Source organism: Emydura macquarii, unplaced genomic scaffold (assembly GCF_026122565.2).
Source record: "Emydura macquarii macquarii isolate MOO-44397 ecotype Brisbane River unplaced genomic scaffold, CSIRO-AGI_Emac_v2 contig_499, whole genome shotgun sequence".
Lineage (NCBI taxonomy): Eukaryota > Metazoa > Chordata > Testudines > Chelidae > Emydura > Emydura macquarii.
This window is the reverse complement of record NW_027130636.1, coordinates 1,704,570-1,776,658: the sequence shown is the minus strand read 5'-3', so window position 1 is coordinate 1,776,658 and position 72,089 is coordinate 1,704,570. Positions and strand designations below refer to the sequence as shown.

Genomic DNA, 72,089 nt, shown 5'->3' with positions numbered 1-72,089 from the left:
TTCGCCAATAATTTTCAATGGGAAAAAGTCAAAATGTTTTGGTTTGGTTTTATCATTTTGATTAATTTTTGTTTGGATATCTGTATGCAAATGTATATATAATATGCATATTATTTTTAATATACTTTGAACATCCACAGGAAATTAATTGACATGCTGAAGTTCATGCTAAATGTTTCAATGGTCCCAAATCAAAGTTGTGTTGTGTGGGAAATTTCTGACGTTCTAATTCAGACCAGTTTTTCCCCTAAATGCCAGAATTTTCCACCAAATGGAAATATTGGTTCTGGACTCACTTAACAACTTATCACATTAAGCTTCACGGTAGTTGAATCATTCCCTTCAGGCCGATCTGCTATGGTGTGGTATAGGGAAGCGGCAGTCCGTGAGACAGCTGGGATACACATATATTAGAGCTTTGTAGTTCCTGACCAACACCTGCAAGTGAATCAGCAGGCAGTAAAAAGTAAGGAGCACAGGTGTGATGAGCTCTCATTGGTCTGATTAACCTATGAAGCAGCTGGATGAAACTTACCCTAGTCAGAGCTTTTGAGCATGCTTCAAGATCAGCACCTTGCAGTAAGCGTTGCATCTTGACAAAAGCATGAACTATCGAGATCATGTCTACATCCAAGAGCAAGAATTGGAATGTTCTGACCAGCTGGGGAAGAAGAAAGGAATTCCCTGACTTGTCATTTGAATAGTAAGTAAATTGATACCTTCAACCAAGGAAGCAGGGAGCAGACTTTGCTAATTCTTCCAAGTGCTACGCTCTGATGACTTGTGTTGCATCCATTAGGTCTGGATTTAGCCTGAACCAGTTGGCTTTCATAATCTCTGCCAGGCACTGGGAGAACAGGGAAGCAGCTCTATCAGTGTCCATCAAAAAGCAGATGTAGAGCTGTTAGGGCTACACTACAGAGTCCTCATCTCCAAGGGCTCTGACGAAGTAGGTTGCAGCCCATGAAAGCTTATGCCCACAGAAATTTGTTAGTCTTTAAGGTGCTACAGGACTCTCATTGTTTTTGCTGTATACAGACTAACATGGCTACCCCTCTGGAACCTATCTCCAAGGATATCCCAGAGTAGATTTATTTAAATGATGAACAAGTATGGGGACGGTGGAGATCCCTCAGCTGAGAGCTGTCAGGCAGGAAGAACAATTGCCCTGTCCTGCTCTTTTCACTCTCTTTGAAAAGGCAGAGCCACTTTTAGGTGATTCCATCCACCCTGCCAGCTCCTGTGGTCCGGGAAGCAGCATGTCTAATTAACTTATGAAGCCCCCTACAAAAAGGATGTGGACAAGTTGGAGAGAGTCCAGCAGAGGGCAACAAAAATGACTAGGGGGCTGGACCACAAGACTTATGAGGAGAGGCTGGGGAAACTAGGCTTGTTTAGTCTGTGAAAGAGAAGAATGAGGGGGATTTGGTAGCAGCCTTTAACTACCTGAAAGGGCGTTCCAGGGAGGATGGAGCTAGGCTGTTCTCAGTGGTAGTAGGTGACAGAACAAGGAGCAATGGTTTCAAGTTGCAGTGGGGGAGGTCTAGGTTGGATATTAGGAAAAAGATTTTCACTAGGAGGGTGGTGAAGCACTGGGATGGGTTACCTAGGGAGGTGGTGAAATCTTCATCCTTAGAGGTTTTTAAGACCCAGCTTGACAAAGCCCTGGCTGGGATGATTTAGCTGAGGTTAGGCCTGCTTTGAGCAGGGGGTTGGACTAGATACCTCCTAAGGTCCCTTCCAATTCTAATCTTCTATGATTCTATGTCATGTTCTGAGGTTAGAATTGACTCTGGTTTGGGGGGAATGGATGGAAATCAGTTCCTCCATGAAGTTTAGAAAATCCTCTCTCTCTTTCTTTCACTGTGAGTGCAGTGTTTTGTTTTCTAAAGATAGGGCCTCATCCTTGTACCACTTAATTATTGGGATACGCAGGGACGTAACTGCAGCCAGCTCTGCTTCCAAGACTGGTAACAACCTCCGTGATAGAAAGAGACTCATAAAAGTCACTCCCACAGGACAACCTAAGCTATAAAGTTTATTACCCCATAAAGAATGATCTGCAACAGCAGAGGCTTTTTAAAGTTCAATAAAAGCAGCATTAACTACTAAATTATCAGTACCCACAAACCCCTCCCCCAGATCTGTCACTCCGTTCCAATTATGCTAAATCGAGGCTCCACATTTTGGGTGAATGCCAGCCTGTCACTCTTTTAATCAGTTATGAACAATGTAAGCAACCTCTAATCTGTAAATGACCAGCTAGTCTGAATCTCCTATAATGCTGTTAAAACAACCATCAGGTCTGTAATTATTCACATCAGAGACGGGGAAAGAGCCCTTTTCCCCCGCAAAAATACAGCAACAGACGGACGTGCTCCTGGTAGTGCTGTCCAAGGGCCATTATCATCCATTGCCGAGAGCAGCATCAGACACGCTCGCTGCGATGCATTAACAGAGGTGAGAATCTTGCCGTAACAATACCATTAACTCCTGTCTCAGCTCTGCGGGTAGCATTCACATCTGTCACCACTGTTGTACAAGCAGTTTCCCAGCAAGTTTAGGATAATTCCCTTTGTCAAAGACAGACGTCCAGTGTCTCTGGTAGGATTCTGCCCGGATGGCCTCCTCCCCTGGAAAGGCACACAAATATTCTGATTGCAACAGAGCTGTTGTTGAGGACAGGTATTAATAATGTATATCAGCATGTGACAGAGGTCACTGATTGTCCATGGCCACTTTCTGATTGGCTGAGGGGGCTCAGAGGGCTGGGCTGTCCAGTGGTTAGCACATCCTGCTTCCGGCCTCATGCTTCTTTGCCAGGGCAGTAGAGGAGCCTGTTCCTGGCCTTACACCGGGAATCTTCAGCTTTCCACCTGGGCCTTGACCCTTAAGGGAGTGTTGTAGGAGGACCTAGTCCTTCCTTCTCCACCAGTTCCCTGCCCAGGAGCCTGTGGGAAGCAACACCAGCATGGTTCCCCCTGCAGCAAGTTTAAGTTCACTCCTTCCTACCAGTCGGTCCCTTCAGTTTGGGGTGTGGTCCACACTTCCAGTGGCTCAACAGCAACAAAAAGGCCAAGGGAGCAGGGCCCTGCAGGAGCTGCTGGTTCTCTGAGGGGGTGTTGGTTGGAGAAGGCCCTGCCTTACCCGCTCTGTGGTCCCCTCTCAGGCTCCACCCTGTGTGTGGCTTCCTGGGGAATGGTTCCTCTGTCCTGCAGCCCAGGTATCACCCTTTTCCCAGGTGTCTGACCTCCTTTTCGCACGCTTCTCCAGCTGGAGCGTGCTCAGTAGCTCTAGAGAGACCTGACCACGTGGGCCCAGCTTTGCCTTTTAACTCCCTTTGGGGTCAATGTGGGGTTTGATACCCCATCACACTGCCCCTCTTTGCTGACATCGTGGCTATGCACCAAATCCTGCTGGCACCAGCCAGCCCCTCATCACCAACCTGCAAGCACAGACACCCCCTCCAGCCACAGCGCTCAGTTAGTGCCATTGCATATCTATGTGATGGAGTGCAGGGCAGCTCCAGTCTGGATTGGCGTCCCGTTCTGCTCAGCCCTAGTCAGACACATCGGCAGATCCCAGCCCAGTCCTGAAGCGCTTCCACCCGCAGGGCTTCACCTAGAGGCCATTGCAGCCATGAAGAGAATCCCATTGGATTCTGTGGGGCTAACCTGTGGGACTCGTACTGGCGAGTGTTTATGGGTGCGAGGAGTCCCCTATATGCCTGAGTGAGTGCTCACTGGTGCAGGCTAGGAAATGCCAGTTGTATTTTTGCAATAATTTCTTTATTTGTGTTCTAATTTTCCATGAACATTTAGGGGTTTCCATCCAAATAATCTAGCCAATTTAGAATGGAATGAAATGTTTCCTAGAAGAGAGAGGCCATTTCCTATGGGGAAAAAAGTTGACAGAGAATTTTTGACCATTCTTAGCAGCTCCACAATTGGCTGGCTGTGGTGCTATTTATCCCCTGATGGCCACTGGGTGTAGTCATAGTCTCACCAGCCCAGAGGGCCCCTTGTGGCATCACACAGCATTTCAGCAGCTCTGCTCCTCAGGACATCAGTCTGGAGGTGTGGGGACCTGGTCCTCTGACCAGATCACTGCTGTACTCACACCACTTCTGCGATATCACTGTTCCAGGCAAAAAATGTCTGACAAAATAAGGGTAATCAACATGACGTCTTCCGCCCTCCTGGGGTCCTCATTAGCTTCTCTTTTCTGTCTGCCCCTGGAGTCCCTCAGCAAAACGTAAAAACCTGACAGAAACACAAATTTAGGCAACTTCCGGCCACTCTAGTCTTGAGCTTATAGTCTCTCTTCGGTTCTCGCCAGTTCTCCACACCTCTGCAGAACGCAGACCCATGGGGCTGCCTGGCTGGAGCTTTCCTCTGATTCAAGTCCCACCACAGATGCTTACTCTGCTAGTAAACTCATGGACTTTAAGATCAGAAGAGATCATCATGATCATCTAGTCTGACCTCCTGCACATCACAGGCCATAGAACCTCACCTACCCCCTCCTGAAATAGACCCCTAACCTCTGGCTGAGTTACTGAAGTCCTCAAATCATGACCTAAAGATGTCAAGTTACAGAGAATCCACCATTTACACTAGTTTAAACCTGCAGGTGACCTGTGTCCCACGCTGCAGAGGAAGGAGAAAAATCCCCAGGGTCTCTGCCAATCTGACCTGGGGGAAAATTCCTTTCCAACCCCAAATGTGGTGATCAGTTAGACCTTAAGGATGTGGGCAAGACCCACCAGCCAGACAACTGGGAAAGAATTCTCTGTAGTAACTCAGAGCCCTCCCCATCGAGCATTCCATCTCCAGCCGTTGGGGATTTTTGCTACTGGGCTATTTTTTCTGATAGGCTACATGCCATTATAGGCAGACCCATCATACCTTCCCCGCCATTAACAAGCTCAGTCTTGAAGCCAGTTAGGTTTTTTTGCCCCCACTGCTTCCCTTGGAGGGCTGTTCCAGAACTTCACTCTTCTGATGGTTAGAAACTTTCCTGTATCTTTCCCACTTCTGCTTCTGCCAGGCCCTTCCCATAAACTGCTTTTCTCCTGGTCCGCTTCCTCCTAATGGCGCTGAACTCCTTCCTTTTTATCTTCTCCTGGAACCTGACACACTCTGGGTCCCTGAGGCTCTAGTTAAGCCTTTCTTGATCAGTGTGGGGTTGCTACACCTTGTCACAGGTGTCCTATGTGAAATGAGTTTTGGAGGACTGTAAGGGGATCTCTCTGCTGCATTGTAAACCTGGGTTCAGTCTCAGGTTTGCGCCTAAACACTTCTACCATCCACATATCAGTCTGATTCGGATCAGCAAGCACGCAGGACCTGGATCCTACTATCCCCCAAAGGGGTCTGGGTCGAAGCCCAAGTCCCCCTTAGATGAAGGTCAAAGCCCTGTCATTTTGCAGTGTGGACACAGCTCAAGCTGCAGACCTGAGTCAGAAGGTCTGTGTAGTGCAGTGTGGATGTGCCAGCACAGCAGGTTTACAAGGCAGTATGGATCCTCAAGCGTGGTTTTGGAAACACAATCCACGAGCCCAGGTCTCACAGACGGAGTTTCACAATGCAGTGTAGACATCTTCTGCTAGGCAGAGCCCCACGGGCTGAGAGAAATCATTTTTCATGTAGGGATCTTCTCACGAACCACATAAATATTCAGGCATAGACAGTGAGCGACAGTCCAATGGGGAAGGAACTGCGGGCATGCTCACCAACTTTAGTTTAACCAAGGCATTGCCCACTAGGTGTGAAGAGAGGCTGCTTTCAACATGTAGATATCCACCTAGCACCGGTAAGCTGCATTAAATGGAAGGGACAATGGTAAATTGTGCAGAAAAAGAGAGAAAATAATGTTTCTGCTGAGGTGTTCTTATGGATAACTGGCATTCTTTGTACACTGAACAGCAAGACTCACTCAGGTGCAAAATTGTATTAAGGATGCTCCTGTTTTCAATCTCAAGAGTGTCAAGGAAGGATACCGTTGGAGTTAAGACATTGGTCTGGCCCAGCAGTTTTCTCTCACTATATGTTTGAATTAGAATAATAATTGATAATGAACTCGGACTCGTGAGATCAGGTTCAATTTCAGGTCTTCTACAACCTCCCTGTGTGATCTTGGCAGGTCACCTAAGGCCAGGAGTTTTCTCCCCTCTGGCCTGTCTCGATTCACTCGATAATTCACATCAAACGTTTCACAGCAGGAGAGCTATGAGTATCATCCTTACATGGCCATAGTTCCTAATCCTGCTGAGAGCACTGACTGTCCAGAGATGTGCTAATCAGCCTGTGATAGATTCCAAACCTTGCACTTCCAACTCAGGACACTTAGGAATTCAGGAAGAAATTCCTAAATCCATCTTTCACCCTTGAATCCATATTAAAAAAACCACACGTCTGCTCTAATGCCTCTTCTTGTCTCCAGCCAGCCATTATCAGCACAGGTAGGAATACTAACTATAAAAAATTAAAAGCTACAATAAACATTATTGATGCTATTCCAAATGAGACAGAGGAAAAGGGAGCAGGAGAACGCTGGCAGTGATAAATGTCGTCTGTCGGCAATAAATTACAACCATCATTAGGCTTTTATAGGAGGGCCTGACAAATTATTTTGGGGAAGCGTACACCTAACTACCTATTTCTCATTCTGTCCTCCACTTTTCCAAGACTGGATTTAAGCTGAATCTATTCAACTGATGCTTTATGAATTTGAGGTAACATTGCACATTGAGATAACATTGTGCATTGGGATACAGGTGCAAAATCTGTCATTTCATACAGAAGAGGAAATGTATATGTAAATGTGAGTTCTCTCAAGCCAAAGAAAACATGGCGGGGAATTCATTTACAGGGATAGAGGAAGACAAGACATTCTGGTTGAGATTTTCAAAGCTATTTCCCATTCATCTTACTGGGAACTGGAATCTAAAGCCCTTTCGGGGCTTTGAAAATCTCAGCCCTCATCTGCAGCACGTCCGTCCCTTTGCATCTGTGAAATTAGTGTGGAAAAAAATGGTCAAGATTCCTTGAGTTAGTTGCTTGGCTGCAGCATCTGAGTTTTGGCATAGCTGAGTGCCTGATCTCATCATTCCTGCTGCTATTGCTGACCGGGCAGCCCCTTGACTTACACTGTCAGTGCTTTTGGGCAGAGACCACTGCTTTGTTCTGGGTTTGAGGAATGAAGTCCTCTCCTCCCCCTACCACCATGGCTAGTGTCAGGTGGGTGAGGATGAGCTCCCACAGGCTGCAGAGCCATCATGTCCACAGTACCAAACAGGACACTCTGCAAGATCCGTTTCTTCCTGTGTTGCTCTCATTTCACCACTGGTTCCTTGAGTTCCACAGCAGAGCTGAAGCCAGCCCATAGGAGCTGCCATTGGGGCTGCTACGGGGACACAACATCGTGGGAGGGTGTTTGCTTATGATAGGACTTGCCTGCCTGCTGCTCCCTGAGACACTGTCCTCTTTTTTAGCACCCACATTCACTCCTCATCACTTCTACCTGGCACTAAACAAGTGCTTTCCCCCTATCTTTTGTGCCCAATATCTAGCAGCTTACACTGTGGAGCTATTCCTTGCTCAGACTCCATATAACCAGGAGCTTCACATCACATCCAGCCTGCCTTGGGAGTCTCCTCCTGAACCCAGGCCTACCTCCTCTGATTTGAGGCCACCTGCCTCACATTTGTCTTCTATTGCCTGGGGTGCTTCTGAAAACGCTACTGCTTCCATGAGCGGCACGGAGAAGAAACAGCTGCAGGTTCCTGGCTGCAACCGAGATTAAGCCCTCCCATGGTAGTTGCAGCTGAATTTACAGGCCAGATCAACTCAGTTCAACGTATTTTTGTTTCCGAGTTAGTGTTTTTTTAACATGTGAAATAGTCTTTCTCAGAGCTATGTACAAACGCTTTGGAAGTATTGAGAAATCTACAGGAAGGACGTGAATTTTCTTACCAATGCAATGTGGTATCCCAGTGGACCTGCTTGTCTGGCCATCTCACCTACTTTGGCAGAGCAAAGGGGATGGAAACTGACCTCGTGTCCCCTGCTTGGACAACTGGTTGCAGCAGAGAATTTGGGCCACTCTCTCCGGCCATGAGCAGGAGCGCTGATTAAATGTTGCTTGGCTGTCAATAAGCCTTCAACATTGAGTTGTAAGACTCAGCGCGCAGGCCCGATGGTATGGAAATCACAGGATTGCACATTTCTACGGTTACCGGAAGTAGCAATACTGGGATTCTTCAAGTATGAACTTGTGGAATTTGGTTTGCTAGGAGGATCATTAACTTCCCCAGACTGTGCCGGTTACTGACAGGTGGAACGATGAGAATGCTGATCCATTGCAACTCAACTCAACAATGCACATCATCACAGGAACTCTCCGACTGACTCATCTTCCATGGCTTCCAGTTCTGAGCTTTTCCTTATGTCAGGAGGGATATTGCAGCTGGCAAGCTGCTTGAGAAGGTATGTGTCAACCCAAGCTTGCCCTTGTTCAATAACCTTTTTAGCCTACCAGCTACACGTCTTTCATCACGACACCAATGGTGATCAAGTCTGCCACACCAGGATGTGACAGGGTAGTCCCTGTGGCAGGAAGACTGATGCATAACACCAACCACCAGTCAGTTCCTCATCACAGACCCTATTGTTCGCACGCCCAGCTTCAGCCTGCCACGTCATCTGGTCTTAACCGACTCCTGACTGCGCAAGGCCTTCTTAACTGATTTTGGACTGGGCAAGGCCTCTGTGCAACCAACCAACACCATTGGGGTCTTTGAGACAATGCAAGCTGCAGCTACGACGCTGATCAAATGATACACATTGCCAAGGAGTGCCCACTAACCAAATTCAGCGGTGGGTTCTGAGAGCTCGATTTGGCCACTAAGAACGCTATTGTTTGGCTCAGAGAATATGCAAATGCTAAATAAAATAAATAAACTCTTGCCATCCTCTGTCCAATGGTATCACTTGCAAATGAGAAACCAGCAGGGCCTGACCAGATATCCCTTAAAGCCACATTGCTGTGATCTCAGTGAATGCACACACATCTTCCCATCCTGTATTTTCTCAGGGATACCTCTGTCTTTGCAGCAAAGCTTCACCACAGCCTGTTTCTTTGAACACATGCAATTGTTTAATACTTCCCTAGCTCCTGAGATCAAGCTTATAACAAATGAAACATTCCCAGCAGAATGGCATGCAACAAGCTGTATGCTAGGCAAAAAGACATGACAATTGCGGGCAGTTACATGACATGATCACTTCCAATAACGTTCCCACAAGACTCACTTTCCCAAAATATCACAGAGCTCGAAAGAGCTGGTTCAAACACACGTCAGAGTGCAGAGTTGGTGGAAGGGAATAAAATAGCCATCTGCAGTCACTCTAATGAAGCTACTCTGTCCAACCATTCGGTCTCCTCTACAGGCATGCAGGACACTCATCCCGAAACAGCAATGCTTTCCCTAGGTGATGTGACATAGAAGGACTCCTCAGCTATCCTGAAGTTTATAGTCAAGTTGCCAGAATCTGGACTATGAGTTGATAGTTTAATAGAGTTCTATACATTAAATAATAGAGCCATAGTAGAGAAAAACACTATTATGGTTTCAGATTTTTCTCCAATCCTCTTGTTGATTATAATATCTCATACGTTAGTGTTAAATCCAATCTCAGTCAATCTGAAACATTCAGGAGAAGCAGATTATCCCATCACTGCCCACTGGGGACTTTTCACACCTTCCTCTGAAGCATCTGGTACCAGTACTGTCAGAGACTGGATTAGATTGACTTCGATTCTGATCCAAAATGGCAATTCCTCAGTTTCTACATTCCTATATTGTCAAGAGCACATGCCACGCCGTTTTGGGACATTCCCCCACCTCCCATATTATAGATCGCAATTTGCAGAGCAGCAAAAAAAGGTGGGAAAAAATCATACAGTGGTGAGATCTTCACAAAAGCCATATATCCCAATGCTTTTACTAACAGCCATCAAATGAGATCCCAGCATTAGATGATTTGTTTTGTCCTTCTCATCCTGACTCCGATTAATCTCTACTCTTGAAGTAGTGGTGTCATTTCTCGGAGACATATGGCACTGGGAATCACACAGCCCCATAAATTAGAAACAATTCAAGATCCATTAATCTTCCTTCCCCCTCTCTGTCACTCTGCCTTTCATATTCCTCAGCTGGATTAGCTCTTTTCTACAGCACAACACTGTATCTTGGTCAAGCAAAAGCTACATAGGTGTCTGACACATTGGCCTATTTATAGATTAGTAAATAAAAACAATTCAAGATGGTACCAGTTCAAATGAAAAAGAATTCAAGCTGTCCAGAGTAATTTCCCTTCTGCTGTTTTCTTTCTTTTTGAATCTTTAGTGTAGCAGAATTGTTTCCTTCTGCATATTGTGAAATTAGCATTTTTGAGGTGGAGCATTTTTCGTCATTTTCCCTGATTCTGACTCTGATCTCCATCTTACTAAAGTGACAGCTGAAGGCACTCTGAGTTGACATGTTAATAAAGGCTCAACATTAACATTTTAAAATCTGAAAAGTCAGTTATAAAGTCCAGTCCCTGTTGATAAGTTAATTAATTTATTTCTGCTGCCTGTATTACTCTTGGATCTGGTTGAGATTTTTTTTTTCCCCGCTGACAATTGTTTCCAGTAAAAATGGCCTTTTGACTAAAATGAATAGATTTGCATTTTTCAATTTGGTTGAAATGTTCCAGTTTTGGGGCAAAAAAAAAAGGGGAGGGGAGGAATGAAAACAAATTTTTTACAGAAAATTTTTATTTTGAACAATTATTTTTTTAAAAGATGTGGTTTCAATTTTTCATCAAAAATCAAAAACTTTTCAAGTGAAACTTTTAAGATTTTTTTTTTAATTTCCTGCTCCCCCCCCCCCCAAAAAAAAAAAATTGGAATAATTATGTCCATTTCTCTTGACCCTCACCAGACAGAAGCTAGAGAATCATGGTGCCTAACGAGAGCCTCTGTTTCTTGATTTCCATGGTGTTAGGAGCCTAAATATCTTTTGAGGGTCAGGGCGGAAGTAATCTGCCCAAGAAGGTACTGGAAGAGCAGAGAATTCATCCCAGAACTCTTAAGTCATAGGCAAGTACCCTAATCACTGTGCTATTTCTTCAGGTTTTGGGCCAAAAGTGAATTAATCTTCTTTTAACTATTTCAATGACTGGGGTTCTACAGGGGCAGGAGGGGCCAGCTTCAGCACAGCCAACCCTCAGCCTTCAGAAATCCCAAGTCAGACCCCCAAAATCACAAGTCTGGGTTAAAAAACATAAGATTTTTTTGAAAGCCCAACAATCCATTCTGGGTTTTGTTTTGCTGGGTTTTTTGCCTGCTGATTTCTGAGCTGTTTAGGTTGCATAATGAAGCTTTTATCCACCACCATAAGGGCTGGAAACTTACTTTATTTTAAATGACTCTGCACCAGTGGTTCTCAAATGGTGTTCCGCGGAACCTTAGGGTTCTGTGGGCTGAGCGGAAGGGTTCCGCGAATAAACTGTACCGCACCGCCAAATATGAGTAAAATCCGGTGCTTCCGAGCAGCTGTTCACGCGCTGCCGATCAGCTGATGGGGCCGCCAAACAGCTGACGGGGCCGCCGAAAACGGCCCTGAAAGCACGCCGCCGAATCAAGCAAACACTGTGCTGCCGAAAAGAGGAAGATTTCCTTGACTTTTCGGCGGACGGTATGGCATGGGCGGGCAAGGGTTCTGAGGGTATGTCATGGTCGCGCAAGGGTTCCGAGGGCATGGCATGGGCGCGCAAGGGTTCCCTGGGTGGAAAGAAATTGAGAAACACTGCTCTACACAATCGCAGGACTCCAGGAACTTGGGGCTTTAAAAGAGAGACAACAAATACCCCATGTCTTGTGAGAGCCAGTGCCACTGCAATGTTCAGGCTTGGGGCCTGGCACAATCAAGATGCAAGGTGGGAACTTTGAGCCGCTTTAGTCACCAGCAGTGGCTCTTGGTGGAAGTTGCCCATTTCCATTAGCAGCTGGAACAATGGCAAGTGAATGGCTGTCTCCCTTGCATCCATGAGCCCCACCAGGCAGAAGACAGAAGGGTCGAAGCCTCCCCAAAGAACTGCGGTGAGTGTGCCTACTTAGCACCCCTGTTTGATGAGACATCAGAAAGTATTCAAAGAAGAGCCACAGGAATGATTAATGGATTGGAAAACGTGCTCCATCTGTTTAGCTTGCCAAAGATAGTTATACGATGACGCGATCATAGTCTGTAAGTACCTACATAGGGAACCGAAATTTGATAATAGCAGTCTCTCTTCAATCTAGCAGTCACAAGTCCAACAGGAGCCAATGGCTGGAAGTTGAAGCTTGCCAATTTCAGATTGGAAATTTTGGTGCAAGTTTTTCACAGTGGGTATAATTAACCACTGGAACAATGAAGGTGGTCCTGGATTTTCCATCACTGGCGATTCTTAAACAAAGACTGGATTTTTTTTCTCTAAAAGATCTGCTCTAATTCAAACAGGAATTAATTCAAGGAAGTCCCTGTTGATACAGGAGGTAGACTAGATGATCACAGTGGTCTCTTCTGGACTTAAATCTATGAAGCTAATTCAGTACAAGCCTTTATTAGCTGCATCCGTAATTGAAAACTCTTTATTATCTGAAAGTCTTGTATAGCTCCTGCCAGAGACTGAATCCAATAGAGCACTTAAAGTACATGCTCAAAGATAAGCATGCTCTTACGTGATTTGTTGCCTAGGGATGTTTTCCTGAATCAGGCCTCGAAAGAGTTTCATAGCTGTGCTGAAACAGGTAGCGTCCAAGTCATTGTGCCTTGAGCCACTATCCCTGCTGTCTTTCATCAGTCTATGTGCCTCTCGCCTGAGTTTCCCTCTCCACAGCTCTCCTAACCACACTGCAGTGATGTTCTCACCACCCACTGATCTGCTATTTTCTCTTCTCCAATGTGTTGCTCTCTTGTTTGTTGATACAATGATCTGCTTCCATATCCACTCAACTCCGCCCCCAAGGGCGCCCCCCAGGGGGAGAGTGGGCTTTGGGATCCTCTCCCGAGAAGAAGTTCTGGCAAAGGACCAGGAGAGACATAGAGCAGCCCCTGGGATGAAGAAAACTCGGGTGGTGAGCCTTGATGGATGCGTAGCATTTGGACTTCCAGGCAGACAGCCTTGCGTGGAGGTCAGCTGAGGAATGTAGCACAAAGAAACAGAAGAGAATGAAAGTCCAAGCCTGAGGAGGGCAGAAATGACTCTAAGGGCTTGTCTATACTTGAAACACTACAGTGGCACAGCTGAAGCGCTGCAGTGTAGACACGCCCTTCAGTGGCAGGAGGGGTTCTCCCATAAACATAGGTAACCCACCTCCCCAACAGGAATTCTTCCATTGACCAAGCACTGTCTACACCAGGGGTGAGGTTGACTTAACTACATCCCTCTGGGGAGTGGATTTTTCACATGGCTGAGTGATGTAGCTCTTTCAATCTACCTTTTCAGTGTAGCTGAGGCCTAAAGTTATATCTCCAGTTGGGTTTTGTTGGAGGATTCCAAAGGGGAAGCCCTGTGAGTCCTGGCCCTGAAAGAAGGGTGAGCCCAGAGTGGTCATGGAGCTTGAGAAGAAGGGGATGTGGGAAAGGCCTGCTGACAAGTGGAGTCAGGAAGAAACCCAGGCAGGTAGCAGGGGGGTCAGATCTTAATAGATCTAGTTGGCTCATCACACGGAGCTAGAGCTGGAACACAGTATAGAGTGGAGGCCTAGGTTCCCCTGCCAGCCAGCAGGGAAGATGGCTTGAAGCCCCAGTATAAGAGAATAAGGACTTCTGAAAACCTGAGATGAGCAGGTCTAAGGATCATGGGTTCTAGATTCACAGTCAAAGAGCTGATGTCATAACATGGGGCTTTTATTTGTTAGCCTCCCTGTCATCCCAGCAGGGGAGAGGAGCTCTACGTGTCCTGGCTGGAGGGCTGAATTATGAGAAGAGGCAGAACAGTGCATGTTGGGAGCAGCTGTTGGTGAGTGGTGCTAGAGGAAGAGCCGTACTGAGCCAGGATAAAGTGCCCCAGTGGTGAGTCCACTTTTCTACATATGTATATTTATTATGCATAGGGAATAGACAGGTTATTAGATACTGAAAGCGCAGAAAATTGAGAATTGTGGATTATGAGGGGAGACAAATGACAGGTCTGAGTTAAAGAAGGAGATCAGAAGAGACTGTTACTTATTGTGCGCACACAGTGGGACTAGCACTCTACAGACATAAATGAAGACACTGTCCCTCCCTTAAGGAGCTAACAATTTAACTCAGACACAGACGAAACAGCATGAGCAAATAGGACTGGAGAGCACTAGATGTGAGTAAATAAAGGCAAAAAACAATCACTTTAATGGGAGCCATGGGTCCCCAGCACTTCTGGAAATCAAGACACTTGGTTAGATGCCTAAATAAGGATTTATGTGCCTAGCACTATGCACCCTACTTTGAAAATCTTGGACTTGACACCTCACTTATAGACAGAAGGTTTTCTTACCACTCGTGGATGTTGCCATCCTAAACTCATGCTGATAAAACATCTAAACCACACCATCGTACGATGTCACTGTAAGATAATTATTAATAACTGAGGTCAGAGCCTCGCAGGCTGTTCACAAACACACTGTGCAAGGATGCTGCCTGGACCACAATCTAAATAAACAAAGGAAGATTGGTCCAAGGTCACACAGCAGATCAGTGGCAGAGACAGGAATAGACCTGAGGTTTCTGGACTTCCAGGCAAGACACTTCTCCAATAGACCACACAGCTCTTCTTTCAGTTGCTTTGGACATTGTTTGACTTCATGTGATCACTTAACTTCTCTATGCCCCATTTTCCTGTTTATAAAATGGGGACGATCATACCTACAACTTCACGGGGGCATTTTGAGGCTATATTCATTCATATTTGTAAAGTATTTTGAGATCCTTGGGTGGAAGGAGCTATGGAAATGCCAAGTACATAATTAATCAGCATCATTCTAGCCTCCTGTCATCTGGTCAGCCGATGGAGGAAAAAATGGCACCTGTGAAATCTCCATTGTATTACATCAGACTTCAGGTCTGTAGTACTGCCCAAAGTTGTGGTCAACAGAAGAATTCATATTTCACCTTCTTCATGTTCATCCATCAGTAATGGCTTGAAACTGCCCAGGGTTCTGTGGCTTTGAGTCTAGAGAAACGCCGGCTAAGTCAGGCTGTCTTGCTATCCAACTCACTGGTTCCAACATCCAACTTTGCCTGCTCTGCCTGGTGACACGCAAGCTGGGAAAGTGTGTTGACCAGCACCCAACTAGCTCTGCATGAGCACATCAGTATTTTGTTATTACCCTATAATTAAATGACACAACTCGCAAGAAGTGAGAGTAGTGAACAGTATGAGTGAGAGACAGATGAAATGGGCGAGTTCTTTACATAGGCAGACAACACACATGACTTGTTACGACCCCTGGCGGCTGCTCAGCTTGGTCATCGCCAGCCATCCCCCATAAACACCAGGGTGCGGTGAACGTTTGTAGTCTGCATGTCAGTAAAGGATACCCGGCCAGATGTCACCTCTCAGTGTCAGTCAGCATGGGCATCCTCAAAGAGACCACAGGTGGGGTGCTGGTCATAGGAAAGGCATTGTGCAAAATGGCAGTGGGGCTGCTGGTTCTGAGCGAGGCCAGAAAGGGAATATAAAAATGACTCTCGCAGTACCTGAGCTCTTCCTAACTGGTTCAGCACAGCTGTTGTTCACTGAATGCCTTGAACACGGGTCAGAAATAAGAGGCAAATCAGTAAGATCCCTGCCCATCGGAAGCTGCACGTCACCTTGCTCCTTTCCCAACTCCACGTCTGGCACGTATGGGCAGAATCCAAGTTCTGCCTTGAGCTGTCACGTCACCCCATCTATCTGCTCCTCATGACATGACCATTGCCTGCTCTAGAATGCACCGTAGCCTCACAGCACCCCTGGAAGAGATAGAGAAGCCCCTGATCTAAGAGAACAAGGACTTTTGCAAGCCAAGATGAACAGATGTAAGGACCAGGGGGTTCAGATTCAGAGCTAAAGATCTGATGTCACGACACTGGACTTTCATTTGTTGGCCTTTGCGTCACACCAGCAGGCGAGGGGGATGGTACGTGATCTGACTGGAGAGTTGAATCACAAGAGGAGGCAGAACACCATACGTTGGGAGCTGCCGTTGGCAGCCTCCCTCCCATTTACACAGAGGGAAATGAAAGAAGCCGTGATTACTGTCTCTCAATAGAATTAGGCTCCTCAGCCCTAGGATCATGCCTGAGCCGCTAGACCATCCACCCCTGCCAGCCCGACCACCACCAAAGCAAACAACAGCTAGAGAGACAGAGCCCCTCATCCCTGATGTTAAATTGACACCATAGCCAGCTGATTGCCTACATCAGTAGAACATGTCCGTGAATAAATCCTCTTGCTGTTCTTTGTTCCTCCCCAGCCCCTCCCTTGTTCACATGCTTGCCTCCCGGGAATGAAGCAAAAGGCCAGTTGTTTATTTTATATTAATTTTTAAAGATGACTTGTTTCGGATGAGTGCCTGTCTGTCTCTGTCTATTTGCCACTGCTGAGAAGATTCATTACTTTGATGGATTTGTGTAATTTTTTCAAGTGCTGCAGGTGACAAACAATAAACCACACTTTGTAGGCACTCACTCCAGAACCAGCCGAAGGAGGGAGGCCAGAAGGAGAGGAAGGAGAAGATGAAACTATGGAGTGGATTCTCCTGGGTGGAAGGGATTCAACCACAGCGTCACATGACTGCATGGACTAGGCTGATCTCTGAGTCTCTGCTAGGTGACTTCTGTCTAAACAGCCATCAGTATGGGAGGAGGGGGTCTTAACGTTCCTGGGTGGTGGTGGTGGTGTTGGGACATGACACAGCTGAGATCTTCAAACTGAAATGAATGGGAACTGGGTGATCGGATCCTATAGATGGCTTTACAAATCTCACTCTAAGGATATGTCTGCACTGCAATAGAAGAGCTACGGCATGAGCAAAGGAGGTCCAGGTCAGTTGACTCGGGCTCACAGGGCTCTGGCGGCAAGACTGAAAATTGCAGTGTGGACAATCAGGCTTAATATAGAGTCCTGACTCTAAAACTCGGCAAGGTGAGTGGGCCTCAGAGTCCAGGCTCTAGCCCCAGCCCAGTTGTCTACACTGCAATTTTTAGCCTCTTTGCCCTAGCTCGAGTCATTGACCCAGACTCTGAGACTTGGTGGCACAGGTTTTTCTTATTGCAGGGTAGCCATACTCTAAGAATCTTGACACAAGACTTTTGACATGTCGTCCTGGCATCCTTTTTCCTCTCCAGTGGACGCAGAACACACGTATGCATCTTGTATGTATGTACCATTAATTCCCACAAACTGCATGCACAAGTTGGTTAACTAGCTGCCTGTTGAAATGGCCAGATGGAGGTGCTGCTGGCCATTTCTGTTACACAGTTTGCAGCTATAGTCTCAGTAATTCCAGGTACAAAATAGCTGTGCTCTGCACACATATTTTTCCAGGGGTAACTGCATGGAGACCAATTTTGAAACATAGACTCTTAGAGAGTAATGGACCTAGAACCAATAAACCAGGCAGGTCTATTCATTTATTTCTTAAGTTGCATTTTAACAAATAGAAATGAGCCCAGATGTCGTTAAAAAAAAAAAAAAAAAAAAAAAAAAAAAAAAAAGTCAGCGGCAAATCACTGAAATCCTGTCAGAACAGAGTGGGAGAATATGGAATATCACGCACGTTAAGTAAAACATAGCTACCATTAGTACAGTAGATGTACCACTCCATTGTTTCAGTGGGATCATTATTACTGTCTGGTTGGTTGCTGAAGCAGGTAGCTGAAGGTCAAGTAATAGTAATAGGGAGAGAGGAAAAGGACTAGAGGAAATGATCAAAGGAGAGCGATTAGGAAAGGGGATACATAGAGGTAGGAATGTCTGAGGAGTTAGGGAGTAACTGTGTCTCAGTCTATGTTGTGGTATCATGTAGAAGCTTTCTGGAGGAAAAGATTTCATCTCAATTGTTGTTCCTTGAGAGGATAATCATTGCCATGATAACTACATGGGTTTATAAAGAACAAATTATACCAGACAGACTCCATCACTGGCTTTGATAGAGTTACCAAATGAATGGATGAAGGGAATGCAATGGCAGTAATGGGTCTGGGTTTCAGAAATGCGCTTGACAGAGTGCCTCGCAAAAATCTTACTCGCAGTGTTATCTCCAACCAGACTGGATGCAAGCACTGTCATGTGAGTTGAAAGCTGACTGCGTATCTTCAGACATCTCCCAGATCTGTAGCCTCAAGAGCCCACATTGCGCGGGGGCGAGGCTGGAAATCACAGAAGACTTAACACAATGTTTATAGCCTCTCCATTAATAACTTCATGCAAACATGATGTTTTATTTTACAAAGAGGTTTTATTTCCCCTGGGTTTAGACAACAATAGTACCATGATATTACCTAAAACAGGCTAGACGGGTACTTTACAATTTCCACCTCAGTGAGGGGTAGCAACGTCCCTGCATTGCTCCATAAGAAGATCAGGGGAAAAGCTGTGTTTAGAGTTGGGTGACATTTTTGTTTCCCCACTTCCAAAGCGAATGCCCTAGTCACCAAACTGTAGAGACTTTCTCACTCCTTTCCCTGTCCAAAGACTATCTATTGTCATTCATTGTGGCAGTACGTAGTCATTCATAATATCCTTCACTGGGCCAGGGAGAGACAGGGAGAATGACACTGCAACCTCTTAGTCAGGGCACCCATTGAAGATGTGGGATGCCCAGTTTCAACCCCTGTCTCAATAACTCTTTAATTGCTGATTGGAAAGTGGAACAGCTTCAACAGGAGCGTTGGTCTGAGAAAGCCCCATAGCTTGAGCAATGGGGAGACTCATTAAGCAGAGAGAGGAATTGACCCCTGGCTAACCCCAAGGCTATCCCTTATAAGGGGGAGGCCAGCTCCTTGGCCATTCTGTTAATCTTTTGCTTTCTTTTGTCAAAATGCCTGAAAGTTGAAATTAAATTTTTGGGGGTCAAAATGAAACATTTTGACTAAAAAAAATCTACTTTTTGATTCTCCACAAAATCTTGGCAACTGTCATGTTGGGTTTGGCCCGAAACCACTCCCCCTCCCCTCCCGATTTTTCGAAATTGCTGGTGAACCAATTCTGTGACCTTAAAAGAGACAGTTCCCTCCTCTCCCCCTGCCCTGGTTCCCCACTCACTCCAGAGGGGAGGTGACATGCTACTGGGATATATCCACATTCCCCAGTCCCTGCCCAGGCTGCCTGTCCACTCCCGAATTACCTCCAAGGAAGGAGTAGCAGCTCCATTGTGAGCCATGACAAAGGTAAACCATGCAGGGGAGAAAATGGACACCATGCCCCCTCTTCATCCCTGGGGCTGGGGTGGTGTCCTAAGGGCAAGTCACAGCCCTGCCCTGGTGTATTGTATGTTGCGCAAATAGTACAGTGTATAACAATGTGGCGTTCCCTTTGGGAATGTAACATAATCCAGGCATTAACGAGACAAAATAATGGAAGTCTTGCCTACTATATTCCAGCATGCTAACCTACTGTGACCTCTGCTAATACTTCTGGGCAGGAAACAGTTTTCTCATTCCGGAAAATGTTTGAGAGTTCAGAGATTTTTCCCATTCTGCATTGAGACAAAAATTGAAACTTCAAAATATTTTATGAACCAAATGTAATAAAAAAACTAATTCAATACTGGTCAATTGAAATGTTTCATTTTGATTTCAATTGTTTTTATTTCATGCTATAAATTAACAGAGCTTTTTAAATGAAAAGTCATTTTGAACCAGAAAAACCCTTTTTGTTTGTTTCAAAAATGAATACCAAAACTCTTTCACCAAATTGTGTTTGAGTCAAGAGCATTGTCAGAAACCACCCTGTTCCTGAAAAACAGGTAAGGCTTGGCAAATAGGCATTTTTCGACAAACATAATTTAGTTGAAAAAATTCCCGGCCAGGTCTACTTGTGGGCCCATGTGGGAAAAGTGCGCATTGGAAACCTGGCATTACGAAGCCTTTTATTCTCATCAACCTCTGTTGGTTTTGAGGCACAGATATTGTACCGACCTTCATCATGTGGGTGAATTTGATAGGAAAGAGTTTGGCATTCAAATGGACTACTCATCGTGCTGAGCAGCTATGATCTGTCTTTTTTGGAAAAGGCAACAAATTCTGAGTTTCCTGGGATGGAGGGATGAATGGGTTGTGTCGTTCCACTGAAAACCGCTGACTGCTATAACAGCACAATCTTTTTGTTAGGGCTTATTGGATATTTGGTGATAGGTGCCTTCCTGGACACCTGTGGACTCTCGCTCTGAACCAGTAGATTGATTGTTGCTTGGTTAAATACAAAGCTGCGAGATGAAAGTTGGATGAAGGACTGGGAAAAAAGGGTGATGCTAAATCACAATGTATCCAGTCGTAGGATGCTGCCAGCTAGATTTGTGCAGGGATTAGAAACTGATTTGGCTTTATTTAACATCATCTTCTGCATAGACCCGTAACTGCAGCCAAGGAAACTATGCAGCAGAGAGGTGTGCCTGGGTGCTGGGAAGGGATGAAGCGGTGCCTCTGTCTTCCTGGGAGCTCCAGAAGGCTGCAGAATGCTTCCTGGTGCTCCCTCTGGAGCAATTTGATGCCACGCTCACCCCTTGCTGTTGGCTGGGCCTCAGTGGCGCCCTCTGTTGCTTGCAAAGTAGTAATGCCCACCGGTGAATAGGGATAATCTGCAGCCGGCTCTGTGAGAGGTTGGCAACGAAGTTTCACTCCAGTGCTCCAAGGAGAGGCTCATTTTGAACACTGGGCTCAGCCCTGGATAACTCTGTCTCGGAATGATGCAGCCACAGCAAAGGGATCACCGAGACGAGCACACCCAGGCATCAAGGGGCTGGAGAGGCTGGGCTGGGAGGAAAGACTGAAAGAATTGAAAGTGCTTAGTTTGGCTAAGTAATGGTGACTTGTAAGATAATAACCAGTGGCAGCACAAGTGCTTGAAGGGTCCAAACACCAGGCCTGAAATGTAATTGTTTGGGGCAGTGCCAAGAGACGCTGTCTATATAGGAGCTATGTGATGAACCTGAGCATGAATATCCATAACACTTTCCACTTAGTGAAGTCTACTGGTGCATGGACTAGTGTCCCAAGAGAAGTAGCGAAATCTCATTGCTTCACTCATTTAAAAGGGGGCTGGACACACTGCTAAATCAATGCTTTTCAGCCTTTTCCCTCAGCCACTGTCCCAACAAATACACACTGGGGGATCCCCCTACCCTTAAGTGAGGGAGAGTGGCTGCAAGAGCCGTGAGCCCCCGGTTGAGCGCCAATGCAGTAGGAAGCAAGGAACAGTCCTGCTCTGACTTGGGGATGATGTAAATGGCATTTTCCATCTCCATTTATCCCACAGTAGTGGAGGTGATGGTAATCACACTTCTGATGCTCAGGCTGTGCCTGGAATGGTGCTTACAAGTTCTGTCTGTTTTCTGTTTGAAGGAATGGAGTCTCATGTGAGGACAGGAAAGGTTGTCCAGTGCTTAGGGTGCCGGGCCAGGCCAGAAGAGACTAATGTCCTCCTCTGCAACAGACTTTCCATGTGATCCTGGGCAACTCACTTTACATCGCCCTGCCTCAGTTTCCCACCTGTAAAATGTACTTCCCTGCTTCACAGTCCTGTGAGGTAGTCAGAGAAACAAGGTTCTCATCGTTATCCTAATTCTCCTCATGACCCGCTGTTATCGGTACCACCTGTGGGAGACCTTAGCTAGCAAAGTGACAGGAGCATTAAAAAAACAACTAGAGGCAAATTCTGCTCTCATCCCCGTGAAAATTAAATTAATTTACTCCACATTTACCTTGGTATACCAGACCCTAGGAAGGGACCATGAAGAACATGGGGCTGGTCTGTATAATAATTCCTGGATACAGTATGTGACCTGGTTACTGGGGCAGCTGTTATGTAGCTGTATTGGGTTATTGGAATGCTAACTGCACACACGTGTTGGTTTAGTGTAAAAGTGGAGCTGTCAGGAAAGCAGCAGGAAGGCAACACAATAGCTCCAGATAATTCGTCTCCTGGTAAACGTTTCAAAGGGGCTGAGAAATTAACACCTGAGCCATTAAACTGTGAAGACGTTCTTACTGCAAAGGCGCCAGCAAAGTGACAAGGCTTGTTTGCCAAGGTTGGAAACCACCAAGCAAAAGGATGCCAGCCTGTTCAAAAGTCATCCTCCAGACAGAGAGGGAGGCAGTGGCTTATGCAGCTCTTAGCAGCAGAACAGGCTGTCACGGACACAGATTCTCCTGTAGGGTCTGAAGATGCTGCAACTGCCTGGCCCATTGCCATCGAGTGGCAGGGCTAGGGTAAACTAGACAGACCTCTAACCTGGTGGGTGTTTTAAAATCCATTCATCTTATGCTTTGTCTTGTTCCTTCTAGTAAGATTAAACAATACTTTGGGTTGAGAAAGTGATCCCCTCACTGTGTGAACTACTGGTCTCAAGGAGCCGACAGGAAAACGTGCAAGTGTCCAAGTTCGTCAGGCCTGCTGAGTAATCACGAGTGGTAGACTGGGCCCTCCCCAGCAGCACCTGTGTAAGAGTGGGAGAATCACAGGGTTCTTGAGAAAGACATGGAGCCGTCACCCAGAAGAGCACACTCAGCGTCCAGAGAAGGGGCTAAAAGGTGCAGCTAGCCTTGATCTGTGCCAGCTGGGAAGGTGACTGTTGACAGCCAATACCCCTCTCCCTAATGGCCAGGCAAGAGAACAGGAATAGAAATCCAGAGCTTCCCACGTCAGGGCAGCAATAGCCCCTTCCGGGCAGTGGATCCTCCCATAGAAACTGGGTTTTATCCAGCCTTTAGAACTTGGAACAAGAAATATATTATGGGTGAAAAGTTGGCAGAGACATTCTCAGTGCACCAGCAAAAAAAAAAAAAAAAAATCCAGTCCTTTTAAGTTATAGAAGTGGAAACCAGAAAAACTTGTTTCAGACAGTTTGGCTAATATAATGGAATAATTGAGCAGAGCAGGAAAGAGAGGAACTAAGTAGCCTGGATTTACCCAGCTTTGGAAGAAAATATTACTTGCGCTCCTGATGAAAGTGTAGAGAATCATTTTAGTTTTCTTGAAGGACAGCCTCGATTCCCACACAAAGAGCCCATTTCCAGTCTCCAAGGGAACATGGCTATGATCTATGGCCCCAGCTCCCAATGAGCAAATGAAATGTTTTCTCTTTTCATCCACAGCCTGAAAGAAAGCACTGACCGTCCTGAAAAATGAGAGCATGAGAAATTACCGGCTCCATTTCCCCACTGCAGAACTGAGTTCTGGTTGTCACTCTTGCTGTGTTGGGCTGAGCTGGAGCTGCTCAGAGGTATTCCTGAGACGCTATTGCAAAATTTTGGGGGCCTTATACAAACAAAGCACTGGTTTGACAGTGGCACAAGGGAAGAGAAGGAAGAGGGGAGGGAATACTGAAGGGAGAAAGGGAGTTTGCATAAACAAAAGAGAGAGAAGGAAACGTGACGTGTCAGATAAGAGCATGAGAGGGAGATTGGACATGTGCCATCCATAGCTGACACTGCTAGAGATCAATCTGGGTGGCCCTCAACCTGCAAGGAGACTGTGTCCCTTAGTGATTTGTCATGATGGCAATGATGGTGTCCATCGCTGCCATTCAAATTTAGCTTGGACTCCTGAACTCATACTGCCCTCTACGAAAGTGTCCCCTTTGCTGCTGAATGGATTTCAGATCTACCCTGGAGTAGGTGGAGTGATACATCTCAGGGGTCAGCAAGCAGGGAGGTGAGCAGCCTTCAAATGCTCACCGGGTTAATACACCCTCTCAAAAATACTGCCTCTGCTATACACCCCTGAGAATAAGGACTTGAACTTCTGTGGTACTTTATACTTCCCCTATGCCCTTACCAATAAGGTGCTGCAGGGCTGGTCTCTTGAACGGGCACTGCAAAGGTTTGTTCTTGGTAGATAGTGGTAGGAAGTCAGCAGCTTCAGCTCTGAATGTCACAATTTAGTGCACTTCTCAAGTGTCCCCGCCATGGCTCAATTAGAATCTGCAGACAGGCCAGCCATGCAAAATATACCCAGTCACATCTAAAAATGTTCTGATTGTTACAAACGCAGGCACTGTCTTATTCCTGCTCTTGTCTAGGCCTCCGCCTTCTCCCACGAAGAAGACATTTGATGTGGTCCAACTGATGGGGTGCAGGCTTTGACATCTGGAAACTTCAGCTGTAGTCCTGGCTTTCCCACTGGCTCGCCTGTGGCCTTCGGTAAGTTCCCTGATTTACCGTGGCTCCTTTATAAAGGGGCCAGATTGTGACACCTTTGCATGACATTGAATCATATAACCTGAGGAGCCCCATTAATATCAGTGGGACTATGTGACAGGTAAAGCACAGTTTAAAGCTCTGATTAAGCAAAGGCCTTAAGGGTGTGCTTGACTTTAAGCATGTGCATAGACTTCACATGCTACAGACCCCAAATCAGGAAAGCACTGAAGCGTGTGCTTCAATGTCGTTGATGTCAACAAGACCAAAGCAAACGCATGTTTGATTTTAAGACCTGAAACAGGGGCCATGTCTTTCGCTGAATGGCAGCAGGAAGCCCTTGCAGAGCTGCGGGAAAAGAATAATTGGGAAGCATGATTAAAGTGTTGCTAACTAGTGTGTTATTTAAACAGCCTGAATGAAAAATGAAAAGAAAATCTGGTTATCAAAAATCACAGTTGCAGCTATTTGTAATTTCAGTCAGAAATCCTGATCCGTGCAATTTCAGAGGTTTCATAAGCTCTGGCTGTTTATTTTCTTGTTTGGTTGGTTCTGTTTTTTAATGAAACCCTCTTGCACTGGTGATTGGTGGAAAATCATTCAATAGCGGACAAGAACCATTGATTATTTTCATCCCAACTGCCCAGCCATGTTCTAGCCAATTACTAAAACCAATAATTAAAGAAATATCAACCCTGCATTCTTCTTACTATTTTCAGTAGTGCTATATCCCCTAGATAATATGAAACTTACTGGCCTCCAGTTATATGCTAGAAGAGCTTTTTTAACATCTACATAACACACTGTAACCAATTGCATGCTGCTGGAAGAGCAAACCTGCACTGAGAATGCAGGAACTGCTGACTTTGCCTTTGATACATTTACAGGAGAAAATATATATTGGTAACATAGACAGAATTGCTTTAAAAAATAGCATAAGATTTTGGATAAAGTCAAGCTCCAAAAATATTTATTTAGGCACTTAAATAAGCGGCCTAATTTTCAAACATGATCAGCACCCACCAGTTCCATCAAAAGCCAATAGGGGGTCGGCATCTTTTGAAGAAGAGGCTATTTATTTAGCTGCCTTAATGTGGAGGTAGGAAGCATCATGTTTAAAAATCATGGTCTCTTTCATTTCATGCATGCTGGTAAATCAAGTGTTTTAGGCTTGCAGTTTTCCACTGAAAAAAAATAAGTATTGGCGGAGGATTGGCTGAAATTTTCCACCAGGGATATTTTTTTCTGATTAATTCTAATTTCCATGTCAGTATTTCAACAGACCTGTGTCATGAGCTAGATATTGCCTCTGCTCAGTTCAAAAGGTTAAAGCCACTTTGTGCAAGATGTTACACCAGTTAAAAAAAACGCCCATTGACTTCAGTGATGCTGGACTTTCCATTAGCCTCATGCAGCCCTGCGTGTTTAATTACGTGCTTTGTGACACTTGACAGGAAAGGCTACAAAATAACGTTCATTTGCACATTAGTCTTTACCAGAAATACAATGCTATCTATTGTTTTTCCCCTGCAAGACGCTGGGTAAATGAGTCCTTTAAAAATTCAAAAGTCCAAAGGAATGGAGGAGCATGAAAGCGCACACACATACACAAATGTACATATGAAGTTTTTCAAAGTCAAGAGCAATAGAAGTTCCTCCTGAGTAATTTCCCAGTAGTCCTCGTTAATTCCTTGAGATTTTCCCCATCTCTTTTCAAAGCCTAAAGTTCAAAAACACAGAATGGAGCTGCCTCAGCAATTCCCGCCTCCCCTCCACCCCCCCCCCTTTTTTTTCTAGTTTTTCAGCAAAGTTCAATCAAGCCCATTAACTCCTTTCTTTCATTTTTTTTTCTTCCTTGAAGGAAAAGCAGCTATGGGTTTCAGCTAAGACTACTAGACATAACTGTCTAGAGAATTTCCTTCTTCGTACTGTTTCAGAAGCTGTTCCTTTTTTTGGCAGATGTTGGGTCCATCTGCTTCACCCCATTGAATTTCAAGTCCTCGGTCCTGTGTTCCTTATCAGACTAAGGCACAGTAATTTCTGGGCTTGGTTATGGACATCACTCTGGTTGTAACAAGGCATACACTGGTAAAGAATTACAGAAAGAGCCTCTTTCTTCTCACACGGAACAAGGAACTTTATTAGAATAAGGGAAACAGGATTATCCCTGGTTAAAAGTTCCAGAGGGGTAGCCGTGTTAGTCTGTATACAGCAAAAACAGCGAGAGTCCTGTAGCACCTTAAAGACTAACAAATTTCTGCGGGCATACGCTTTCGTGGGCTGCAACCCACTTCATCAGATGCAAGCTGACGAAGTGGGTTGCAGCCCATGAAAGCATATGCCGGCAGAAATTTGTTAGTCTTTAAGGTGCTACAGAACTCTCGTTGTTTTAGGATTATCCCTAAAATCCAGCTTCACTGTTGAGTTTCTGCCTAAAACTTTTCCTAGGCCCCCGCCTCACCTTCTGGGTATTACAATTGTAAAGAAACAATACAGATGTTCTCACATCAGATATATATGCCAAAGCATTCATTTTGTCCATGGTCTGATATGTGCATCTTTAAGTACTTGAATAACTTTAGCCTGCTCGCCCCATGTTTCTGCTGAATGGCAGGTGCCCATTGACACATACAAATGTTATTTCCTGAACACCCGTAAGTGCTGGTTTCTGCAGACTCTTGTGCTGGTTTTCTGAATGCTGGTAACTACACATTGCTCAGCTGTGGGTATATCTAGTTGGGGGTGCTCCTGCTTTGAGCAGGGGGTTGGACTAGATGACCTCCTGAGGTCCCTTCCAATCCTAATCTTCTACGGTCTACACTGCAGTGGGAGGTGCAATCACAGCTCGGGAGGCATACCTATGCTAGCTTTAACCTAGCTAGCGCTGCTAAAAGTAACAATGAAGAAGCAGTGCCACGGTCTTGAGCACAGACTGCATGTGCCTGCCCAGAACGCTGGGTAGCCAGGGTCCAGGCCACCAAATCTTCACTGCTATTCTTAGCCACGCTAGCGATATTAAAGGTACTCGACCTTCAGTAACACCTCTGATTGCAGCGTAGACATACCCTATATCCTGCCTAGCCATGTTCTCTTATGCACCTAGATGTTTATGCCTACACACTGATGCTTACCAGGCACTAATTCCTGACCACTACGCATCAGTGCTGGTTGCAAATTTTCCATTGAAAACAGGTTTCTCAATAAAGCAGAAACATTTGCAAAACTCCGGTCTTTTGTCCAAAAAGAAAAAGGGTTTCTGGTTTGCTGAAAATCTGGAAAATGTTGATGAAAAAATGTTGATTCAAACTGTAGCCGGGAGGGGTGGTCCCCCTCTGAGGAGGACCCAGAGAGGGAGCCAGACCCACCCTGGCTGACAGAGGCCTGCCCCAGGGAGAGCCCTGACTGGAAACAAGGGGGCAGGTCTAGGCCTTTAAAGGCCCCAGTGGCCCCACCTGACCGGAAGCAGGGGGGCGGAGCTAGGCCTTTAAGAGCCAGGCCGGTGAGCTCAGTTGGAGGGAGGTGGCCAAGGGGGAAGGACACGTCTCCTCTGGAGCTCCTAGCCAAGGCCGGGCCGGGGAGCCGGGCTGAGAGGGAGTGGCCGGCCTTAAACCCAGCCTGGGGATTGACCGAGGCCTCCCCGAGGTACCCGACGGCCTGGGAGTTGGAGGGACCACCAGAGACCCCCATGGCCTGGGAGCCGGAAGAAGGCCCGTCGGGGCTCCCCGAGGACTACGAGCCTGAGGAGAACCGCCCGGAAACACCCAGGGCCTGGAGCCGGAGGCGGATCTGCCAGAGCAGTGCCGAGCCTGGGACCCCGAGGACCTACCCGCCCTTCCCGAGGCCTGGGGACCGCAGGACCTGGAGGAGCTACCCTTCGAGGATGAGCCCATGGAGCTCCCTGAGCTGCCGCCCATGGACGAGGAGGGCCTAGCAGGTTTACCGAGCCTCAGCGACCCAGAGGAGGCAGGTACCGGGGGTTTCGGGGAGGAAGAAGCCCAGAGATCGCCACACGTTAGTGGCTGAGTCAGGGGCAACCTGGGCGGCGTGTTGTGGCCGGAACCCCGCCGACCCAGTGGCAAACGCTGTTGCCACTGCCAGGGCCCTGGGCTGGGACGCAGTGGAGACGGGTGGGTCTGCATCCCCCTCCCCCTTCCCTATCCTCCGTGAGGAAGCCTTCCCCGCCGTGCCGTTCCAAAGAGCGGCTTGCACACCTGCCAGCCCGGCCTGAGGGCCTGGCCTTAAGACTGCTTGCCTCGCCAGCCCGGCCTGAGGGCCTGGCCTTAAGACTGCTTGCCTCGCCAGCCCGGCCTGAGGGCCCAGTCAGAAACTGCTACCTCACCAGCCCCGCTTGGGGGCCTAGCTGTAGACTCCTTGCTTTGCCCGCCTGGCCTAGGAGCACGGTGCTAGGCTGATTGCCCTGCGAAAGGCACAAGACTGCTCCCGGTGAGAGGTAGCCGGGAGGGGTGGTCCCCCTCTAAGGAGGACCCAGAGAGGGAGCCTGACCCGGACGCTGCTCCCCGATTCCAGGGACACGTCCACACAAACCAAAAATAATTTCACTGAATATTTTTGTATTGAAAGTAAAAAAAAAAAAAAAAAAAAAAATTCCCAACCAGCTTTGCTCCCTCCCTGCATGCTGATCCATGCCTCCTAACGCAGATCCTCTTCAGTGTCAGCAGTGTGCAGCTGTTTGTGTAGATGAGTAGCCGAGACAACACCTAGCCTTGTTTACATTGATGTGGATGGAATGGGAATTTCACTTGGTTCATTTGTCTTATTTTTCCAGTTGAGCCTAATATCAGCTGATGTGTTGGCTGAGCGGAGCTCGCTCCATTGCTGTAATTACATGTTTAGCCATCAGGATCCATGCCTGACAAAGCAGTGACTGAGAATAAATGATAATTTAGTGAGGGCTTTTGTGTGTGTGCTGGAATCGGGTTTTGAATAGCCGTTTGCCAGGCATGCAAGGAAGGTATGTGCTTACACCTGACACCGCTCACTATGTAACAGTGATTAAAGAGTCTCTCCTGGCAGCTGAGGACAGGCTGAAAATTAGGAAATCATTTACCTGACTTTATCTTTCAGCCCCATTTCATATGACAGACACTGCCATTGTTATCTACTTTGGAAGCAAAATGACTCCTAAGAACTTGTTACTTGAGCAACAGATCAGATTCACTGTGGTTTAACGTTCTAGTTAACTGGAGCTTATCCCACTGCACTATGTTACCATCTCAGCTATCTATGAAATAGCAGGAGCCCAATGGTATTCACTTCACACACTCACAAAGTGCTGTAAGCAATGAAAAATTCATATTCAAAATGGCCTCATGAAAGAAAATCCTTTTAACGAGGCACTAGCTCCTATTCTCCCCCTTTCTTTCTAAATAACTTATTGCTTGGTTGCTTTGTTTATTACGATTTGCACAGTCATGTCACAAAAGGAGCCGCTCTTCTGGGTAGTAGTTGCTCTTCAACATATCTTAATAATGGAGTTATACAAACAGACTACTCTTGTACATTTGGGGCTTGTATAGGCGAGTGCTAACACCTGCAAATCTACCTAGTATAAGTTAATCCATCCGACACGCAGAGCCACATTGATAGCCAATGCAGACCTAAAAGCACTGATGTGATTTTATGATTCTGTGTGTCATAACACACGAGCTGATGAATTCTCCACCAGTTACAGTTTCTGGATTGATTTAAGATTTAGCCCGTTGCATGGGGCTGAAGATTTGTGCTTTACAATTATACTGAGTTGTCTTTCTTATTCCTTCTCTATAAGTGAACATAGTTCTTGTTGGGGTGAGGGGCTGACAACACCTCTTGGAGAGATGCAGCAGCTCTGTAACTGGTGTAAATCAGGACTTCCTCCTATGAAGTCAATAATGCTAAGCAGCTGTGGGAGGAAAGTTGCGTCCAGTGGGGCCTTATTCTGCACCCTTTTACTGTAGAGTTACACCACTTTAATCACAGTGACTAAAATGGATTTATTTTGGTTGATATGTGTCAGTGTGGGAGTGGGATTAGGACCAGTCTGGCGAGATGCTGAGAGAGTTTCTAATCAGAGGTTCTCCACTGCACATTCCCCCCACCCTGGAAAAGATCAGCTTTTTCCTGGTACCATTGGAACGACTCAAACCTGCAAATTTAGGCCAGAAATTTGACAGGAACAGCCTTTCTCTGGGTAGTTCAGTAAATCCATTTCTAGTTCCATTCAACATAACGAAGATCACGGAAGCCTGATGAGAAGTGGGAGAAGAGTTCCCCCTCTTTTGAACTTCAGAAAGATTTTGGTAAAGGTTGAATTTCAGTTCTGGCTGACATGCCAAGTTGATTCCTCCATCCCAGCCACTGCACCAATCCCAGTAACCATGCACCACAACAGCCCTGTTGCTTGGCTTTCTGCAAAGCCCAGCCATTGAAACTCAAGTTTTGACCTGGAGCATCATTTGATGTTCCAATTTGAGTCCCCACCCCCTCAGCCCTAAATCCTGACATGACTCTCCATTTTCACTTCAGCAGGGGCTGCCGATCAAGTCCAGGGTGGGATGGTTCTGTGAGAAGGAGTCTGTTAAGGAGTAGGATGACATTACCACTCTTATTTCCCTTGATCTAGTGAGCTATTGTCCTCTCCCCACAGCAAAGCCATTCATATCATTAACCATTGGATCACATGTATGGGTCTATCCCAACATCTTACGGATCACTGGCAAAAATAAGCTGTAAATAGCTTTTTGGGCACAAGCAGTATCACATTTTAAGAAGCCCAAATTTGTCGCTTTGTCTCCTTCTTTCTACCTGCCATAGTCCTTGGCTTTCCTTTCTTCACTTGAAAAATCTGGGGACCTTATTTGATTGCAAGGCACAAACCTGCCTGCAGGAATCTCACAGGTTCATCACTGCCAGGCTCCCATTTAGGTTCCTAAATCAACGGTGGGAATTAAGCACTTTTGAAATTCTGGTCCTCAAAGTGCAAGGCACAATAATTAATTGCAAGATCATATGCAATGATTCTTCGAGGCCCCTCTGGGCTTAGAGCTCTCAATGTAGGCACAGGTCTCTTTGAATTTCATCCAGAGCATTAATGCAGACTGCAGCTAGTAATTATACAAAGCATTAAAGTTCTGTAATTGTATGTAGAATGTGTATTTATAATGCAACCACCACCTTTAGTCTGTTGCAGCACTTCTTTCTTCGCAGTGTTGCATTTGAATGAATGGCAAGCCACATGGGAAATCCAAATGTATAAAGATTACGTCAGTAAAAAAAATAAAAATCATCCTGTCCCCTTATGGGTTTATCATGAATGACAGGTTCATGATGCAAGAATCGATACATACAAATGATGTCATGAAAACAATAAACAAAATGAACTGATTCTTTTTTACACCAAGGCCACTTTGCGCTATTCTGGCAGTGTAAAACGGGGGTCAAATTAAATTACATTAAAAATGGCATAAGTTACATTATATTTATATCCACTTTCAGGCTCTTTTACATTTCCCAAGTGGTTAAAAGAAATGAGTGTAAAGGACAATCAGGTCTAGGGTGATCGTGCAGTGAAAATTTCCCACCATGAATATTGTGAGGTGCTTTGAAATCTTGTACTGCGTTCCAGTCATCTGCCACATGCCACAGTGTGTAGGATTGGGATTTAGCAGTCTGACGCGGCTAGCATAAAATCAAATTAAGAAGAAAGGGGGAAGAGGAAGGAGAGAGAACGAAAGGACAGACAATAACTGAAACCTTCTAAATCTATTCAAATTGGATCTAAAAGCTAGGATAAAAGTGTAATGATCTCAGATTCCCTTTAAGAAAAACTACGGCACGTGAGGTGAAACGCCCTCGAAAGGTTTCCCCACAGTCGGTGCTCTCAGTCTGGGAATATGTAACCAGCTGGCAAACTCACTCTGTAGCATTAGCTGACCAAATTGATCCATGCTAATTCCCAAAGTAAACAGAATTTTATGAATATTCCATTCGTACATATGATTAATCGCTATCGATTTGATCACTAATGGCATCCCCTCTGCGGAGAAATGATTGCTTTTAGGAAGTAGCTTGTTCTTAGTTAACAGAATCTTGAGACTGACAGATATATTGGAACGTGACTATATAGCTAGGGACGCTCCAGTGCAACAAGAAGATTCTCTTATCTTTATTTTATTTATTAATTTTTCTTAAAAAGCCAGACACTATTTAATATTTTTTTAAACCCTTTGACTAAGTGCCAATTCATCAATGCATTAGAAACAGGACGTTAATCTGCTCCTCCAGCCTGCACTTTAATTGTAACATTTTCCTTTTAATGAGGTGGAGCAGGCGAATGGGAAGGTAATTGTGCCAGCACTGATGGAGGGTTTCTTTTATAATTTTTAAACTAATGATGACACGCGACTCATATTGTTTCGCTGCAGCAAGGGGCTTTTTGCACAAAGAGATGGATTAGTGGAGGCGAAAGGAGCCTACCCAGTTATCAGAGCGGTCCTATAAAGCATACATGCCTTGAATATGTTCGCTGCAAAACAACGTGGCCTCATCTATTAACAAGACAAATGACTTGGACTTGACAGTCAGGGCAAATGCAGATTTTGAGTATTATTGTAGTTTATTTGAAATGCAATGGTTGGTAAAGATCGCAGAGATAAATCAGATGGAAGCAAACTGGCCTGTAGGGGTTCATACGACTGGGCTGCTGTCCATCTGCTTATACATACCAATGAGTTGGAAACTAACTGAACAGATACATCTGTCTTGCATTCCTTTGTACACAAGGCCCTGTCACAGGAGAAGAGAATTTTGCTCTCACAGGTTAAAGGCTTCATCATTATATCAAGAGCACAAGGAGTACTCAAGGGGAAGAGGAAGGTGGACAGCCCAAGCCCGCTTGTATGTTTGCAGCATAAATACTTCTCACATCGATGTGCCTAGTGTCGATGGATCCCAATTGGCTTTTCAGTGGTAGGTCAGAGTTATTTCCCCCATTTCACAGAACGCAAAGCTGAGCCTCAGGGTGGATGAGGGATGCGCTCAGTGTCATGCAGGAAGTCTGAAGCTGCACACAGGTTTTCTAACTATCATCCCGGTTTGGACCACGATACCGCACTGACTCTCCGCATGGCACACTCACTTACAGTGCATAAAAGAATGCCTGCCTGCGTAGCAATGTCGCCTGGAGGATGAGCATGTTGAATAATAATACCTAGCTGTTATACAGTGCTTTCCTCTTGGCATCTCAAAGCATGTTACTAAGAAAAGTCAGTATCTTCATCTCCATTTCACAGATGGGGAAACAGCCCCAGAGAGGATAGATGACGTGCCCAAGGCTACGCAGAGCGAGAACTAGAATCTCAGACCAGTGCTCTATAGCCACTAAACTATCCTGCTGACCCCCAGCATAGAGAGAACTCTGCCCTGGCTCTTTTATGCAGCTCTGATGGCATAAAAGTGTCAGAAACAAGCCAGATGTCCCCACTAGGCAAGACTCCTTGTGCAAGCTATATAGTTTGAAGTGCTAAAGAGAAGGAAGCGCATTATTGGCGCCTGTTGGTGAACTGGGAGAAGTGCAGCCCCGAGCTGCTTGAGAACACCAGATGGGCAGAAGTGCCACTGGGGAGGGTGCTATCTGCTGCCCTCTGTTGGTGAGTAAGGGGAAATGACTGAATGGACCAGGCTCTATTTGCATTTGACTTTGGTGACAGAGTGCAGCATTTTGGTTAAAGTACAATTACATTTTAAGTTTAGGGGCAATAAGATGTTATTGAAGTTTAGGGGCAATAAGATGTTATATTGTTGGGAAATGAAAAGACAAGAAACTGTGTCAAAAAAGCTTTGGGTGAGGGGTCACCCTGACTATAAAGCCCAGCCCAGCATAGTTGGGTAAAGGAGCCTGAACTAGGTTAAAAAGAGGAGGGGGAAAGGGTTTTTGTTTTCTGATGGGAGTGTCTTTCTGATAGCAAGTGCTTTAGGGAAGGTATTCTATGCTGCTGATAAGTTTCTGAAGACTCTGCACTGAGACTGTTTCAAGACCATGGAGGGCTTGGAGGTGTTAGATGGGACTCAATCTGATGATGAGGGTACTGCAGCTGTGGAGGGCAGCAGGCTACCTGAGGGACTCCTATGTTGGTCTCCCTGCCCAACCGTCAATGCTAAAATCACCTTAGTGGGGTCAGGTGGTAGAACTCCTGGAGCAGCCTGGGCAGTGTTGACCAGCCAGACAGCTTGGACTTCTCCAGCTGAGAACCAACAAACCCTGAGTGGGGAACTGGGGGAGCAGGGAAGGAAGTGGCTAGAACATATCAGCTGCTCACAAACGGCCAGGGGAGGACTGAGGTTGGGATTATTGCGGAGTGGGAATCTTATCTCATAGTCATTGCTGATTTATTATATTAATTGCTGGTTTCCCAAATTTCTTGTGCCCCTCCCCCTTCACCTTTAATAAAGTTCTCTTTGTTTCAAACCCCTCAGTGAGTTTGAGTGGGAGAATGTTGTCTATCAACAGCATTCAGTGTGGTGCATGCACTTTCCTAGGTTTCTGGGACCTTGGAGCCAGTGTTATTTAGGTTTTCAGAAGGAACCCCTAGGAAATTGAACCTAGCCCTTTTTTGCTGCTGACAACACCTGGTAGAAGGATGACAGTTGCATAAGAGGAAATTGCACAGTGGGATGCACCCACTCTTCGGCTGTTGGAGCAGGGCGCAGGAAAGCGTTTGCAGGTGGATGAGGTGTGTTGGGGGAAGAGAAGGGTATAACCACGGTGCTCTAGGGCTGTTGGGTGGTTTCTTGGGAACCATTGCACCCAAACTGAAAGTTAGACCAGCCCCAGGGGTTGGTATGCTAGGTTTGCATAGCCATTTTTCTACAAATAACTGCCCTTTAGAACCCAGCTGTGTCTGGCCGTTTAGCTCCCGAGGCAAACAGAACGATTCTGCTAACAGCTCTTGAGTGATGGACATCTCCAGACAAATTGTGTCAAGACACTTAACTAGCCCTACCTGAGGGTCCCGACCTGTGCTGCTGCCTGCAGCTCAGACCTTCAGTGGAGCCAGTCAAATTGCCTCTCCTCATCAGCCTCATTCACACCATGGCAGAAAAGAAGCAGGAGAGAGTAGGCTATGGGCCAAAAGGGACAGGAAAAAAAGCAAGACCCATATGGCTGATCTTCTTCCCCCTCCACAGGTGTCCGAACAGCCAGGTTGCTCCACTGGGTAACAATCCTTTTGTACAAGGAAATTTCCCAGTGACGCAGAATCTGAATTTAGAGAGAGGGAGAGATGGTGTTTCAGGAGGTGGCAGCTGGGATGACCATGAGGGTGCCCTGACAGTTGGGCAGCTCAGTCCGGAGAACAGAGATGGTGCCTGAGGAGGTGGGGAATGAAGATGTGTGTGCACTCTGCTATGACACTTAGCCAACTGATTAAGGTTGAGAGAGGAAAAGAAAATCCTAAGAGCCCGCAAGAGCCCGTGGGGCCAGAAGAGAAACCTTCTGGATGAGTGAAAATCACAGCCAGGGGTTAGCGCCTGTCATTCTGACCAAGAAGGCTGGCTCTGATGGTTCACATCTAGGTTTTAGCCTCTGAGTCCCTTTGCGGGTAGAGTCCTGAGTGTGTGGAAACCACCTGATTCTTCGTGTCATAAACTCTGAGTTGACACTGTTTCAGTTGTTACCTCTGGATGGGGCTTGCAGCAGGGGATTTGCAATTCAGGGCTCTGGGATTTGCTTCTCTTCTTGTTCTGACTGAATTCCCTGTGAGGTCAATGGGGCCAAGTTTCTTCACTTTCAGGGCATATTGCAAACCTATCTATGGTGGGGAGCTCACGCTCACCCACACGCTTCCGATTCTGATTTTTTTTTTTTTTTCAGCGGGGGCGTGGAAGGGCAGGGAACAGGAAAAGAAGAATGATTTTGTGAAACTGTTTGCGAAAAGTGTTCCAATTCATAAACCAGCTCGAATCATCTTCAAATTGGAGATTTATTTATTTATTTATTTATTTTTTACCTGACCTGGCATCAATTAGGAACATAGGAGTTGCCATATTGGATTACAGTGATGTCCATCTAGTCCAGGATCCTGTCTCTCACAATGGCCAGTACTAGAAGAAGGTGTAAGAAACCTGCAGTAGGCAGATGTGAGGCAAACTGCCCCCAGCATTAGGTATCCTTCTGACCTCTGTCTGTCAGAGATAGACACACAAAGTTTAATATCCCTTCTACAATGTATGATAACTAAAAGATACTCTCGATAGTTATATAAATGTCCCATTCTTTTTTGAATTTGCTACATTCTTTGTTTTAATAACTTCCTGTGGCAGAGAGTTCCAGGGTTTAATCACACACTGTGTACAAAAGTATTTACTTTTATCAGTTTTGAATTTCCCATATTTTAATTTCTTGTTCCTGTGTTATGAGATTGGGAGTACAGAAAATCCTGATCTACCTTCTCCAGGACATTCATTACTTTGGATACATTTATCATATTGCCTCTTATTCATCTCCTTTCTAAGGTAACAGTCCCAATCTTTTCAATCTCTCTTTGCATAAGAGTTTTTCAAGACCCTCGATCAGTCTCATAATTTTTCTCTGAACCCCTTCATTTCTGCAACAGCCTTTTATAGATTCATTGAGTTATTCTCTATCCCATTCTGCATGCATCTTAGCACCTGGTTTGCTTTTTTGGCCGCAGCTGCCCATTGAGTCAAGGTCTTCATGGAGCTGTCTACAATGATGCCAAGGTCGAGTTCTTGAGTTGACACAATTCATTTAGAACCTGTAAGGGATGCAAGTAGTTTAACGTTTAACTTAATCATTATGAATTTTACATGTGCCCATCATGACAGGCACATCATGCAAATGGAAATAAGCAAATAAATATACACAAAGTATGATCATTCTTTTGGATACGTTTTTGACAGGTAAGTCATGTAAATTAAAATAAATAAATAAAACATTATCTTTGCAGAACATTATTGTTAGGCTTTCAGTAACCTTTCAGTCAGGAGTAGTGCATAATTAAACTTTGGCCATGAGGTCTCTCACATTTTGAATCCTTCAGTGGGGGTGTTGTCCCTGAAGTTTCTAATGTGCAAATGAAGCTATTTGAAGAGTTGATGGGATGCTTTGTTGTGTGAGGGAGCTTCATTGGAAAAATCCAGCTTTATTTCCATGCAGAATTTTGAACCATCCAAGGAATTTAAATAAGGAAAAACAAATCAGAGAACCAACTTAGCATTCGCAAACCATCAGCTCCCTCTGCTTGTATGTTATAGCCTTTTCCTCTACACGGGAAATTCATCGGGGCAGGAACTATCTACTATTCTGTATGGTGCCTAGCACAGTAGGGCCCAGTAACCTATTGGCTCATCGCCACTTCCATTATCATTATCATCATCAAAACTTTTATGGAAAATTTTAATTTTGTCATGAAAGAATTCATACCAAAATGAAAAGTTTCATTGGCCAAGCAAAGTAAGGCCCATGCACTCGAATGGATGGCATTTCTCTGTTTGTTTGCCTGTCTGGATGTAAGATGACAACTTTTGAACATTATGTATGATCAATTTCAAAATTTCAGGCATTGTTCTAGGCATCATTGGGCTAAACCCTATGGATTTTGGCAAAAAAAAAGAAGTCATTAGCCCTTAAAAATGTGCTCCTTGCTATCCTTGTTGAGAGCTGCCTAACAGCTGTGGAGATTGGAGGGGATGCTGAGCCCCTGGTATGGAGGTTTAGATGGATTGAGGGGCTTGCTGAACCCCTGGTATGGGGGGAGAATGGAGGCCCTGGGATGGGGGGAAGGGACAGTGTGGTGCATTCCCACCAGTTTCAACCAGGACTCTGGCTGAGGACAGCCATTGACACCTCCTAGTTTAATTGTAACCATTTACATAATGTTTTTCTGTCAAGATATTTTCACAACAACCCCATCAATTTGACTCTCATCTAAATCTTGTCGGAGATTTCCTCTCCCTGCCTGGTTTCTTCTTCAGTGAACCCTGAGGGGCCTCTCCCAGAGGGCTCCTGACAGGTGTCCGTGGAGTCTGTTTCATGGGACAGACTTAATCCATTCTCTTCCCGTGGGGGGGATTCATTGGTGTCACAACTCTTCCCACCTCACCTTCCACAGCTATCTTGTCAGTTTCTGAGATTCAGTGCCACAAATACCTCCTCAGATGGTCCTTACACTTGAAAAGCCATTTGCACTTTACAAGTTGGGCAACACGCAGTACTCAGCCTCCGTGAACAACAAAGTGTGCAAGCCCGCTAGTTCAGTTCAAACAGAAGTTTTCATGTCATTTAGGTTTTCCAAAATATTTCAGTTTTCAATTTTCACTTTTCAGATGTTTCTCCCTGTCTCTTTTCCTTTCCCTTCTTTTTGCACTGGAATAGGCGTGGAAGGGGGAGCAAAAATGGGTTTAAAACAGGGAGGGTTGGTTTTTTTTTTTCTCATCCCATCTTCTCTCTTGCTCCATATCCCCCAGTAAAAAAGATGGGAGGGAGGCGAGTAAAATAAGGAGATAAAGGGGAGGACACAAACTCCAGAATTTTTTTTTTAGTAAAGAAAAGTGAAAATTTCAATTTGATACAAATCTAAACCAAAATTTTCCAAGCTTCATTTTAAACCCAAAAACCCAACTTTAGTTGAAAAATTCCAGCTAATTCTAGTCTTTTGGATGACACCCAGCTCTCTTTCACACTGTTTCCATGGTGTGACTGTCTGAACATTATCACCCAGCCTGAGCAAGTTTACACAAGAAGATCTGGGACACATGCAAGAGATAATATTGGTGGGCCAAAGAAAAAGGACCAAAGATCTGGCTTGCTTGGTGGCAGCCTTATTTATTAGTGGGGGGAGCAGGCTGAGAGGATTTTCAATTTTGGGAGTGACTTTCACTTTCTTCTACACTGTTACAGTGGCTTCTGGTCTAAGGATCTGATTCTCAATTCAGTCTGATCAGCAGCCAACTGAAGTTATTCAGAGTCTTTTCACAGACTTCAGTGGGTTTTGGATCAGATCCATAGGAACTTTGTTCAAGATCCAAACACTTTCCAAGAGTACAAACTCTCATTGACCTTTAGACTTTGTCCTACAGTGGGTTGACAATAGTTAATATGTATGAAAAATGAAAGGGCACCTGATCTCAATGGAAAGTCATGAAGAACAGATATGGCTAGGAATCTTCAGTGAGGGGTATAACTATCTGACCTTACCTGCCTCTGTGTGGACAGTGCTCGTCTCTTCATTAAAATCCACAATCTGTTATTTTCTTCTCTCTACTTTGTCCAGTGCTTACTTCACACTGAGCAGAAGTTAAGTTGTTTTAAACTGGGCTGAAAATATCAAGGTGTGGGCAAGGTAGCAGAGGCAGAAGGGGAAAACTGGTGGAATTGTAGTGAGACAAGCAGCCTTAAAGGCATTCAAAAATCCACCGAAACTAGGGTCTGATCCAGTGCCCATTGATATTAACACTGAGAGAGGAAGAGTGGTCAGGATGCAGGTCTATGACTCAGAAGGCCTCCATTCAAGTCCCTGCTCCACCTCAGACTTCTTGGGTGATCTTGGGTGAGTCACGTAGCCTCTCTGCGTCTCAGGTCTCTGTTTGTACAATGGGGTTAATAGCATGTCCCAGGGTGTGTTGAGGATAAACCTATTCAAGATTCTAAGGTGCTCAGATACTATGATAAAGGGCTCCATATAAGTACCATAGTTAAATAGATACAAGTTGCTCTAATTTTCACCAGGGACTAGCTTGGCCCTGGTAGGCCTCAGGATGGGGAAAGGTGACAGAAAGCTATCTCCGCCCCTCTGTTCCCAGGTACACCACGTTGTTTTCACTTGGAACTGTTCCTCATCATTACTCAAAAAACTGTTTGGCCTAGAAACTTCAGACTTGATTTAATATCATGCCCCTCGCAAGATGTGGTGCCTTTGACTAGTTTTGGAAGTACAAGGGAATAATTTTGTTATTAACGGTTTATGCGCACTAAAGTCAACATGGTACATCAAGCTAGCATGCTAAAAATAGCCGGATTGCCATGGCAGCAGTGAGATGGACTAGCCACCCCTGGTACAATCCCGTCTGATACCCTAGATACCTAGCTGGCCAGGCAGCTGCTTCTGCCACTCGTGCTGCCCCTGAGTCTAGCCTGCTATTTTTAGCATGTCCGCTCTCATCAAGCTAGCATGGGTATGTCTCCTGAAGCTGGTAATTGGACTCTCCAGTGCCGGTGTAGATCTGCCTTCAGAGCTGATTGAAAGACAGGATTTCCATCCCATTGGAAACAATGATCTTTCTAAATTTGTTTTCACTTTAAATAGGGCTGACTATTGATTTTGTTGTTGTTGCTGCTGCTGCTAAATGAAAACTTAAGAAAAACTGTGCTTTGAAAACGGCAAAGCCATTTGTTTTCAGTCGACGTTAATTCCTGTGGTCACCTGAGCTGCCCCAGTATCTCATGGGCATTGTAGTTCTGAATCTCCCAGGTCCCATTTCTCCCATACGGGCCTTACTCCCAGGCAGATCATATCTCTCGTGAAGAGCCACAGCAGCTCAGCCAGAGGGGGAGAGAGATTGAAGGTGTTGTCTCTTAGGTTTGCTCTCTCCAGGCAGAGGAGGATGCCTCAGATATAGAAGGGTCTTATGGCAAGTTCTGGGATAATGTGCTTTCCAGGAGATTGCATGTGCAACAAGAGAGTCTCCCAAATGCTGGGGTCCAATTGAGAAGCCCATCCACTCACTTCTCATAGCCAGATTAAGCCAGCACTGGGCCCCAGGCAAACATATGCTTCTGGGCCCCTACTTTCTAATATGAATAACAGCAAGCAGCCGATAAATGGAAGGAAGGGAAAAAATACACTTTGATGTTCCCTCTCACTCAAGCCACTGCAGTGAATTCCCATCCCAGTCTGTTCGCTGAATGCCGTTGGAGAAGGAAGCAATTTGTTCATCCAGTGTCCTCCGCTCTCCTTGGCCCGGTCAGCAATGGCTCCCAGCGGTCCATCAGAGCTGTCTCTGCCCACTCGTCCTCCGGGGAAGACGTGCACACACATGGAAAGAACTCTGCTTGCATGAGCGAGGGGGGCGTTGCGACCCAGTATACGGGCTTGCAGTGCCCCTCAAATTTGGCTTGGCTGCCCTCCCAGAGGGCTGGGCCGGGTCCGAGTGGCGCGCAGCCTCGTGTGCCACGTTGCAAGGCCCCTCCTGCAGGGAGGGTAATTCTTTCAGATCGTTTGCAAATCTGCATTGATCCAAAAATGCCCCCTCCTCCTGCCATGAATTTGGGCTGCCTTGTTTGTCTGTTTGTTAATCTGGCTCTGCTCTCCTCTGCCAGCCCTTCTTTGTTTTCATTTCTTTCCTCTCCACTTATTCTTTCTTCTGCTTCCACTGCCTCCTCCTCCATTTACTTTCTCTTCTCCTCATCCCCTCTCTTCCCTTTCTCCTCTCATCTTCTTCCTGCCCTAGGAGTAGCTCACTCTCAGGGGTGCCATCAGAGATAGCTCCACCTCCACTGGCCTCCCGTCACCCCCTTCTCCTCCCCCCTACCCCCGCCTCATCATACTCCCCATCTGCTCTGACATCCTTCCTTCTCAGTGGAATTGTGACATCAGAGAGAGGTCAGCCAATCAGCACCCTCCCTTTGCTCTTTTGTTCCCTGGCTCCACTTTCTATCCCTCCTCCTATCCCCTTTCCTTTGTTTCTTCTTACTCTGTGGCCACGTTCATTAAAATTCATTAACGTTCTTAAATCTTTCTTTCTATTAAATCAAATTTTGAACAGCATGCATGCACTTGGAACAACATGATTTAAATGACACCTTGCCCAACCGCATCAGTTTAGGACTATAGAAGTAATTTACAGCATATAGAAGTAGACAATAGATCATTAAAGCATGGGATTATTATTATTATAATTATGAAGCATAAAGATTTTTTATTCTTGGTGTGCGATACAAATAAGCAATCAACCACAGATCCTTCTGGGTCAGTATTGATTTCAGAAAGGAGAAAAAACGCACAATAGAACAAGAATACATGAAAAATCTAAAACCTCAAGGAGGCGACAATTTAAAGGATTTCAAAGGCTGTTTTCATAAGCCTTTTGGGACTGAAATGTAGCATATTGATTAAACTTCCGGAGCAGCTAAAGGCAGTTTTGCGAAGCTAATTAAAACAGAGATGCCCCGATGCCCCTTCTACTTGTTTTACCAAGCTTTAGTCTGTCAAATCAATTAATATTCCCAGCCCTGACTAAAGCAGCAACTCTGTTTATCATCTGATAAATTGGTCAATATATTGATTCATTTGAAATAATTAACTGGCTCGTCCTCTGGAACTGAATCTTGTGTCCCCAAAAATGTTCTATGGGAGAATGTGTCAGTATGTAGAACATTAATACAGAATGGAAGGAATCACAGATAATATGTCTTGACTCAAGAATAAAAACAACTGAGTTCCGAATATCAGTCTGCGTTTAATGTTCAGCCTTTTAAATGATGCTCCATATCCTGGATAAAGGAAGAAAGGGTTCTTTCTTGATTAGGATTCCTTGTTGTAAATTCTCTCCATTTTTGTATGAACTCTTCTGATTGCTCAATCTCTGCTTTTACAGCATGTTGAACTGGCTACATCTAGGATGCGGTCTTCCTGAATGTTATCCAGGACCATGAGAAATCACCAGTACAGTTGTGCAAATAATTGATCTTTCAATTTACATTTACAATTTATTTTTTTAAAAGTTAGTTTTGGCAATTTGACAATTTGACAATTTTTTTGGTTTTATCGACAAAACGAAAAACCAAAATAAATTTGTTTCAAGTTGACCTAAGGATTTAACTCAACCTGAAATTAAGTGTTTTGTTTCATTTTGGGGATTTTTTTAAAACCTTTTTTTAAAATTACATTTAGGCAAATTTTGAAATGAAACATTATTTTGGCCTGAAAAATTGAATGTTTCATTTAAAAATGTGAAAAGGCAAAATCTTTACTTTTGCCAAATAGTTTTTTAATTGATTTTTTTCAACCAAAACAATTTCTTGAATTCAAGACACATTGGTGACTAGTTTGAGTCAATCCAAAACTACTTTTTCTGCAAGTAAAATATTCATCTGAAAAATTTTGTCCATCTCTAACTACCAGTACACAGAATGGGAACAGTTGCCATTTTCTAATGAAATGTCCTTTTCTCATGGCATCAAGGGGAACTTTCACAACTTTGCAAAAGCAAGAACATTAGTATAAAATGCAATTTACTTTCCTAATCTTTTCACATTCTCTTTGCTATTCTAACATATACTATATTTAAATTGGTGAGGTAGGGTGTTCTTGAGGCTAAGACACTGCTTGGACTCCGATCTGGGTTCAATATCTGTCTCACAGACTCCCTGTCAAATTATTTAATTCTCTCTGTGTATCAGTCCCTCATCTGTAAAATGGAAATGATAATAGCACTTCCTCTCTCTCCTCCCTTTGTCTGGCTTGTCTATTTAGATGACAGCACTTCGGGCCAGGAATTGTCTCTCACTGTGTCTGTACAGGGGTAGTTAATTAGTTGAGGTGGTGATGCACTATTGTAATATAAATAATAATTTAAAATGGAATTTCATCCCTCCTAGCTCAGCATCGTGTGTCAAGTGTCCTCCGCATGACCAATACGGTGGATCGTACCGCACTGTTATATTTGTGTCGGTTTAACAATGAGGCGGAGACGGCAGGTGAGATGAATGTAAGCATTCTTGCGTAGGGCGGTTTAGAGTGCATCTTATTTAGCTGGAAGACTAATCCAGGATGAAACCAGACTCGACAGAACATTGTTGGCAGGGCTGATGCACTGAGGATATAGAAGATGTGACAACATTCAGGGAATCTTCCCGTGATAATTGGAGCCATCTTCTGTGAGTTACACACACACGTGCACACACAGAGTACTGTCTATACTATTGCTGTTTCTGAAGGCAGCATTTCTCTCTCCAGGGTCCCCAGAAGTAGATGTGTCCCATCTGCTATACCATTATGGTTTGATAGTACACCATGTTTTACAGTGGTTTGTCTCTGTGAACAAGGAAGGGCCTGAGTCATGTGGCATTCCTCACCATGGCAAAGAGTGAGTTCTCCGGCAGTTGACTGACTAGGTCTCATCGTATTCCCCATGGTTCATGGAAAGAACCAGGTGGCTGGTATACCTAGTGCTGTGGGGACCCTGATTGGCATCAAAATGAGCAAACATCTCTTCTGTCACTCACCCTCTCCCCATCCCCCTTCAGATCATCATGTTGGTACATGATTGTTTAAGGGGTGAGCCTGTATTTCTGAATTATTTGTCTTTCTTTGAAGCGGAGGAAGGTCCTTCTTAGCCATCCATCCTGACTGGAGGATGACTGAGAGGAGCTGGTCAGGAATTTGTTGACTAAAGGGTTTTCTCCCCAGGAAAATGCAGATTCATCAAAACCAGAGCACTTCTCTGGAAGAGCTTGGTTTTGACCAACTTTTCGACTAAAAAGGTGGCAAAAAAGTTTAAAAAATTGTTGACATGTTTAAATGAAACATTTAAAAAAAAACAGGTGAGGTTTCTGGTTGCCAAAGAACTTTTCATTTTAAAATCGAGCTAATTATTGAACCAAAACATTTTGATCAATCGAAACTTTTGGTTTGTTCAGTCCGTGAAAATTATGAACATTTTTGTCTTTTCATCCTGATTCTTGATATCGCAGTAATTTTCATGGTAGAGGAACACCATTTCCCATCCAGCTCTAGATATGAACATCTCCTCCATCTCTAAACCTGGGCTGGTCTTGTGCTCCTCCTTCAACGCCTCATAAAAAAATCACCCCAGTGTGGTTGGGAGTTGTGCTGAAGCCAAGAGAATAATTGGCAGATCAGACCCTAATCTTGGTTAAGAGCAACCCCTGGCAACCATGATAAATTGTCCTAAGCATACATTTTAATTCAATCCATCACACAAACAACATGAGAAGGAACGGGAAAAATTACTTGACTCAAAGTCCTACCTTCTTTTAAAATTATGCCACGAAAGCCCATTAATAATATTGAGAAGATCAGAGATGAAAATCTAAGGGCGGAGGTCCATTTGATTGCTGACATACTCACTATAAGGAGGTGTTCTGAGAATTCACGAAAGCTGAGATTCTTAAACATTTTCAGTGTGGACCACGTCTTAATAGAGTGATTTCCCCATGATAAACACGTCTTCCACCTCACAAGTGCGTGAATCATCCCCTCCCACTCCCGGTCACCTTGAACTCTGTGGTCATTGTAGTCATTGCTTTGTGCAGCAAAGTTAGCAACATACAATTAGGAAAGAGTTTCTGTATTTTTACAGTGGTCTGTAGTGTCAGTAAATGGTTTGTCCTTTTAAGGAAAGTTAAGCCCACCATCAACTTTGTTTCTTCAGTCCTGCACATCTATTCTTGGTCCTAAACTAGAACTAGCACCAAATGATAATCCAAGTGTCTTAATGGGGTGCAGGGAGAGATGTACAGGGAAAAATGAGGGAGCCATCAATTCCTGAGTCATAATCCTGACCGTGACACTGGCTCCTTTTGTGGCGTAGGAGAATTCAATGTGATGTGGTAGGGAAAAAAAGAACAATGCAGTTGTTAGGCTGCATGGCAGAAGCCTCCCTTTGCAGGAGAAGTAACATTCTCTCTGCCTACGCCGGTCTGATGCAATTGCTGTACCAGAGACAGATCGGATGCACCTGGAATATTGCATTCAGTTCTGGCCACCTCATTACCAGACAGAAACTGACAAATTGGAAGGATTTCAGAGAAGAGCGGCAGAAATGATTAGGAGCTGTAGTGAATGATTTATGAGGAAAGATGAAAAGAGCTCAGTGTGCTGAGCTTGGCCAGGAGATACAGAGCAGCTTACAAATATTTAAAGGAGATAAACACCATGGAGGGAGAGGGATTATTTATCGTTGTGCACAGGAGTATAACTAGCAGTAATGGATGAAATTAAGAAAGTCTGCTTATATTTCCCCTATCAGGAAGCACTGCCTGGCAGTGAGATCTATTACCCTGCAAAATAACATCACAAAGGGAAGTGGTGAAAGCACCATCAGCTGGTACATTTTAAAACCAGACTGGATTAATCATTCACAATTGTGTTGTAGGGAACAATCCTGCCCTGGCAGGGGGATGGGCTGGATGAGCTAACAGGAGCGATTCTCATACTGGGGTCCCTACCCTCCTAGACAGGAGCTAACTAGAACCCAAAGGCCAGGGTAGTCATGAGCCCCCGATGCCTGCTTGTGTGCCCCACCCCAGTTTGAGAGCAGCAGGATTTTTCTCTCTCTGACTTCTCTACTGTATGGCTCCAGTCCTAGCAGTCACTTCACCACAGCAGAGCACTTGGCCTTGTTATTTTTGAACTGGTTTGCCCATTGTTAGGACAGGCCCATTTAGAACCCGGGGTTGGGTGGGGTGGGAAGGTAATTAGTCATCCTTCAGCCACTTCTGGTGACTTTTCAGAGGGGTGGTAGCAAACCTTCCTTTCTTGTCTATCTAAAAGGTGTGGTTGCTCTTCCCACATTTCTGCCCTGGGGCTAGGACACAAATCATAGTAATTATCCCTGTGTTATTGTCCCTCGCTCACAATCACTGCAATTATTCTCTAAGACATGGCAATTATTAAAAGCACAACATAAACAGCAAATGCTCCAGACAGGAGGCTATCAAAGCCTGAGAACACAAAAGGAAGGGGATTCAGAACAGTGTGTAAACAAGAGCGACAGCCCCAAATGCAGAGAAACACAAAGCATCCTTAATTACTGTTCCTGTGACAGCCTGGTAATTTGCTGATACCACTGCCTTCCAACACAGCCCCTGCGATCTGCCTAATAATTGTTGTGATACTTACAACAAGCCAGAAGAGAAACGCAAAATAGCTTTCTTTTCTTTCTTTCCTTCTCCCCATTTTCTTTTAATCTTTAATCACAGCAGCTGCAAAGGTCAAGTGTTGTCTTCATTAACTTCCAGATTGGTGGTTCCAGCAAGCTTAGAGCTATTGGATGTTTCAGGATGTTAGAGGAGTCTGGGATATAGAGGAGTTGGGGAGATCTTCTGTCTCAGGAATTACAAGACCGGTAGGACCTTCTCAGATTGAGAATGAAAGTTTGATTTGCTGCTGGTTTAGGCACGGCCCTGAGTGGACAAGCCAGTCTCCTTACTGATGAGGTCAGGTATAAAATATGGCAGTCCTGCAGTGTAATTTGGAAAATATAACGGAATCCTGCAGCATTTCTGCTGAACTCCAGGGATGCTCTAACAAGAGAGCTAGCTGGAATTTTTTGCACAATTTTTTTTCATTGACAAGTGGCCTTTTTCTAAACCAAAGCATTTTGCAAAAGAAATCATCAATGTTGTTTCCCACTTTCCACAACATTGTCTGCAACATTTCTGATGGATATTTTTATCGGAATCTTATCAACATGTTTATCACGATCATTTTCAGAATAGCAGGCATTTGCGGAAGACCCGGCTTCCTGTAAGAAAACATGACTTTTGCTAAAAGAAAGATTTGGAGAATAAATTCGAAAACAATTTAAACCAAAATTTTGGTAAAAATATTGTGGACAACTTCACCAGGGTAGGTCCATCCAGTGGAAACAACTTTGATATTGCTTTAACAAAGTCATACTCCTGTTTCTCAATGAGCTGTGCTCCAAAGTGCCCACTGATTACTATTATTATCTTTATTATTTATTAGATGATATGGTAATATTAATAGGAGTCCCAGTCATGGCTCAGAAATCCACTGCGCTAATTGCTGTGCAGACACAGAAGAAAAAGACAACTGAGAATTGTTGGAAATTTGTGCTGGTTTGCTGGCCCTGTTCAGATGGGGTTGCACTCATGGTTTTCTCTTTCTTTGTGGTAATTGGTTTTTAAAAAAAGAAAGATGGTTTCCTTCCCCACTCCTCACCTTGGCTCATTCCTGTGGCTCCCTACATCATGCAATAGGCAGCCACAGGCAAGTAACTCTGGGAGCCTGTTGTAGGCATTGTGGGGAAGTGACATAATATGTTGGCTTCCCATGGGACAGGGTGCTGAAGTAGGCTAGCTGGACCATGCATGGGGATCACCAGCAGCCAGGTCTAGCCAACCAGAGGTACAATGGTGTGCCAGCAGACATCGGGAGCTGGGAGCAGGCTGAGGGTTAGAAAATCTCCATCTCCAAAATACAGAGGGAGGAACTGGACACAGGAAGATGTTTTGGAAAGTGGAGGAAGAATAAAACCCTGCTGGAAAAAACAGAAGAAGATAATCACTTGACCATCAGACCACGAACTGCTTAGTTGCCCAGGCCAGACCTTCAGCTGGTGAACTCCAGTGGAGCTATGCTGATTTATACTGTCTGTCTGTGTCAGCAGCTGTGCATAGTCTTCCCCAACCTGCCATTCTCGCCATCTATATAGACGTTAGACCTGTATGCCCATGACACAGGAAGTCTTCCTGATGCACCATTTTGGCGACAGACCACCCACAGATGTTGGTTCTTCTGAGTGTGTGGATGTCACAGGATCTGTCAATCTGGGTTGGCCAAGGTTGTGACATTAATCCTATTAATATTCTTGCAGAAATTGTATCGCTAGTCCCTAGCCCTTTGCTGAAGCAAGGCCTCATAATATAGGTTGAGGGTATTTCCGTAAAAGGGAAGAATATAAAGCGTATGAGAAATACCTAGTTCTTTCCTTTTCTCTGCCCTAATATTGATCCCCCCCAACTGGCATTGCACTAGTCATATTTTCCAGGGTCTGCAGAACATTCACTTATGCCACTCTGGGGGAGCATAATATGAGACCATTGGCAGGACACCAGCTGACCATCTGCAACATCATGAGTCAGCAATGCGATGCTGTTGCCAAAAAAAAGCAAATGCAATGTTGAGTTGCCTTACCAGAGGCATAGCATGCAAGTCACGGGAGGTGACAGTACCACACTACTCAGTGCTGGGTAGGCCTCAGCTGGAGTACTGTGTCCAATTTTGGTCACCGATGTAGAGAAAGGATGTAGAGAAACTGGAAAGGATCCAGAGGTGAGCAGCAAAGATGATTGGAGGGATAGAAAGCAAGCCATGTGAGCAAAGGCTAAAGGAACTGGGTGTGTTTCATTTAGAAAAGAGAAGAATGAGGGGGGAATTGATAGCAGTCTTCAAATACTTGAAAAGCTGCCATAAAAAAGATGGAGAAAAGTTGTTCTCTTTTGCCACAGAGGGCAGGACAAGAGGCAATGGACTCAAACTACAGCATAGCAGATTTAGATTAAATCTCAGGAGAAACTTCCTAACTGTAAGAACAGTAGGACAATGGAACAGACTGCCTAAGGAGGTTGTGGAAGCTCTTTCACTGGCAGTTTTCAAAAGGAGGCTGGATAGCCATCTGTTTTGGAGGGTTTAGACATGACAAATCCTGCATCTTGGCAGGGGGTGAGACAAGCTGACCTTTGCGGTCCCTGCTAACCCTATGATTCTACAATCATTCAAAGAAGGAGCTGTGCTTCAGAGTAGGAATGGGTATATCCAAGCGACATTACATTTAATGACTCCAGGTACTGTTTGGAAGAGGGAAAAGAACGCAAGTGTCCAATCTCTCTTGGGGAAGTAAGTCTTCTGAACTTTTTTTTGACCCATCTTCAGTAAATGGTGGAACTGGGAATATTCTAGGGTGACCAGATGTCCCAATTTTATAGGGACAATCCTGATATTTGGGGCTGTGTCTTATATAGGCACCTATTACTCCTCACTCCGAGAGCCCCATCCAGATTTTTCATACTTGCTACCTGGTCACACTAGAATATTCACATCCAGAACCTTGGTTGAACATGGAAGAGCTGTAGTGACTGTAGGAGACAGATCGGTTAGTGAATCTTCTAGTCATGGTGTAGTGCCTGGTACAGGAGTCCAATGGCTTCCATTGCTCATCTCTATCCATAGATAAATCTCCAGTGGCAAGAGATCACTCAGATTAATTCTTCTGCTGCCTCTGTTTGTAACAGAAAGTTGTTTAGATTCTTTATTTAGTATCTCATTGTGACAGTAGAGTTGTAGCTCATAAGACCAGAAGAGGATATTTGCATCATGTAGTCTGAGCTCCCCAGTATCTCATTTCCAGTAACTCCTTGTCTGACCCATTCTTGGAAACCTGAAAGGATGGCACCTGAATCTTGAAAAGCTATTCCCTGTCAAATTGCTATTACAGTTTAAAGCAACTTCCAATATCTAAGCTAATCTTTTCTTTCCTCAGATTTTAGCTGTTACCCCTCATACAACATTTTAAGTGGGGAAAAGTCTTCATTTTTACATTGAAGGTAGAGGTGCCGTAGAGGTGAAGGTAGAGGTCCTGTCTCCCCTGACTGTTCCATTTCCAAGACGATATGGACTAATTTTTCAAAAACAGAACATAAAGGATGCAGATCAACAGACAAATAAATGGTGTTATTTTCGTAAGTGCACTTCAAACATATTGGCCCAGGTCTTCAAGCGGCGTAAATCAGTGTGGCTTGATTGACTTCAGTGAAAATTGTTTAGTTATGTGGAATTACACCACCTGATGACCTGGCCCTCCAGGCAATTAGAAGTAAGTGATTTTAAATGCCTAACTGCATGTCCAAATGAGCAGTCAGTTAGGTGCTGGCTGTGAATTTGGACACCCATTTCCAATTAAAATGAATGGAAATTGATGGTCCAAATGCCCCTAGCAGCTTGGAAAATCTCATCCATAAAGCTTTACCAGATTTTCAGATAAATCAGGGACACATTTTTGTGCTTGAAATCACTCATTACTAAGCCATCTTGCTTATTAACATGAAAATCCATTCCTATTTGGGTCTTAATTTAAACTATGTAAATACCCCGCTAAAAGCTCCTCCTATCCACACTTCAAACCAACAATAGCCGTTGGAAAAGAAAAATAGTAGCAGGTAATTATTTGCGACAGAGACCCAAAATGACCATTTCTTTAACAATTACTTGGAAATGTTAACAATTGTTCTTTAAATCCCCATTTAATTCCTCAGCCATGAATTATAGTTTGTTGCATCAGTGCCTCTGAAATATGTGATCATCTAAAAGAGTTTAGAAAATCCAACTCAATCTTCTGCCGCACTCCACCCTTAGCAAGGTAAAATACCCTCTCTCTTGTTTTAGGCCTGGTCTACACTGCCATGCTGGGTAGACGGGAGATAGGCAAGCTATGTATTGTAGCTGTGCCAATGGGAAACGCCCTCTGGTCGGCGCAACGTTATTCTTTTCTGAAGTTACTGCATCGAACAGAGAGCACTTCCAGGATCGATTGAGTGGATCTCCATTAGCCGCTCAATCGATCCCAGTACATGGATCCATGGAGCCCGATGCAGTGGAATCAGTGTAGACATGCCCTTAGTCAGCCCATATAATGAAGGCTATGTCTGCACTACCAGATTGAGTGAGAGTCCCCTGTTTGTGTACACATATCCAGACTAGCTCTCAGCTGTGCCCCTGCTACCCCAGCTCTCATTGAGTCATGGTAGCAGGGCATACCTGAGCTGGGATGAGTACAAAACCCTGCCTTGAAACTCACGGTATCCCAGAGCTCAGACTCTAGCCTGAGAACATCTACACTGCAAATTTACAGCCCCGCAGCCTGAACCCTGCCAGTCCAAGTCAGCTGACCCGGGCCAGCTGCAGGCATTTAATTGCTGTGTAGATGTACCTAAACATTACTTTATTAGGCCCGGCTCCACAAAGTATATATGCACCTATCCTCCATTGAGATCAGTGGGGGTTAGGTGCTTTTGCAGACGTGGGCCTTAGAAAGGACAGTCAGTAACATACGCGGGGAGTGGAAACGTGGGTAACAAATACCGTGCATTCCCATTCTGGCCTGGTAACAAATGGGAAAATCTTGGGGGACCTTAATGGTTGCAATGAGACCTTCCAATAACCGACATCACAGAAGTTTTAGTTAAGTTAAATTATCCTTGATTGCTAATAATAATAATGAAAACCTTCAGGAGACACATCACGTTCCTCTCCACTCCTGCATTGACAGCAGCTCGGTGGCCACTTATTACTATTGTATCCCCTCAGAAGGACTCTCATTTCCATAAATGAGGTGAAAATATCACCACAATATAGGTCACATAATTAAATACTAGTACCTAGAATTATTTATGAGACTTTACCTGCAAATTGAGGCATTTGAAGTACTTTCATAAGTATTTATGAGTAACCATGAGGCCTGGAGATCTTTATGAGTAGCCAGTGGAAAAAGGAGATTGGGTTTTATTTAAAATTAACCACCTGAAATGTATGCAAGGGTTTCCTCAGTGTGAATATTCCAGTCTTTCACCTTTTGGCAGCTCAAATTGTTTTGTTTTTTTTCAAAACAGCTGAGAAGTCAGACTTCACCAATTTTCTGCAGATCTTGGATAGGGGAACTGGAACGGATGCCATTCCTAGGAGTAGCTTTTCAGCGTGATTTCCTAGGAGATAGAGAGAAAGAGATATGGGGAAAATGGTGGACTGGATATATCTTGACTTTAGCAAAGTTTTTGGTACGGTCTCCCACAGTATTCTTGCCAGCAAATTAAAGAAGTATGGGTTGGATGAATGGACTATGCAGTGGATAGAGAGCTGGATGAATCATTGGGCTCAACGAGTAGTGATCAATGGCTCAATGTCTAGCTGGCAGATGGTAACAGGCAGAGTGCCCCAGGGGTCGGTCCTGGGGCCAGTTTTGTGAAACATTTTCATTAATGATCTGGAGGATGGGATGGGTTGCACCTTCAGCAAGTTCATGGATGACACTAAGATGAGGGAAGTGGTAGATACCCTGGGAAGATAGGGATAGGGACAGTGACCTTGACAAATTGGAGGATTGGGCCAAAGAAATCTGATGAGGTTCAACAAGGACAAGTGCAGAGTCCTGCACTTAGGATGGAAGAATCCCATGCACTGCTACAGGCTGGGGATTGACTGGCTAGGCAGCAGTTCTGCAGAAAAGGACCTGAGAATTACAGTGGACAAGAAACTGGATATGAGTCAACAGTCTGCCCTTATTGCCAAGAAGGCTAACGGCATATTGGGCTGCATTCATAGGAGCACTGCCAGTAGATCGTGGGAGGTGATTATTCTCCTCTATTCGGCATTGGTGAGGCTGCATTTCAAGTATTGTGTCCAGTTTTGTGCCCCCCACTACAGGAAGGATGTGGACAAATTGGAACGAGTGCAGCAGAAGGCAACAAAAATTATTAGGGGGCTGGAGCACATGACTTATGAGGAGATGCTGAGGGATCTAGACTTGTTTAGTCTGCAAAAGAGAAGAATGAGGGGGGATTTGATAGCCGTTTTCAATTACCTGAAAGGGGGTTCCAGGGAGGATGGAGCTAGGCTGTTCTCAGTGGTGGCAGATGGCAGAACTAGGAGCTATTGTCTCAAGTTGCAGTGGGGGAGGTGTAGGCTGGATATTAGGGAAAACTTTTTCACTCGGAGGGTGGTGAAGCAGTGGAATGGGTTATCTAGGGAGGTGGTGGAATCTCCATCCTTAGAGGTTTTTAAGGCCTGGCTTGACAAAGCCCTGGCTCGGTTGATTTAATTGGAGTTGGTCCTGCTTTGAGCAGAGGGTTGGACTAGATGACCTCCTGAAGTCCCTACCAACCTTAATCTTCTATGATTCTATCATTTTTCTCCTTTTGCCTCATGTTTATTTTCCCTATTTCATTTCCTTTGCCCCAGCCTTTCCTCCCACCCCCTCTTTTGCCTGAATCCCTAGGGGTCTCCAAACTTTCACAGGGAAAGGAATCACTTTCAAGTAGGAATAAAACAAACAAGGTCATTGGAAAAGATAAAAAATAATGAGTTTCTTTCTGTAGGACTCCTTGCTTTTCTCCCCACCTCCTTTCATCTCACTCTGGAAAAAGAAAAAGCAATCTTTACTAATCCCTTCGGCGCCCCGGATCCTGATCTGCCCCTACAACAGTGCCGAGAATAAAAGCAGGCCATAGGAGGGTTAAAGCCTCACACAGGTCTTCTCTCTCCATCCCCAAAACTTCCCTCTTCGCCCCTCAGTCTGTATCCCTTTCCAGCTTGCACTGGGATCACAGTCATCTAACTGGGTCAGGCTTAGAAAGACCCCTGGACTCTATAGAGATTTCTTCTTTTTTCTTTTCTTTTTTTAAGTGTAAGGGATTTGAAAATTGATGAAAGTCTCAAAGCAGGGTTTTAAATAGTTGATTAAAGAGCGTGTCTGAAAACTCCCGGTGACTTCAATGAGCTAGGAAGGATATCCTGGGGAATATAGATTTTTATTTTCTCCAGTCCATTCACTGTGCACTCCCTACCCAAACTGAAATCTTCCCCTGAATGATCAGTGGCACCCTTAGATTCAGGGGGCAAACTCAGCACATTATTGGTAGCCCTGATCCAGTAAAACACACACATAACTTTAAGCGCGGTTAGTTCCAGTAACATCAATTGGGATGCTTTGTGCTTGAAGTTACTCTTGTGGTTTGTGGGCTTAAGGCCTTATTACCCAATATGAAGCATCTGAAGTGCTGGCCATGGTAAGCATTAGAGGTGCCGAGGTGTGACTGAGGGCTTGGACCATTCTCCCTTTTAAAGTTGCTTTAGAGGTAACTCATTTTTCCATCAGCTCTCGTAAAAATCCATTGTTTGTGTTTTAATGATGATTCTGAAATCCTGTTTTTCCCTGAAGCCATTTTGCAGTAGACACAACAGAATTTGGCATAGAGCTTGTCAGAAACAAGCCCCCCCCCCCCCCCCCCCAGCCCTAAACCAATCCCAAGACTGCAATTCTAACTCAACTCTTAAATTTGCTGAGAGGTCAGGACCTGAAAGTGGGATTTTCAAAAGCACTCAGCACTGGGATATCTCTGCTCCCAATGAAGTGACAGCTGTGCTCTAGCTGAATCACGAGTTAGCGGACTGGCTTCAGGAATCACTGGGTGAAATTTTATGGCCTGTGGAATGCATGAGGTCAGAGAAAATAGTCACAAACACTCCCTGGGGACTGTAAAATCCATGAACACAGGCCATGGCTAAGTTTTTATGTTTTTGAAAATCCAATACTAGGAGTTCTAGATATAATGACCACTGGACAAATATGATAGCTCATTAGAACTGGGTGAAATGTTTTAGGCAAAGCCCTTTTTTTGCCAAAAAACGCAGAGACTGATCAACCAAAACAATTCATGAATGTAGGTCGATTTTGGCGAATTCTTGCAGTCAAAAAAAATTGTTTTTTTTCTTCCTGGAAATCTTAAAGCAGTTCATTTCAGCATTTCTGAAATGAATTCTTTCACCTTTTCATTTGGGAAAGATGTTTTATTTCAGAATTTCCCTGAATTTAATTTCAAAACCCATTTAAAAGTGCTTAAGAGGCCTGGAAATGGAAACAAAAAAATTTTGACACTTCAGCTCACTAGAAGTTTGAAAAACATCCAGGACTTCTAGTGCTTCCTAGCTATCAGGTCCCCAGGGGGTGTGATGTTTTGGAAATCACCCAGACCGGTAAGGGGTTCTGTCACTGCCTGCTCTGTAACCTTGGGTGTCTGTATGCTGTGAAGGTTTTGTTCAGATCCCTGTTCCAATAACCAGCCCACAAGCACACGGTCTCACCTTGAATTCTATCCACCTTGCAGGCTGACATCAAAATGTCCTCCAGTTCTGAGTCTCCCCAGATTCATTCATCCGGAGTTCTTAAGTAGCAGACACTTGGATTTCCCCCCTCTGGTTTGGCCCCCACAAAGGTGTGAAACCAGCCCTCCCAAGTGCCCACTTACACACCCCACACAGTTTGCACACCAGAGACCTGCTTGGGATAAAAACACACAAAACTTAATTTCATAGAAAACCCCCAGATTCAAAGATTAAATAGTAACTGTCTGTCAGTTTCTGGGTGGCCTTCAATTCTACCCCTTTCCTTTTTAGAAGGTTTCTCCTTTCTTTTCTCTCAGACTGAGGTGGCTCATGGTTATTGAGGGGAGGGGGGGAAATTTTGGCCTGGATGCCTCAGTGTCTTCCGGTTAACTCTAATGGCCCATCCTGGGCGTTTTCCTGGGCTGTGCAGTGCAAGGTGCTTGGAGCTAGTCTCGTCTGGATGGGGTGGCAGCCCTTCCCTGCCAGGCTGACCACCGTCCTGCTGGGGGATGGAGCTGAATATTGTCGCACAAAGTCTGAGCACAGTTTTCTGTCTACACAAATACATGAATTCATTACCCCAGTCTGTATGTGTGTATCACAGCCATCAAGTTCAGAACATTACAGGCTTTCCCAAAAGACCTTACTCGGATATCCTTTTCTAGGACAATAACACTGTATATAATCAGTTCATTCAACTGCTTATTCTTTGGGCCTCACGCCCCCCCCTCCCAATTCTCCCTTTGGGGTGTTTGGGCCCTGAATGTCACGGTGGGTTGCTTAGGGGCCAGTCATCCTAGCAGAAAAACTTATGGAGGCAGGCGTCTTATGGAACTTTCTTGCAATAGATGAATCTGCATTCTCCGACAGAAAAAACATGGCGTCGAAGAATTTCCAGCCAGCTTTATTGGTCAGTTTGTGAGATCTCAGGTTATTTCTTAAATTGGCTCATGATAGATTTGTGTGTCTCCATTAGGATCAGCGTTACTCCATTTAAATTACTGGAGCTAAGGTAATGTACATCAGCCGAGAAGCTGTTCTACCTCCTTGTTCACCAGCAGCTGGAAAGCTTCGGGATGGAAGCTGAAGCTAGGTAGGTGGGTAGCAGCACAGCGAGCACAGCACATGATGGTGTACGAGATGAAAGCAGGTTCTGCAGGGAGCACCTTTTCTCCCGGATGCGCGCTCTGTAGTGCTGGGCTGGGGGCGAAGGATGTTTGCTCCTTTAAGTAACATAATGCACTTTCCAAAACTGTCAGAGTGAAGCAGGACCCTTTCTGTCTGATCTCTGATACAACCGGACCTGAGACGGAAACAACTGACAGTGACTGGAGAGGAGGAATAAAAGCTTTATGTGGAAATTGCTCTGAAGAGAAACACTCTGGAAAGGGGGGGAAACAGAGCAGAGAGCTCCACAGCTGTTATTTCATGTTCTTTAAAGCTCTCGTTATGTTGTGTTTTAATTAACATGTTTTTAGAAGCCTGATGTGATTTTGCTGCTCTTTGTCCTTGACTGAGGGATACAGAGACATTCTGCTAGTTGCCCGGGGTAATCCAGGAGCTTGCTGGAGATAAAGTGAGCTGGCAAGAGTCACGTATAGGGTCAGGTGCACTATCTGAAGTTTAACTCCTAATAAAGCTGTAGCATGGAGGGGAAGCTCCTTGCAATGGGTCTGACCCCATTCCCATGGACATTAACGGGAACAGGATCTGCCCTTCACCCCACGGACCGCTGTAGTTAGGGATCTCGACTTCCTTTTCCATCTCAAGATGCCCGTTGGTGGGTGAACTCTGCCGTTAATTCCAATTCTGGGCAGGCTGCTGCCACAGCAGGGAAAATCAAATGCAAGATGAAGGGGCAAGAAGAACTCATTAAAGAAAGCATGAAATGTACACTCGTGTCAGTGCAGCTCTCCAGATAGGCCCTAAGTGGGACCTAGGCTTTGGGCTGGCTCTCGGGTGAATTTCACCCTGCAGGAACAAGAACAACACCAAGCTCTTATCAGCCATAGATCTCAAAGTACATTACTTTGCCCTGCCTCAGTGCAGGGGACTGGACTAGACAACCTGTCAAGGTCCCTTCCAGTCCTGCATTTCTATGATTACAAAGGAGGTCCATATCATGACCCCCCCAGTTTCAGATGGGGAAACTGAGGCACAGAGAGGGACAGTGACTTACACAAGGTTGCCCAGCAGGGGCAAGAATAGACTCCAGGTCTCCTGAGGAGTGTTCTAGTTGCTCAGCTGCAGGTCAGGTATGCGAGCGTGCTCTTTATTCATTACCTGCTGTTCTCCTGCATACCAAACGTCAGTCCTCCAATAAGCAGAAGCCGCATCACATGACTTAAGCGATCAATCGCACACCAGGCACAATGGATGGTGCATAGTTCAAGTAAACAGTGCACAGGCTAAAATGTGGTTGTATAAACTCTTCATTGAACACTTACAAATCATGAGTACAGTCGTAAAAACCAACATCTGCTTGCAGATTTTTCACCCAGAAAAGAAAGGGGCTAAATTCAGCAGACGCGATTCTTTACAGCAAATAGTTCAACTCCTTCCTGGATCTCAGCTACCAAAAAGCCCTTCCAAATAGACTGAGTGGCCTTATCACACCACCGCACCCCTCTCCCCCCACAGCTGTAGTATTTTATTTAGGAGAGAGAATCTGATTGTGGTAAGTGGATTAAGTGATAGCAGAGAGATAAGGGTTCCAACATATGCCATGTTCTTTTGCACAATATCATGGTTCATTATAAGGGAACGCAAATACCCTAGCAGAATCCTAACCTAATGAAAGTCTTATTTTCCAGAGTAGCAGTTCATTATTGGACTTGCTGTGCTATCTAAAGCCCTAAGGTGAAAAAAAAACCCAGGTCTGCTGAGTCAATGGAGAGAAAGCTAGCAGTTTCAGGTCCCTTGCACTGCTGCTGCATTTTTTCTTTGGGTTTGCTCAGGTTAAATAAAAGCTTTTGAGGGCAGTAAGATGGTCTTGGGTGGCAGGGGAGGGGACAACTTTTCCTCCTATTGGGTTGGTGGAACTCAACCCTAACACAGCTATTAAACCTTTATTTCAGGTTGAGGAGAAAAAGGATCTATGTGCCGTGGGAAGTGTGGCCTAATGGATGGCATACTTGACTGTGACTAAGGAGACCACTGGCCTATTGGTTGGCATTGGGCAAAGTGCGTCACCTCTTTGTGCCTCAGTTTCCCCATCTGTAAATTGGGGATAATGGTACTGACCTTCTTTGTAAAGGGCGATGAGATTGACTGATGGAAAAAAACAGATATTATTATTATTTATCATTTATTACTATTTATTATAGTCAGTGTGATGTTAAAATTGGTCTCTGACAAGTCTACGCAATCTCTCCTTCCCTGTACACAGCATGTCCTCATAGAGAAAAATCCATATGTTCTGTCAGGGGATGCTTGACTAGCTTCTTGGAAGCTTGAACTGAAAAGCTGCGATCTTACCTCTTTAATTCACATGAGTGAATGTGCCGTGCTGAGCGAGCAGGGGAGAGGTGAAATTTGCTGCCATCTGAGTGTACATATCCTTAGTCTTAAACATGGAGCCTTCACTCTTCTTGCCGAGAACAGTGATTCCCAAACTATGGTCCATGGAGAACTTGCTGGAAGACAGCGGAGACATAACAGGTGACATGGCTTTCCTTGCGTCCAGCTGCCCTATTACAAGAAGCAAAAATATTTTCCAAATATTATTTTTCCATGCAAGCAAATGCTCTAGTTGCCACAGGGATGGTATATGATCACCAGCCGGAGTGGAGATGGTCCAGGCAGTAATGAATGGGAGTGGAGGTGTCCAGGGGATCGCTCTCGCCTGAGGTACTCTTTGTGCCTTGACTGAGGGATGGAGAGATATTCTGCTAGTAGCCCAAAGTAATCCAGGAGCTTGCAGAGAGTCAGGTTTGCTCTCTGAAGTTTAGCTCCTAATAAGGGTGTAGAGGGGAGGCAGAGTGTCCCATAGGATGAGGGAAAGTATGAGAACCCAGACCTAGAAGTAAGACAAAAATTATTTACTGAGGAACTGGCAACTCTGTCCAGAACCTGTAATATAATGGTGCCACAGCCACAATTTGGTCGGGGCTACACTAGATCAGGAAGAGGTGGCAATAATGTGCAAGAGTAAAATGTTTCCTATGTTGTCATGCAGGAGCATGATATAAACATTTTTTAAAGAACGCATTATGTTCACTCTTCCTTGTCTTTCACCCAAATCGTCAGGGAAAAGGAATGGATATAGAACTCGCATAATTACCAGATCAACAGAATCCCCGTTTATTTTTATGAGTCAACACTTTTTTTGTCTTCCGTGTTTAAAAGCATTCAAACTAGCCCTTAAGGAATCTTTTCAAAATAAAAAATACCCTGTATTTGCATTTAAGCCACTGGCTTCCATCACTGTTAGTCTGTCAGCCATGAATATGAGGAACTTGGGTAGTGCAAAATGCAAGCCAAGAGTGGCTCTGATATGGCAAACTGAGGTAGGGCCCCTCAATCCACCCCCAAGGTATTATAGTTTAACCTAGCTCTAGGCAGCAACAAGAACAGAAGTAAAACATTTTTACCGTCACCTCCCAAGTCATACCGGCGATCGATTTTAAAGCCAGGATTGCGCTCAAGGTGCCAATGGACATAGACAGAGTGTCACCTGGTGTTTTCAGCTCCACCCTAAAGGATATTTATTGTTGGAAGATGTGCTGCTCCTTTTTTTCTGGCTCTGTGACAAGGCTTGGTGCAGTAGGTGGGTAACATTTTCAAAAGCAGTTGTGTATCTTAAGAGGGTAAGTCCCATTTTCAAAAGCACCTTGGGAACTTCAGTTCAGATTTTCAAAGGTATTTTGGCACCTAGAGGTGCAGATAGGCACGTGGTGAGATTTTTTAAAAGCACCTAAGGTGGTTAGGCACCTAACCTGCTTAAAGTGCTTTTGAAAATCCCACAAGGCACCAACCTTTGAAAATCTGAAGCTGAGGTTAAGTCTCATTGCTATGCAGTGCTTGTGCTTCTCTTCCATGGGGCACAAAGCCCTAGTTCCTCTCTTCCACACCGCAAAAGCCCCCAACCCCTCCCCACTTCAAAACCCTCCTACAGGATGAAATTCACCCCAGACAGAGGCAGGGCTGACACATCGCACAGACGTCACTTAAGCCCTATGTTGAGACTTAAGTGGGACTGAAATGATGTCTAAACTTAGCACTGGCTCTCTGCACAAGGATGAATTTCACCATCTATGACCCAAGCACCAGCTGCCTTTCTAGTTTCCAAACATTTTTCCAGCAACCAGAGGCCACATTCCCCCCTGAAGCCTAATCCCTCCTTCCCCCCCATCAGCCCCTTACCACGCAGCTGCTAAAAAGCCCCTTCCAAGTCCTCTAAATCTAACTCTCTGGCTCGCCCTCAACCTATCATAAAGCTGTTAGTTATGCATTGGTCTGTGTTAAACAGAAATTGCAATTTCAGTGGTAGCACAAAACAAATGGCAAAACATTCTAAAACATGGGCTTTTATTGAATTAAATATTAACATGAATGACACAGTGAATACAGCATTGGATATGTTATTAATTTTAATATTTACTGCAACAAAAACCCATTTTTTTTAATCAGTTCATTTCGTTCTGCTGCCAAAATTCAGTTCACCCGAAAATGCAACCCGAATGAAGGGAGGTGACCACAAAATGTTCTTGCTGCAGAACGTATGGAGCTATGGTTATGAGATACTAGAAGAAATAATAATAATAATAATGATTAATAATAATTTAATTGGTAGGAGATTGCATTTATATTCATTTGACGAAAGGTTAGATTAACAAGGGATATAATTTAGATGAATAAGATTCTTAGTAATGTAGGCAAATGGATAGCACCAGACTACTCAAGACTCAACATAGCAGGGTTTCCTAATTTGTGGGGGAAAGTAGCTTGCAAGTCAAACCTGACTCATCAGATAAACTAAAGAGACAGAAGATGGAAACATAGTTAGGGCCAAATCCTCCGGTGATATAAATGTGTCTTGTCCTGTTGACTTCAATACAGCCAAGCCAATTTTCAGCATCTCAGCATCTGTCTGTTAAGCTACTACTTTTTGCTATTTACTTAGATATAGAGCACTCCCCTTCTGTCAGATCAAAGCGGTGACATAATTTTTAATGTTGATTGATTTTAACAGTGATATTTGCACTGAGATTTAGCCTGTCTCACAGTCACTGTGCTGTTGCATGGCTATCATTGCATATAAAACCTCATTCAACCAAAAGTTTGTGAACCAAAGGGATTGTGGAGCCCAGCTAGATAAACTGATAGGTTTTATTCACAGGGACCCAGATCCTTGAAGGTATTTAGGTGCCTAACTCCCATTGAAATCAAAAGGATCTGGGCCAAGACCACTCATCTCTTTTTTTTCCCTGAGTTCAGCCTGTTCTAGTAGTGAGTGATTGACACCTGCCTGGCCAACTCGCGTCCCCTTTCCCTGATTGGAAGAAAGAAGGTGTGGAGGGCTGTGTGCCTGAATTTTATTCAGCAAATATAGGAGAGGGAAAGGATTCAGCCCCAGAAAGATGGAAAAACATCTTTTCTATCTGCCTATAGGGAAGTACTTTGGAAAAGGTAGGCCAGCGCCTCAGCTGGCATCAATCAGTGTAACTCCATTGGCTCCATTTTGACATGAGTTGAGGATATGACCCCTCGTATATCACAAATAAATGTAGATCTTCCGCTAGGTAACTCCATGTTATTGCTGAAATCAGTTGAGCTCTAGCAGTGCAGAGATGCTGTATTGCAGTGGAAAATCAAGCCCTTTGCAACAGGTTCATCTTAGCATCCTGTTTTCATATGCAATCACTTCTGCCCTCTAAGGACCCTATGCTCCCAGGCTGTCGCACTTCCTCAGGGGATAACCGGGTGGCCAAGAAAAGCCACTGTTGCCAGAAACTGCTCTGCCTCTTGTGCTTTCTGCTGCTCCTTGCTCAATTGATTAACTCTCTGGCGAGCTGTGGGGGTGGATAGGGAGATGGGATGCGAGGGAATTTATTGAGTTGAAAGTTGCTCTGTGTGATATGAGAAGGCAAAAGAGAATAACCCAGGGAAAAAGAGAGCTCCTAAGACTGACAGAGAGTGACAAGAAGCAGTCAAGAGTGACGAGGAACGAGTGAGAAAGACCAAGACCGAGGCAGAGGATGGCAAAGATTCATTGGGATTCAGAGGCGTCCAAGCGGAGTAGCAGACAGTAGCTGACTGCAGACTCTGAATAGTAACTAGGATTTACAGAGCGGAGAGTAGTTACCTACAATTACTTTCAGGCAGTTCTGTCCATCTGGAACAGGTTTTTAAATCACATGGCCTTGGATGGGTTTGATTTTTGGAGCTTTCATTCTGAGAATGGGCTGGGGCAAACATAGTTCAATGCTTTCTTCCCCCACTTCTCCAGACATTATATAATCATAGAAATGTAGGGCTGGGGCGGGGGGGGCTAAGTCATCCGTCTCCCCCCCCCACCCCATGCTGAGGCAGATCTTGAAGCCTGGCTGCTATTTGCCACAAGTCGCTGGTGGCTTCTGAAATAATGGCCCAATAAAGATGCTGTGAGTCCACAATGGCTTCCCTCTCGTTAAAACAATTTTGATGCTTCCCTTCCTTCCCCAGCAGCTCCAGGAAGCCACATAAGGACACACAATATATGCTCGGCCTGTTTGACAGTTGCAGCCGCACACGTTCAGCTGGCATACTACGGCGTTGCACCAGCAATTTCCGCAGACTGAGAGCCCAGTCACCAGCTGCAGGCGTGGCTCGGGCTGTGAGCTCCCCATCAGACCTGGGAAGAGCCTGCAGACAGGCTCACTGGCTGTACTTAGGCTGATTATTTTTTAATGGTGACACACCGATTTCCCCCAGGTTAACACTGAGAAGATTTGGCCTGGGAGAGCTCTCCCCCGCTGCGCATTGGCCCAGGGGTGTGTGTGATACATCCTTGCCAGGCCAGCACGTCTTGCATTTTCTTGGTTAAGCTTTTAAGCTGCTATTTGAATTTTAGCTGTAAAACATTGAACCGATTACAAAAAACCCCCTTCCTCAATCCAGAGAGGATAGCCTGATGAATATTTCAGCCTACCCTGCCATTCCTCCTTTGCTCTCTATAAAACCTACTGCGCCCTGAAGCGGTGAGAGACTCTCCCTCCTTCTCCGGCAACGTGCAGTGAGCTGCGGCCTAATGCTGCCAGATGCCACAAGCCATCTCCATGGTGCTGAGCACCTTTGAATCAGTGGGCATCGAGAGGGTCCAGTGCCTTCCAGGAGATGCTCAGCCCTTCGCAGGATCGAGGTCTAAATCCTCCTTCCATTCTTGGTCACCCAAGCTTAACTGGGACATTGTGTTGTCGTGCCAGCCAGTTCTTTGAAAGAGGCCCTTCTTCAGGCTTGAGGTAAGAGGCTGAGCTGAGAGAGAGCGGGAGGAAATTGCTGCAGGAAGGATCAACGGGGGAGTGTGCCCGAAACTGGACAAAGGAGAGAGGTGTGGTGGGACAGAACATAGGAGGAGGGAGCCGAGACACAGATGCGGTGCCCGGACCACCAGGCTGGAATGTGGCAAAGATGCCAGTTTGACTGTGCATTCAGACAGTGCCAACGATCTGCCTCTAGCACTTGTCAGAGGCCAAGAAGGGCTGTCTTTGTGTCCCCTCTTAGTCTACTGCATTAATAACAATAATACATTTAGCCCCAACGTTAAGGTTGAACAAATTATGTTTGGTGGCGGGGTGTCTTTCGAGAGGTTTCTTACCCTCCCCTTGCTGCTGCCTCCACACCCAGCCCCCGTTCCACCTTCACTCACAGTGCTGTGCATTTAATCATGTGAGTCACACCTTTAAAGTCACAGGGATGGATTGCGTGAGTTCCCACCATCATGAGTAAGGCCTGGCCGATCCAGCCCTGATGCTGGCTGTGTCCTCCTGTAGTGCAGGCAGGGAGAGAAATGTGTGGTAAAGCTGCACAGAAAACAGCCTGCAAACAGCCAGTGGGCAGATGCCCTGAGGACATCTGGGGCAGAGGCTGCAGACTCCTGCACTGCCAGAGTGGGCATAAGGCAAGGTTACAAAAAGCAAGTCAAAGCTGCACAACTGCTTGTTGGAGACGCCGCCTATAACAACAGGGGAAACTATATTGCCAGGCAAATAGCAGCACATCCAGGCAATGTGAACCACAAAGGCTAAAATGGTGTCATGACTCTCAGCAGCCATGGAGAGCCTGAAAGGAGATACAAGGCAATACAAGAGAGCCACTCTCCCACTTCCCACTTCAGGGAAGTGGGGCAGGGATGGATTATTTATTTCCTGGCGAAAAATTTAAATGGAAATGAGTAGTTTTTCTTTTCAGCTACATTTTGCTGCTTCTTCCTGGTTTTCATAAAAATCCCAGAATCTTAGATAAGAAATTAATTTTCTCCCCCTCCCCACAAAACCTTCCATTTCACAAGAAAGTTATTTTCCACCAAAAACAAAAGGACAATAAACAAACAATTTTCAAAATTACAAAACAATTTATATTCTTCGGCACTGATGAGGCCACATTTGGAGTAGTGTGTCCAGTTTTGGGCCCCCCACTACAGAAAGGATGTGGACAAATTGGAGAGAGTCCAGCGGAGGGCAACAAAAATGATTAGGGGGCTGGAGCATAAGACTTATGAGGAGAGACTGAGGGAACTGGGCTTGTTTAGTCTGCAGAAGAGAAAAATGAGGGGGGATTTGATAGCAGCCTTCAACTACCTGAAAGGGGGTTCTAGGGAGGATGGAGCTAGGCTCTTTTGCATTCTACAAATACATTAGAAACAAGAGGAAGACCAAGAAGGACAGGTTAGGCCTATTTCTCAGTGAGGGGGGAAAAGCAGTAACAGACAATGTGGAAATTGCAAAAGTGCTAAATGACTTTTTTGTTTCAGTTTTCACCAAAAAAGTCAGTAGCAGATGGGTGTCTAACACTGTGAATGCCAGTAAAAATGAGGTATAATCAGAGGCTAAAATAGGGAAAGAACAAGTTAAAATTACTTAGTCAAGTTAGAAGTCTTCATGTCACCAGGGCCTAATGCAATACATCCTAGAATACTCAAGAAGCTGACTAAGCTGACCTGAGCCATTAGAAATTATCTTCGAAAAGTCATGGAAGTCGGGAGAGATTGCAGAGGACTGGAAAAGGGCAAATCAAGCACCAACCTATAAAAAGAGAAATAAGGACAACCTGGGGAATTACACGCCAGTTAGCTTAACTTCAGTACCCAGAAAGATAATGGAGCAAATAATAAAGCAATCAATTTACAAACACCTAGATGATAATAAGGTAATAAGTAACAGTCAGCATGGATTTGTCAAGTACAAATCATGTCAAACCAACCTAATAGCTTCCTTTGACAAGGTAACAAGCCTTGTAGATGGGGGGAAGCAGTAGTTGTGGTATAACTTGACTTTACGAAAGCTTTTGATGCTGTCGCACATAACCTTCTCATCAATAAACTAGGGAAATACAACCTAGATGGAGCTACTATAAGGTGGGTTTATAACTGGTTGGAAAAACCATTCCCAGAAGATAGTTCTCAGTAGCTCACAGTTAAGCTGGAAGGGCATGTCGAGTGGGGTCCTGCGTGGATCAGTTCTGTGTCTGGTTCTGTTCAATATCTTCATCAATGACTTAAATAATGGCATAGAAAGTACACTTATAAAGTTTGCAGATGATACCAAACTGGGAGGGGTTGCAAGTGCTTTGGATAATAGGATTGAAATTCAACATGATCTGGACAAACTGGAGAAATGATCTGAAGTAAATAGGACAAAATTCAATAAGGACAATTGCGAAGTACTCCACTTAGGAAGGAAGAATCAGTCGCACACATACAAAATGGGAAATGACTGCCTAGGAAGGAGTACTGCGGAAAGGGATCTGGGGTTCATAGTGGATCACAAGCTAAATATGAGTCAACAGTGTAACACTGTTGCAAAAAAAAGCAAATTTATTTCTGGGATGTATTAGCAGGAGTGTTGTAAGCAAGACATGAGGAGTAATTCTTCCACTCTATTCCACACTGATATGGCCTCAGATGGAGTATTGTGTCCAGTTCTGGGCACCACACTTCAGGAGAGATGTGGACAAATTGGAGAAAGTCCAGAGAAGAGCAACAAATGATTAAAAGTCTAGAAAACTTGATCTTTGAGGGAAGAATGAAATAATTGGATATGTTTAGTCTGGAGAAGACTGAGGGGGGAACATGATAACAGTTTTCAAGTACATAAAAGGTTGTTACAAGAAAGAGGGTGGTAAATTGTTCCCATTAACCTCTGAGGATAGGACAAGAAGCAATGGACTTAAATCGTAGCAAGGGCAGTTTAGGTTGGACGTTAGGAAAAACTTCCTAACTGTCAGGGTAGTTAAGCACTGGAATAAATTGTCTTGGGAGTTGTGGAATCTCCATGTAGAAAGGTGCTGTGGCCTTCCTCGGAGCCTGGACCAGAGGAAGGGTTGCGATTCCCCTACTGGGCAGAACAGGGCCCTACAGGCCAAACTGCTTGGCAACAGAGGGGTGGAGCCACAGCCGGAAGGGGAAGCATAAAAGGCCGGCCTAGCAGCTCAGTAAGGGGGAAGCTGCTGCCGGAGACAGATGTGCCTTCCCAGGGGCGGTGGCCTAGGCCTAGGCTTGACCCCGACCCCGACCCTGACCGAGCAGATGTTTGGTGCAACCGCCTCACCAAGCAGAGTGTCCAAAACCTGCCCAGATTGCTGGGCACAAGTGACTGGATAGGGCCACTGGGCCCTAGTGATTGGACCAGGCCACCAGGCCCTAATGATTGGACAGGGCCACCAAGCCCTGGTAGCTGGAACAAGCCATCCGAGACTCCTGGGTGGGAAATATCCCCTGAGGCTGGCCCTGACCTGGAGGAGCTGCCTGACGCCAGGGAAGCTGAGGGAACCCTGTGGACCGGAGGAACCCCTGGGACCTGGAGGAGCTGCCCTCCGTTGACGACGCAGAGGAGTTCCTGGACCTGCTGCCGGTCAACGGGGAGGGACTTGTGGGCCTGCCACTAGCAGTGTACCCCAGCGACCCCGAGGAAAACTGAGGCATACAGGTACCTGTGGTCCAGGGAGGAGGAAGTGGCCCAGGGACAGCTGGCTAGCCAGCGGCTGAGTCAGGGGCTAAACCCCATCAGCGTGTTGCGGCTGGAGCCCTGCTGATTCAGTGGCAAACTGCTTTGCCGCTGCTTGGCCCTGGGCTGGGACGCAGTGGAGACAGGTGGGCCTGGGTCCCCCTCCCCTCTTCCCTAACCACTCCGGGAGGGAGTGCTATCCTTTTTGGTTGCAGACAAAGGATCCTGTGCTCTATTGGCCCCACCTGGCTGCAAGACCAGAGGCCCCTGACTATTGTACAAGCCCCACCTGTGGGAAGGCCAGGGCTGCTGACCATCCAACCAGCCCTGCCCAGCTTGTGGGCCAGGGACTGCAAACTGCGTGTCTGCCCCGCCCTGCCTGAGGTCCGGGGGAACCAGACCACTTGTCAGCCCGGCCCGCTGGGGGCTGCGGCTAAAGACTTGTGAACGGGCACTGCTTATTCCTCCTAAAGGGAGACGCTGTGTCCTTCCTCGGAGCCCGGGCCCGAGGAAGGGTCACGATGCCCCAGACAGAAGGTGCACCAGCTTACACTCCATCATTGAAGATTTTTAAGAGCAGGTTAGACAAACACCTGTCAGGGATGGTTTAGATAATATCTAGTCCTGCCATGAGTGCAGGAGACAGGACTTGATGACCTCTTGAGGTCCTTTCCAGTCCTATGAGTCTACGATTCTAAGAAGTAGAATGACCCATGCCTCGATGCCGGCCCCTGGATTGTAGGCAATATTATATTGGCATATAAATTGGCATAGATCCGCTGAAGTCAACAGCGTTGTGCTGATTACATCATCATCTGAGAATCTGGGCTGGATTTTCCTAGGTAGTCTCATAACCCCTTGCTCCATAGCATCTGAGCAACTCCCGTTGCACACCACAGCCATCCAGTCACGCAGCACTAACCTAGGAGAATTAAGCCAGGGCATCCGAAAGTTCTGTGGGAAGAATTGCCCTGAGCTGGGTCTCTCTCCTTTCAGAAGTACTCTGGATTGGTCTATTAGGCTCCTCTATCCTGCAGGGATTGGGCTGTTCCAGCATTGCTAATGCTACTGTCTGACATGCAAGTGGGTGTGTACCTGGGCCACTTGCACCAAGTCCTTGATCAAGTGGCAAATACTCTAAAGTTGTGCTGGTTTTATGGCCTCAATGCACAGCCTTGAGATCCTATTACACAAACAGCATTTCACTGTTGTTCTCCATGAAAAGGAAAGCCCTCTCAGCACTGAATTATTGGCGTTATTCACTTACAGTCAAGGTTCTTTTCGTCTCTGGTGGTAAAAGCCAAACACATGGTGCCCCTCATCCTTCTCCACCAGAGCTGGGGAGAACAAGGGAGGTGAAAACGAGACACGGGGGAGGTCTAGGATGGATATTAGGAAAAACCTTTTCACTAGGGGGGTGGTGAAGCACTGGAATGGGTGACCTAGGGTGATGGTGGAATCTCCATTCTTAGAGGTTTTTAAGGCCTGTCTTGACAAAGCCTTGGCTGGGAGGATTTAGTTGGGGTTGGTCCTGCTTTGGGCAGGGGGTCAGACTAGATGACCTCCTGAGGTCCCTTCTATCCCTGATCTTCTGTGATTGTAGGGGAAGAAGCAGGAGGAGCTAGGCATGTGACACAGTGAGCTGTGTGACGAGGGCTGTCCATGGAGCTGTTCACATCAGGTCTCGGAAATGCATTCAATGAACGTTTGGGCCTATCATTCTAGACTGGGCATTGCAAAGCCCATTGAAAATCCCAGTTAAGTGCCAGTTATGTATACTACAAAATGATTACGCAATCTGGGACCCCCCGTTCAACATCTCTTCCCCAGAGAGAGCAAGCCCGACATCTCTGCTTTGTGAAACAAGTGGCTCTCCCGCCACAGTCTGCCGATCGTCCCTGCTGTATATTGGCACACAATGGGCCAGCTGCTCTCCATCTTAAAGGGCCCACTCCTGGGGAGCCTACAGACTCATTGAGGGGTTCCAGGCAGCCTCAGGCAGGTCAGAACTGGGGTTTCCAGGCCAAATTGCAGCTATGGCTCTCCAAATGCAGGACTGGGGAGACATGGGATTGCAATGACTAATGAGACACAGAATAAGCAGGAATTACAATGACAGAATTGAATCTCAGCATTATATTCATATTTTTTTTGTGGTAGCACCCCCCACCCCCGGTTCCAATCAGGGACCAGGGCCCCCACTGTGCTGGTGCTGTATGCACAGGAAAACAGATATAGGGACCATAAGATAACAGCAATACGGTTAGGATAATGAGTGTAATTTGCATGGTTGCAGCACACTGGCCAACTAACCATTATAGAGATCTAGGCCTGGATTAGTGGAGGGTTGGGGCTGGCAGGTCAGGGTGGCTATGCACTGACAGAATTGAGTGTGAAAAGCTTCCATCACACCTACCCACAGCATCAGCCCTTCCTTCTCACCAGTATTATTCACCCATAGGTATATTTTTTTTATTGCAGGTAAAACTTACCCTCTGCTTGTCTTACCCTCCTACGGTCTATGTATCCATTGTCACTTGTCATTGGTTCCTAGGGCTCTGCAGTAGGATATAGTTTCCTTGTGTGGAGAGATGTCTCTTAATGGTGTAGCTAGTTGATAGTCTAGGGATCAGGGATTTTGTGGATGAGATGGCCCGAAAGGTCACTTCCTGTCTCACCTGTCTAGGCAACGTGCTTTTGTAGGCAGCCTTTGGGAGTGGCAAACTTTGATGTGCTATGTATCTGACAGATATGAAAATGGTCCCGTGCGTGTGTGTGAGGGAGAGAGAAGGAGTAAAATACATTTTAACGTAGCAGAAGTAGTCTCTGCCCTCTGAACAGCAACCAGACGGCCTAGTGCTGTATGTCTGGTTGGTTATTAAGGGTGGGAAGAATCCACAAAGTCAGTTTAGCTACTGTGAGAATTGGCATTGTTTGCTCCAGGGCATTTTTAGGGCTTAACAGATAGGGTGGATAAGAATTGGGCTCTGCCCTAGGCATTGGAAATGCACAGCTGCATGCAGTATATTTTTCAAATAACATTAGGGATTCTTCCTCCCTCCCATTTTACTGATGTCAGATTTATCTCTGGCCCGAGTGTGAGTGTGTATGTTTGGGGTGAAAGAGCACAAAAAATGTCTCATCTCCAGGTGCCAAGAACAATCGCAGTTCCCGTGCTGAAGAAAGCACAGAACCCAGTCCATCGGTGTCCCAAATTGCCCAGCATGGCAGAGAGGAGGCGGGGCTGTGTCTCCCCAGGGGGAGTAGTTTGCATGACCCTGTGGGGCGGTGCAGTGTGCTGGGGAGATTGGGTGGGGGGGAACTGTGTTCCCAAAAGCAAAACTCCTCTCCAGCCTTGGGCTGGTGCAGATCACCCCTGCTTTCAACGTCAGCCTGGGCCTGAATGCCACATGCTAGCTCTAAATACACATGACCGCCTTTGGACCATGGCTGCCCCTTGAGATCGGCCACTTTTATGGGATGACAGAACCCTTCTCTGGGGAGCTAATGCATCTTGTATCCTTCCCGGTGCTGCGCCCGTCCTTCCCTCCCATCTCCTTACATCCCAGTCCTCAATGATCCAGCCAAACGGAGGCAAAACCAGGGGCATGGCCAGAAAACTGAGTGCATCCACTCATATTTGATCCAATGCTTTTATCATACAAAAATTAGTCTATCTGTCTGTGTGTCTCCATCATTAGAGGGATGCTAAAGAGATATCTAGCTCCCTTTAAGCTGAAGTTCAGTGGTGGGAATCCAACTTCAAAAATGTCCCTAAAAAACACAAGCTGTTCTTCATAGGTATTGCAAACCAGATGAGTTTCTCCTCTATCTTACTGAGACGAAATGGGTGAAGGAATAGCATTTATTGGA

At 45.3% G+C, this 72,089-nt stretch overlaps 1 long non-coding RNA gene across 1 annotated transcript; it reads right to left on the bottom strand.

Annotated features, from left to right (window-relative positions):
• Positions 1 to 36,473: 36,473 nt before the first annotated feature.
• Positions 36,474 to 47,350, bottom strand: LOC137146960 (uncharacterized). The gene is made up of 3 exons (XR_010918107.1): positions 47,296 to 47,350; positions 37,082 to 37,188; positions 36,474 to 36,595 (listed from the first exon to the last, which is right to left on the bottom strand). It is a non-coding gene; the product is annotated as an uncharacterized lncRNA (long non-coding RNA).
• Between the last annotated feature and the right edge of the window lie 24,739 nt (positions 47,351 to 72,089).